This window comes from Panthera onca, chromosome E2 (genome assembly GCF_046562875.1).
Source record: "Panthera onca isolate mPanOnc1 chromosome E2, mPanOnc1 haplotype 2, whole genome shotgun sequence".
Taxonomy (NCBI): Eukaryota; Metazoa; Chordata; class Mammalia; order Carnivora; family Felidae; genus Panthera; species Panthera onca.
This window is the reverse complement of record NC_138353.1, coordinates 17,315,424-17,376,371: the sequence shown is the minus strand read 5'-3', so window position 1 is coordinate 17,376,371 and position 60,948 is coordinate 17,315,424. Positions and strand designations below refer to the sequence as shown.

Here is a 60,948-nt window from a genome sequence, read left to right as displayed (position 1 = left end):
TGTGAAGTTGTACGTGCACATGAAACTCTGCCCTATCTTGCCCTTGTAATTTAGGATTCTTCATTTATGAGGCCTTGGACAAGCTACTTAATTTCTTTGACTCTCAATTTCTTTATCTTTTAAAGTAGGGGGGGGAAAAAAGAAGTGAAGCCAGAGACATAAATGACAATGTATGCAAATAACAAGGCAGGGAACACTTGGTGAATTTCAGGCACTGTGCTAGGAACTTTACACACATTTGTTCATCTCAAAAATAGCTCTTTTAAGTAAGAAGAATATGGCCAGTCCATTATTAAATGAACAAAGGATATGAACATACAATTTATTTATTTAATTAACAAATATTTATTGAGCAGCTACTATGTTTCAGGCACCATGCTAAAAGCAATACTAATGGTCAGTAAATACATGAACAAATGGTCATCTGTCTTAATCATAGTGAAAGGAATACAAGTGAAAACCAAGGTAACTTCCATTTTTCACCCATCAAATGGTCTACACATTTAAAATAAAATGTTTTCTCCAGGATTAGATGAATGTGGTGTTTTGGGATCTCTGCTACTGTGGGCAGATGCATGGAGGCATAATTTTCTTGAAGGCACTTAAGCAATGTGTCTAAACCAGCTGTCTAAAAATGTCCAACCAGAGAATGAAGCACTCCCAGTCATTTGTGGCTTCTGTATATCACTTGGGAATGTACCAAAACAAAAACAAAACAAAACAAAACAAAATAACAACAACAACACAAAAATGACTCCTTGGAAAATGGCTACTTCAAGGTGGGAGGTAGGGTATGAACAAGGTGAGCCTGGAACATTTGTAGCAGACTGCAAGCAAGTGATCAAAGACTACTGCGGTCATACCAAAAGGACAGAGGAGCCAGGGGAAGGCGCTCCCACATTCCAAACATGGAACAATTTGAGTATCAATGAGAGTACAACCTAATTGTATTTAAATATATTAAATATGCTACACACACAGACCTAAACTCATAGGTTATCATGGCAGAATGCTAGGGAACCAACTCATTATTTTGAAACCAGTAAAGAGAAAGAAAGAAGCGTTTATCTCGCCTTTACTTACGGTAATAGGGAAAATCACGTAGCAGTTAAAGGGGAGTTTTTCTTCATAAAAATATCCTGGCTAATAAAAGAAGAAATAGGATACCATCCTGTAATCCTTAGTGGATTAATAGATCAATTGAACAATGGTTGCTAACATCATAAAAAGACACCTCAATGTTGTGTCTCAATACTAACCACCTGTAAATAGTCTTAGCCAAACACCACAGAACACCTCTTCAATCTGATCAAGCCTCTAGATACCAACTACCAATTTATAGGCAATACCAATAATAGAGGAGCATGTTAAACTACACCAGGGATTCAGTCAGCAAAAACTAGGCTCTGCGAAAATCTACAAGGCAAATGATCTAGTTTCTTCATAAAATAAATTACCAGGGGGGTAAAAAAGGATAAGAATGCACTGACAGAGACTTAAGAGATGTAACAACTGCAATTTGTAGACATAATTTGGATCTCAATTAACTTAAAAAATTTTTGTTTTTACATTTATTTATTTTCGAGAGACAGAGACAGAACGTGAGCAGGGGAGGGGTAGAGAGAAAAGGAGATGCAGAATCTGAAGCAGGCTCCAGGCTCTGAGCAAGCTGTCAGCACAGAACCTGACGTGGGGCTCAAACCCACGAACTGTGAGATCATGACCTGAGCCGAAGTTGAACACTTGACTGACTGAGCCACCCAGGTGCCCCTCAATTAACTTTAAAAAAAAATTGACATTTGTGAAACAATTAGAAATGGGAACACTGACCATCATCGTATGTGTAATGACAGTATTGCCATTTTTTTTAAGGAGTGAAAATCGTCTCTCAAGTCGTGATATACTGTAGATACGTACTGAAATATTTATAGATTAAATGATGTTGCCGGAATTTACTTCAAAACTAACATGAGGGTGGAGGAGTGGGTGGAGATACAGACACAACAAGATGGGCCATGGGCTAATAATTACTGAAGCTGGTGATGGGGGCACTGGAGGTACATTATAAGATTTTGTGTAAACAGAGAGTTTTAAAAATGTATATACATTTTGATCGAGCACTTCCACTTTCAGGAATGTATCTTAAAGAGGTATCACACATATAGAAAATAATTTATGTGCAAGGATATTTATTATACAATTGTTTGAAAGCAAAAATAATGGAAAAAACTAAATTGACAGGATAAATTATGAAACACATATACTATGCAGCTGTTAAGGAAGAATAAGGCAGCTATATATGTATCAATATGATCCAATTTCAAGGTGTATGGATAAGCAAAAATAACAAGTATAGAAATTTGCTACCATTTATGTAAAAATCTTTTTTATAAAGAGTGTTATATGTATGTCTACACTTAGGCAAACATAAAAATCAGGCAGTACACACAAGAACTTGACAGCAGTGATAGGTACATAGAGTAACAGCAGAGGTGGAGTAGAGATTATATACCAAATTGTAACTTTAAGATATTTATCCTATGAGTGTGCTGTTACTATTCAAAGTGACACTTTTTAATGTCATAGCTTTGAACTCCTCCAAATGTACACTGTAATCGTTAAACCACTTAAAGTAAAATGACATACAGAACACTACTTCCTAATCCTGTGTAGGCAGTGACACACGCAGAAAATACAGGTGCTTTAGTCAACAGTCTGGATGACTGAGAAGATGGATGGCATCGGGACACAACAGGCCCTGTGCCCCAGCCACTGCCTGGACTGAGGGGATGTTTCCTTAAGATTCCCCAGATTCATTCACAGGCTCTGATCCGTATATCACTAGGGTTGGATCAGGGCTCTCTCCCCTACCATTGTCATCTCCTGGAGTTATATCAAAATTCTGAAAACATAATTAATCCACGACAGGTGAAATTCTAGACATTCTATTTAAAATTAGCTTCTAACTTTAGCCCCATGTCAGGCTCTGTGCTGACAGCTCAGATCCTGGAGCCGGCTTCAGATTCTCCCTCCCTCTCTGTCCCTTCTCCACTCGCACTCTTTCTCAAAAATAAACATTAAAAATAATTTTTTTAAATTAGCTTCTAACTTTGAAGAGATTGGATTCAATTAGCAGCAATTTTATTTATACTTATTTTCACAAATGATGATCATCTACAATTTGTTTCTTGGGAGCTATCCTTTTTTTTTTTTTTTTTATCATAGTTTTATTTAGCCTTGGAAATGAACTGGCAAGCTTCTCTCAGGGATTATCTATCTGTTCCTTGAAGTTTTAGTAGGCTAAACTGTTTTTAAAGGGAAGAGCTTTGATGTCTTTTTATGTCCTTCTACAATCATTCAGGTATTCCACGTCTTCTTAAACCAGTTTTGATACTTTTGTAAAAATCCATTCTCTTTAAATTTCCAAATACATTAAAACCAGGCATAGTAGCTATTTAAAAGAAATACCCACCCCTTCCTTATTCATAAAGCTAAATGTTTTTCTTCTAGTTCAGAGTTGTCTTCCATCTTATAATATTGTTAAATAAACAACCTTCAGATTCAGCCTACTGTTGTTTTTTACTTTTTATTTTTAATTATCATTCTTACTATTGATACGGGTTTATGTGGTAATTTCCCTCTAATTTTTAGAGTTGACCATTCATCCATTCAATAGGCTTAGTATGTGACTGGCAATGAGTAAGTGCTGGAGATCTACATTTGGAGAACAAAGCCCTTACCTTCAATCCTGGGGTGACAGGAACATAGCTTTGGCTGTACGGAACTGGTTTTGATGTATAGAATTTTTTGACTGCTCTTGAGTTATACTTGGAAGTGGCTTTAGATTTCTAAGTGGGTCGATTTCTTTTGGCTACTCTTCTGTTAATTTCTAATCTTGTGACTTCCTAGCTTTCAATATCATGAAGACCTTCTTATGCTAATTATACTTTACTACTGTTTTCCAGAATGAATTATTGTTAACAAGTGGTTATGAAGGCTTTTTGTTATTTGGCACATTCATAAGGCCCTTCTCTCACATGAACTCCTTAACGGTAATACTGTTATAAATTAACAACAATAACTAATATTTATTGAACTATATATAGGGTTTATAAAAAATATCTGATAGTCCTCAGGAGAACTCTATCAGGTAAGTATAATGATTACTGCTTAAAAATAAGTAAACTGAGAAACAGGAAGATTGCATAATTTGTTCAATGCTATACAGTCGGTAACTGGTGGAACTGAGATAATACTAAATAATATGTATATCATGGTAAAAGGCACATTCAGAAAATACCTTAATAGGGTCATTTTCTCTTAGGAATTCTCAGAAGTTTAACACATTTTGTGTGGTAACAGAAAGGTTTTCTATAGTCACATTAGTATTTTTTTCAGCATAAGTTTTCTGATGCTTAGTAAGCAGTGAGTGTGAGGCAAAAAGAATTCCTGCATTTATTGAATTTTCTTCTGGTAGGAATAATCCCACGTTCCGTAATGGAAATGACAAGTGAGGGTTTTCTGACATTAATCACATTACATTACACATTACCTAATATTGAGTCAGGTGTGAAATCCATGTAAAGGCTTTCCTATACCCTTAACATTCAAGGCTTTCTAACCAGTATGGATCCTGTAGTGTTCGATGAGCTGCGAGCCAAGAACAAAGGCCTGCCCACATTCTCTACATTCATAAGGTTTGATACCAGGATGAATTCTCTGATGTTCAGTAAGTTGTGAACTACGAATAAAGGCCATTCCACATTCCCTACATTGATAGGGTTTCTCACAAGTATGAATTCGTTGATGATGAGTCAGTTGTGAAACACGGATAAAGGCTTTCCCACATTCCTTACATTCATAGGGTTTGTCACCTGTATGAATTCTTTGATGTTGAATAAGGTATGAACTACGACTAAAGGCCTTCCCACAGTCCTTACATTCATAGGGTCGGTCACCAGTATGAACCCTCTGATGTCGTGTAAGCTGTGCATGTTGTCTAAAAGCCTTCCCACATTCCTTACATTCGTAGGGTTTCTCCCCAGAATGAATTCTTTGATGTCGAGTAACTTCTGAGCTATGAATAAAGCCCTTCCCACATTCCTTACACTCATAGGGTTTCTCACCAGTATGAATCCTCTGGTGGACAGTAAGCTGTGAATGCTGTCTGAAGGCTTTCCCACATTCTTTACACTGATAGGGTCTTGCACCCGTATGAATTCTCCGATGAACAGTAAGTTGTGAGCCACGAATAAAAGCCTTCCCACAGTCTTTACACACATAGGGTTTCTCACCCGTGTGAGTTCTTTGATGAAGAATAAGTTGTGAATGCTGTCTAAAGGTCTTTCCACATTCTTTACATTCATAGGGTTTGACACCAGTATGAAGTCTTTGATGTAGAATAAGTTCTGAAGTACGACCAAAGGCCTTCCCACATTCCTTACAATCATAAGGTTTCTCACCTGTATGAATTCTCTGATGTTGAACAAGGTGTGAGGCACGACTAAAGGCCTTCCCACATTCCTTACAGTCAAATGGTTTTTCACCAGTATGAGTTTTCTGATGCTGAATAAGGTGTGAGCCACGGCTAAATGCTTTCCCACACTCATTACATTCGATCAGTTTCTCACCAATCTCATTGTTCTGATGTAAAGGGAGGGATGTGTGATGCTCAAAAGTGGGCATGTTTTCATATGTGATTTTTACTTGCTTGAAACAGCATTCCTGAGTTACTCGTTGTCTTTCAAATTGGCCTTTGCATTCCCAGTCATCTCCAAAACTGGAGCCCTCAAAATCACAGCATTTAAGGCTTTCCATGATCTCCCAATTGAATGACTCTACTTCAAAAATATCTTTTTGTGGAAATTTCTCACACCTGGACTCCAGCTCTGAAAAAGAAAAAAAGAAAGAAAGAAAAGAAAAGAAAAGAAAAAAAAGAAAAGAAAATACAAGCAAGCTTCATTAAGAGAAACAAAAAATTTTATAGCTGACTAGAGAGACAAAATGAAAATAACCTTAAAAAGTGAATGGCTTATGTAAGTCTCAAATATTGCTGTGCAATTTCCAAAGAGTACATGAAAGCACAAATATGATGAGGTGTCAGAAGGGAGCAAAAGAAATTAAGCTGGGTGTTCTTAATTTTTATATAGGTCTCTCTTCCACATCTTGCACCTGCCTTCATAATACTTTTATCAGTTGTAATTAGATTTTCATTTACTTATTCATCTGTTGATCTTTTTGTTTTGTTCCTCCTAAATATCCCCAAAGGTAAAAATACAGCCTTTCTCACTAGCTTTTGTAACCAAACCCTAGTATATAATAAACTTTTAATAATGGGTTGTTTGATGAACAAATACTGCATTCTAGAGACAGATAAGTAGAACACAATAGAAAGCCAGAAAGAGACTGGAGTTTATATGGAAATTGAATTTATTATAAAGGTGGTATTTCAAAGGGGAAAAGGATAATTTTTGTAATAAATAAAGTTGGACAACAGGATACTCATTTGGAAAAAGATAAAAGTGTATCCATCACCAAAAACCATAAAATACCTAAGAATAAACCTAACCAAAGAGGTGAAAAATCTATACACTGAAAACTATAGAAAGCTTATGAAAGAAATTGAAGAAGACACACACAAAAAAAGGAAAAACATTCCATGCTCATGGGTGGGAAGAACAAATATTGTTAAAATGCCAATACAAAGCAAACTACATATCCAATGCAATCCCTATCAAAATAACACCAGCATTCTTCACAGAGCTAGAATAGACATCCTAAAATTTGCATGGAATCAGAAAATACCCCGAATAGCCAAAGCGATCCTGAAAAAGAAAACCAAATCTGGAGGCATCACAATCCCGGACTTCAAGCTGTATTACAAAGCTTGACAAGTACCATCAAGTACCATCAAGACAGTATGGTACTGGCACAAGAACAGACACATAGACCAATGAAGTACATAGATCTCTACAGAACAGAGAACCCAGAAATGGACCCACAAACATTTGGCCAACTAATCTTTGACAAAGCAGGGAAGAATATCCAATGGAAAAGAGACACTCTCTTCAGCAAATGGTGTTGGGAAAACTGGAGAGCAACATGCAGAAGAATGAACAAGGGCCACTTTCTTATGCCATACACAAAAATAAACTCAAAATGGAGGAAAGACCTAAACATAAGACAGGAAACCATCAAAATCCTAGAGGAGAAAACAGGCAACAACCTGTTTGACCTCAGCCACAGCAACTTCTTATGTGACATGTCTACAGAGACAAGGGAAATGAAAGCAAAAATGAACTGTTGGGGCCTCATCAAGACAAAAAGCTTCTGCACAGTGAAGGAAACAATCAGCAAAACTAAAAGGCAAACAATGGAATGGGAGAAGATATTTGCAAATGACATATCAAATAAAGAGTTATTGGGGCGCCTGGGTGGCGCAGTCGGTTAAGCGTCCGACTTCAGCCAGGTCACGATCTCACGGTCCGTGAGTTCGAGCCCCGCGTCAGGCTCTGGGCTGATGGCTCAGAGCCTGGAGCCTGTTTCCGATTCTGTGTCTCCCTCTCTCTGTCCCTCCCCCGTTCATGCTCTGTCTCTCTCTGTCCCAAAAGTAAATAAACGTTGAAAAAAAAAATTAAAAAAAAAAGAGTTATTATCCAAAATCTATAAAGAATTTATCAAACTCAACACCCAAAAAACAAATAATCCAGTAAAGAAATAGGCAAAAGACATGAATAGACACTTTTTCCAAAGAAGACATCCAGAGGGCTAATAGACACATTAAAAGATGCTCAACATCACTCATCATCAGGGAAATAAAAATCAAAACCACAATTAGATATCACCTCACACCTGTCAGAATGGCCAAAATTAACAACTCAGGCAACAACAGATATTGGTGAGGATACAGAAAAAAAGGAACCCTTTTGCACTGCTGGTGGGGATGCAAACTGGTGCAGCCACTTTGGAAAACAGTATGGAGGTTCCTCAAAAAATTAAAAATAGAACTACCCTATGACCCAGCAATTACACTACTAGGTGCTTATCCAAAGGATACAGGAGTGCTGTTCCAAAGGGGCACATGCACCATCGACAATAGCCAAAGTATGGAAAGAACCCAAATGTCCACTGACTGATGAATGGATAAAGAAGATGTGGTGTGTATACACAATGGAATATTACTCGGCAATAAAAAAAAAAAAAAAAAAAAAAAGAAATCTTGCCATTTGCAACAATGTGGATGGAGCTAGAGTGTATTTTAAAAAAACTTTTTTTTTTAACATTTATTTATTATTGAGAAACAGAGAGAGACAGAGCATGAGTATGGGAGGGGCAGAGAGAAGGGGAGACAGAATCTGAAGCAGGCTCCAAGCTCTGAGCTGTCAGCACAGAGCCTGACGCGGAGCTTGAACTCACGAACTGCGAGATCATGACCTGAGCTGAAGTCAGATACTTAACTGACTGAGCCACCCAGGTGCCCTAGAGTATATTATGTTAAGCAAAATAAGTCAGTTAGAGAAAGACAAATATCATATGATTTCACTCATATGTGGAATTTAAGATATAAAACAGATGAACATAAAGGAAGGGAAGCAAAAATAATATAAAAACAGGAGAGAGACAAACCATAAGAGACAAATGCAGAGAACAAACTGAGGGTTGCTAGAGGGGTTTTGGGTGGGGGGATGGGCTAAATGGGCTAAGGAGGATGTTTGTTAGGATGAGAACTGGGTGTTATATGTAAGTGATGAATCACTAAATTCTATTCCTGAAATCATTATTACACTATAAGTTAACTTGGATGTAAATTTAAAAAAATAAAAATAAATAAATTAGATACAAATTTGTCATTTAAAAAAAAAATGTATCCATATGTTATGCCACCATATACCAGAACAAACTCCAAGTAGAGTTTTAATGTTAAAAGAAAATGGAAACCATACAAATACTAGGAGGAAACAAAGTAGATACTTTATAACCTAGGTATGGGGAAACCTAACAATGAAACAATGACTCAAAATTCAAAAGGAACCAAAGCAAAGACTAGTAAATTCCATATGTAAAGGTGAAAAACAAAAGAAAACAAAACTTGCACATGAACAAAAAACACCAAAAGTAAAATCAAAAAACAAGTGACAGGAAAATACTTAAAACTTAAAAAAAAATTTTTTTTAATGTTTATTTATTTTTGAGAGATAGAGTGAAGTAGAGGAGGGGCAGAGAGAGAGGGAGACACAGAATCTGAAGCAGGCTCTAGGCTCTGAGCTGTCAGCACAGAGCCCAACATGGGGCTCGAACCCATGAACCATGAGATCATGACCTGAGCCAAAGTCGGACGCTCAACCAACTGAGCTATCCAGGTACCCCCTTAAACTTATATGGCAGGTAATGGGATAATCTTTATGATTTATGAAAAGTTCTTTAAAAATTGAGAAAATATTCCCAAAAAAGTTAATCATACAATTATCATCTGATCCAACAATCCCACTCTTAGGTATATACCCAAAAGAAGTGAAAACAGGCACTTAAATACTTGTATATCCATGGTCACAGGAACATTATTCACAATAGCCAAAAGGTGGAAAGAACCCAAGCATCCATCAACAGACAAATGGATAAACAGAATGTGGTATATACACACAATGGAAAACACTCAGCTTTTCTAAAAATTCTGGTAAGTGCTACAACATGGATGAACCTTGAAAACATTATGCTACATGAAATACATGAGATAACCTAGAATAGTCACATTTATAAAGACAGGAAGTAGAACAGAGGTAACTAGGGGCTGGGAGAAAGGGAAAATAGACAGTCATTGTTTCATGGATAGAGTTTTTATTTGGGATAATGAGTAAGTTCTGGGGTAGTGGTGATGGGTGCCCAACACTGGGAATGTAATTAATGCTACTGGATTGTATACTTAAAAATGGCTAGGGAAGCCTGCGTGGCTCAGTTGGTTAAGCATCTGACTCTTTGATTTCGTCTCAGGTCATGATCTCATGGTTTGTGGGTTCAAGCCTCATGCTGGGCTCTGCGCTGTCAGCATGGAGCTTGCTTGGGATTCTCTCTCCCTCTCTCTCTGCCCCTCCCCTGCTTGCGCATGTGCATGCTCTCTCTGTCTCTCTCTCAAAATAAATAAATAAATAGGGGTGCCTGGGTGCCTCAGCTGGTTAAACATCTGACTTCGGCTCAGGTCATGATCTCACGGTTCATGGGTTTGAGCCCCGAATCAGGCTCTGTGCTGACAGCTCAGAGCCTGGAGCCTGCTGTGGATTCTTGGTCTCCCTCTCTCTCTGCTCCCACCAGGTTCTCCCTCTCCTTCCCTCCCTCCCTCCCTCTCTCTCTCTCTCTCTGAAAAATAAAAAATAAAACATTAAAAAAATAATAATAAATTTATGAAATATAAGAACAACAATAAACTAGAATTCCAGATCATTAAAACAAAATCAGAATGGGGTGAGGGTGAGGATGAATCTAGGCAAGGGCCAACAAACTTTTTCTGGAAAGGACCAGATAGTAAATGTTTTAGGCCTTGTGGACCACATAAGGTGTCTGTAGCATATGCATGCATGCATGTGTGTGTGTGTCCCTCTGTCTGTCTATCTTTAAGCCCTATCTATCTATCTATCTATCTATCTATCTATCTATCTACCTACCTACCTACCTACCTTTAAGCCCTTTCAAAATGTAGAAACTATTCTTAGTTTGTAGGTGGTACAAGAAGTGGCCACGGGTTGGATCTGACCCACTGATTGTAGTCTGCCAAACCCTGGTAAGGCACAGGGAAGTAAAATATGGTAAAAGTCTTACTTTGCTCAGAAAAGACATTCAAAGATGCTATTTCATACCATTCTCCAATAAAAGAAACCAGGGCTTCTTTGAGGAATGGCTGGGGCAGGAAAAATACAAGATAAACCTGAAACATGCTGTGGTAAAATAAGGAAGTCCTCAAAACAGAATGAGGACATGTCAAGAGAACCCAGGAACAACCTGAAGGTGTTCCCAATGGCCAAAGCTTGAATAATTTGAACAACAAAATAAATAATGTATTTATTTTGTTCAATTGTACTGGGCTACAACCCATAGAATAAATACCCATGAGCCCATATTAATAAAAATAAATCACTGAATAAATAAATGAATGGGAAAGGGAGAAGGGACAGCTTTTTCTTACAGGAGAATTCCAATTAATAAATTTAGAAGGAATAAGGTACAAAGAAAATCAACACGAGGCAACACTATTGTAATGACTGCTACAGAGAAGATCCACCAATGTATGCTAAAATCAGTAGGCAAAATGTATATTCTCAAAGTATCTCCCCCCAAGATAATTACCAATTATAGATGGAAAAATAGTAACTTTATAGGGACAAACACAAGAGACACTACCTTAACCAAGTGATCAAGTTTAACACTACCAGTATTAAATCATGTTAACACCAAGTACTCTCCACAATAGTACTCATCAAAAGTATCAAGGTCACGAAAGACTGAAGAACTATCACAGATTAGAAGATGCTAAGGAGACACAATAACTAAATGTAACAGGGGATCTGGGACTGGATCCTAGGACAGAAAGAGAACATTAGGGGAAAATCTGACAAAATTCTAATAACATCTATATTGGTTAATACTACTGTACCAATGGTAATTTCCTAGTTTTGATAACTGTACTATGGTTATGTAAAATGTTAACATTCGTGGAAGCCGGGGGAAAGGCATATGGGAATTCTAACAATTTTGCTAGTTTTCTATAAGCCTAAAAATTATTCAAAATAAAAAAGTTAAACACTTTACTAAAAAGAAAAAAATTCTATTTCAGTCTTGAGGTAGGTAAAGAAACACAGTTTTAAGTACATTTTAAATTTATTATTATTTATTTATTTATTTAGTGAGCGCTCATACATGCAAGTGGGGCAGGGGCAGAGAGAGAGGGAGAGCAAGAACCCCAAGCAGGCTCTACACACAGCAAGGAGCCCTAAGCAGGGCTCAATCTCACTACTGGGATGTCACGGCCTGAGACAGTATCAAGAGTCAGATGCTTAACCTACGGAACCACCAAGGTACCCCAATTTTTAAAAGTCCTATTAAAGACTATTCTTTCAAAGCAATACGAAGTACAACTTTAAAATCATTTGAGGGTAGAAAGAGGGATAATCAAAGGTGAGCAGAATGGAAATTGCCAGAAATAGAAGTGAAGAACAGAACATATGAAATAAAATGACAGGAATAAGAATAGACACATTAGTCATTACAATAATGAGAATAGATTGAATCCCCTTATTAAAGTGCAAGAACCTTGGATTGATTCAAAGAAGAAACTCTAACAGAATCTTGAGTACATGGACACACTTCAAGTGGCTGTGACTTTTTAAAAAAAGGATACGCAAAGATATGTCATAATTTTTAGACCAAAAAAAGAGGGCATTTGATGGAATATCAGAAAAAATATAATTCAAGTTTTACAAAAATGTAAAATACAATAACATTACATATAATACAAGAAACAGTTCTTAGAACTTCATAGCACAGTACAGAGAAAGTTAAAAGGACATGCAGATTTGAGCGCCTAAGTGGCTCAGTTGGTTAAGTGTCTGACTTCGGCTCAGGTCATTATCTCACAGTTTGTGGGTTCAAGCCCTGCATTAGGCTCTCTGCTGTCAGCACAGAGCCCTCTTTGAATCCTCTTCACCCTCCCTTTGTACCCTTCCCCAGCATAAATAAACATTAAAAAAAAAAAAAAAAAAAGGACATGCAGATTCTAAATCATATAATCAAAACGATGAGAGATAAACAGAGAGGCATTTCCTTTCCAAGTAACACTAGTTTTAAATATATGTAGGGGTGCCTGGGTGGCTCAGTTGGTGAAGCGTCTGACTTCAGCTTAGTTCACGACCTTGCAGCTCGTGAGTTCGAGTCCTGCGTCGGGCTCTGTGCTGACACCTCAGAGCCTGGAGCCTGCTTCCAATTCTGTGTCTCCCTCTCTCACTACCCCTCCCCCACTCTCTTACTCTCTTTCAAAAATAAATAAACATTAAAAATTTAAAAAATAAATAAATATATGTAGAGAACATTTTCCAAAATTGGAACAACTTGACCTAGTGATGACATTGGAAGAGAAAAGTCAGTGGTAGGATTTCTTCTTTGGAAAATTCCTGCTAACACATTAATTCCATTCTCATTTAAAATATCCTACTGGCTGGTTCAGTCAGTATAGCATGGGAATCTTGATCTCAGGGTTGTGATTCCAGCCCTATGTTGAGGGTAGAGATTACTTAAAAATTAAATCTTTAAAATGAAACAAACAAATATATAAAATATCCTATGAGAAAGAAGGTAAAGACCTTTTTGTTTTGTTTTGTTTTGTTTTGAGGGAGAGTATGAACACAAGTGAGGAGGGGCAGAGAGACAGGGAGAGAGAAAAAATCTGTGCTGTCACAACAAAGCCTAATGTGGGGCTTGATCCCACAAACTGTGAGATCATGACCAGAATTGAGATCAAGAGTCAGACACTTAACCCACTGAACCACCCAGTCTCCCCAAAGACATTTTCATATGGTCAAAAACAGAATTTATGGAACAGACCTACACAAAAGGAAATTTTTAGGTGTTCTTTAGATAGAGAAAAAAATAATCCCAATGAAAATAAATAAATAACAACAACAACAGAGGAGTTGGGGGGGTAACTGGTAAGTATTCAAAGATACCAGTATTGCCCAGCAAGTGCCAATTAATAATACTTGATAACTTTTATTTAATGGTCATTACTGCCTGGCATTGTTCTGGGAATTTCACATTATTAACTCCTATAACAACCATAATAATTACACGAAGGGGGCTCTATTTTTATCTCATTTGCAAAGGAGAAAACTGAAGCACAGAGATTTTAAGCAATTTACCTAAACTCACAGATCCAGTAATTGGCAGAGCTAAGATTTGAACTCAATCTGATTCCCAAGTCAGTCCCTTAGCCATTACATGACCTTATCTCTCAAACATTTAGAGAATGAATTGCTGAATTGGGTAAAATGAGCTGTTTTAAGAAAATAAGTATTTTTAAAAATTTTTTAATGTTTCTTTTTGAAAGAAAGAGAATGAGAGTGGGGGAGGGGCAGAGAGGGAGACACAGAATCTGAAGCAGGTTCCAGGCTCTGAGCTGTCAGCACAGATCCCAACCCTGAGCTCAAAACCACAAACTGGGAGATCATGACCTGAGCTGAAGTTGGACGCTTAGCCGACTGAGCCACCCAGGCGCCCCGAAAGTATTTTTTAAGGGATGAAGATGCTTTCAGGAAAAAGAATCCAAAGTACAGGTAAAAGTGGAGCAAAAGGGGAAAAAGGGAGCATGTTCTTTTTGAAGTGGGAGGAAAATATGCAAGAAGAAAGGATAATGGGGGTAAGGGCAAGGTTCCCTTGGGAGCTGAGGCTGACACAATCTCTGCTCTTTGTGTCTTCATGTCTCAGGCTGTTCTACAGTTTTCAGTACACCTTGGAGGGGAGCCTCTCAGTAATGACTTAAGTTACTGCTGTCAGTTGACTCACCTACTGGCTATTATCATTCCCAATGACCTCCCCCACTAGATCACCCCTCACTCACCTGGACACCATGGTCCTGTCATATCATTTGCAATCATCCAGGGTTCTCTCCCTTGCTCCAGTAAGGAAATGAGGTCAGGCTTAGAAATGGAAAGTCCTGTTAATAGGAAAAGAAATGGAGCATAATTGTCCTGTTCCAAAATTCAAACACAGTCCCTTGGTCACCAAGGAAAGAGACAATTATGAAGGAAGGAATGAAGGAAGGTGTAAAGTTTGTCCAAAGGACAGGAAGACAGAGGTGCTAATGGAACTACCCCTTTGCACATCCATAAACCACAAAGAATTTCCTTGGAAACAGAGAGCAGAAATTTAGCCAGAAACCTATAGGTCTCCCTAGAAATTCACTGTGAAGAAACCAGAAATTCCAGAAGGCTAGTCCTGAGTTATTTAGAGTAGATAGCTATGGTGGTCATTCTCCATTTGCCCTCTCCTCCCCACTCAATCCATTCCTTGCTCTGTGCCCCACACAGCTTACCTGGAGGGACTGTACTATCCTGGCTCTGTGGTTTCTCCTTGGGTTTGGCATATGGAAGCATCAGCAGAAGGCCAGTGGGTAGGATGAGAGAGCTCAGGGTATTTATCCTTCTCCCTCTCTCCTCTCACCCAGGAGTTTTGGAGGCAGCTACAGTTGCTGCCAGGCAGGCCCTTCTCCATGACTCTAGCTCTCACCATTGTCCAGGGGCAGTTTCCTCTCTTTACCTTTTCCTGCCAGAGGTGATAACAACCTACCACTGTTACAGTCCCTGGAAGCTTCGTTTCCTGTCTGGCCCTAGATTATATAACATCCTTACCTAGTGACACCAAGTTACTGAAGTTCTCCAGAGTCACATCCCTGTACAAGTTTCTCTGGGCAGGTTCCAGGCACTTCCATTCTTCCTGAGAAAACTCTATGGCCACATCCCTGAATGTTACCAACCCCTGAAATAATAAACCCATGCATTACTAGTAAATGAGAGGGCTTTTATTTTTTACATTTATTACAAAATTTTTCAAAAAATATACCAAAGTATACAGAGTAGTATGACCCCCATGAATCCATTGCTCTGCTTCAACAATTAGTAAGACTTTGCAAGACTTTTCAAATCTTGTTTTATTTCCTTTTTTTTTTTTAACCCCTCGTGTATTTTGAGGCAGATCTTACATACCAAATACCAAACATCATAGTATTTTATCCATAAATACTTTAGTACCTAGCAGATTAGCCCTTTTTTTAAAAAAAGTATAACAACCAGAATATCATTATTATACTTAATAAAATTAACAATAACTTCCTAACAACCAGATCAAGTTTCAAATTGCCCCAATCTTCTCAAAAGTAATTTTTTACAGTTGGTTTGTTCAAATCAAGATTCAAATTAAATCCACACATTGCATTTAGTGAGTAGGTTTCCTTAAGTCTCTAGAATCTATAAGAGCCCCTCGAAACCCTTCAAATATTTTTATTGCTATTTATTTATTAATTAAAGAAACATTTGAATCAGTAGAATCTCCCACATTCTTGGCTGATTGCATCTTCATGGAACAGTTTAAAATGTTGCTTTACTTCCATACTTTCTGTGAAAAGGTAGTTAGATCTGGAGGCCTGATACACATTGTTTTTTGGAGGGGCAGGAATATGTCAGAGGTGGTGCTGGGTACTTCCTAGAGCTTCCATCAGGAGGCACATAATAACTGTGCCATTTTTAATGAGGTTAAAATTGATGAGTAGGTTCAGGTATTGACAACCTGACTCATCCAGGAAAACGTCTGTAGGATAGAGAAGATATGGAGAAGGGCACTGTAGGAAGCAGGTGATCAAACAAGCAAGCTATGGAGGAGTGCCTATGCCATGAAGGTAGTATAATAAGCACATTTATTTGGCTAGAGGCCTACATTCATTTCAATATTCCTGTAACTGGAACTAAAACCTCTTTCATACAGTAGGACTCTTCTATAGTCTACAAGGGCCTGGGAACGAACAAAATCTAGCTAAGTGGGATCTTACAAATAAACAAAATAGCATATACAAAATACACAGCAAACAAAAGCCTTGTCAATAATAAAGGCTTTTAAAAATGAATCCTTTACCCTTTCTCCATGGAGAAAGAGAAAAAAAAAAAGATAGGATCCAAAATGTCTTATAAATCTCTATCTTAAAATATAGGACTGGGATGCAGATTACTTAAAAAAAAAAAAAAAAAAAAGTAAAAATCCAAACCACAAAATTGGGAGAAAATATTTACAAATCTTATAACTGATAAGGATCCAGTATATATAAAGAAGTCTTACAATTCAACAATAAAAAAAAATTAAAAACTAAGCAAAGAATTTGATTTCTCCAAAGAAGATATACAGATGGCCAATAAGCATATGAAAAGAGATGTTCAATACCACTAATCATTAGGGAAATGAAAATCAAAATAACAATAAGATGCCACTTCATGTCCTTTAGGATGGCTATTACCAAAAAAGACAAAATAACACATGTTGGTGAGGATGTGGAGAAATCAGAACACATTGCTGACAGGTATGTAAAATGCAGCAGCCACTTTGGAAAAGTTTTGGCAGTTTCTCAAAATGTTAAACATAGAATTATGTAGGTATAGAGAAATGAAAATGTTATGTCCACCCCAAAACCCTGGTATACACCAATGTTCACAGCAGCATTATTCATGATAGCCAAAAAGCAGAAATAACCCAAATGTCCATAAACTGATGAACTAAAGAAAAAAGTAAACTAAATAAACTAAAGAATAAAATTTGGTATAAAAATGAATGAAGTACTGATAAATGTTACAACATGGATGAAGCTTGAAAACATACTACATGAAAAAAGCCAGACACAAAAGAGCAAATACTTTAAGATTCTACTCATAGGAAATCTCCCGAATAGGCAAATCCATAGAGATTTGTAGAAAAGTAAATAGAATAGAAAAGAAAATTAAATTAGAAAAGTAGAAAAGTAAATTAGCAGTTGCCAGTGGATGAGGAGGAGTGGTTGAGAGGGACTAATGCAAATGGGATTTCTTTTGGGGGTAATAAAAATGTTCTAAAATGGATTGTGCTGATGGTTGTAGAACTCTATAAATACACTAAACAGCACAGAACTTTACACTTACATGGGTGAATTTCCTTGTACAAAATTATATATACAATAAATAAAACTGTTAGGGGCAGAGAAAGAGGGAGAGAGAGAGAATCCTAAGCAGACTCTGTGCTGACAGCAGGGCTCAAGCCAATGAACTGTGAGATCATGACCTGTGAGATCATGACCTGAGCTGATACCAAGAGTCCGATGTTTAACCGCCTGAGCCACCCAGGGACCCCTCAGAGAACTCTGTTAATGCTGGCTATATTTATCGATAATTACCAGGTTAGAAATTAAAAGTGAGAAATTTAAAAATATTAATTTATTAATTTATTTAAGTAACCAATAATAAACCTGTTACATGTTAACATAACATACAATTTATGAAAAAAAATTATTGTCAAAAAAACTTAATAGCTTTGTTTTACATTTTTGCAATCTCTTTAATGACTGGCTGAATAAAAGACACTTGGATTTTCACATCTACTTCTGCATTCAGTCTGTTGGGATAACATATATCATATAGCTTCTAAGAAACTCCATTGTACAGTAATTGGAGAGTATGAGTCAGAAAGGCAAATAACATGTTGGTATTATCTCTTGAGAGGGTGTCAGAGTCCTCCTGGACCATGCTTGGAGAACTGCTAATCTAGTGCTACACAATTTAACATGAATGATTTGAAAGCACATTGTGTTGAATGAAAAAAATCTGGTCAAAAATATAGAGTAAGATAACTTCACAAAAATTTGAAAACAGAACACTCAACAGTATATTGCTTAGTATGCATTCATATATGGTAAAACTATTATAAAAATCAAAGGACTGGGGGCGCCTGGGTGGCTCGGTCGGTTAACCGTCCGACTTCGGCTCAGGTCATGATCTCGCGGTCCGTGAGTTCGAGCCCCGCGTCGGACTCTGTGCTGACAGCTCAGAGCCTGGAGCCTGCTTCCGATTCTGTGTCTCCCTCTCTCTCTGACCCTCCCCCGTTCATGCTCTGTCTCTCTCTGTCTCAAAAATAAATAAACGTTAAAAAAAATTTTTTTAAAAAAAAGGACTGATAAACACAAAATCGAAGGCAAGCATAACCATTGGTAGGAACAGTAATGCAGTGTGGAAAGGAATATGATCTGGGAAGGGAATATGGGATGCTTAGATAGTACATTAGTCTAAGTAATGAGTACATCAATACTTTTTTATTACTTTTAAAGTTTATCTATTTTGAGAGAGAGAGAGAGTGCATTAGCAAGTGGGGGAGGGACAGAAAGAGGAGGAGAGAGAGAGGATCCCAAGCAGGCTCTGTGCTGACAGGGCTCGAACCCACAAGCTGGGAGATCACAACCTGAGCCAAAGATGGATGCTTAATCAACTGAGCTACCCAGGCACCCCAATACTTTATTATTTTTTATTATTTTTTACACCATATACATGTTATAGATATGTTTTTATATATATTCTTTGGTAGTATGAAATATCTATGATATTTATTTATTTATTTTTACGATTTTTAAAGATGTAAAATTTAAAAATAAAGGAAACCACCTAGATTAATGGAAAAGATCAAAGTTATCTCATCTTTGGTCCCACTCAACCAGGGTTCTGATAAAGGGGGCTCTCACATTTCTTATAAGACAATATATTTCTGCTCCACTGTTGCTCTGGTAAGAGCCATGTGTCCGTATGTCTACACTGTTGGAGAAGAGAGAGCCACTAAGGGAAGTGGAACACCATCACCCATCCCTGGAATGGAGGAACTGGGAACAAGAATGGGGCTCAGTGAGATAGGGAAGTTTCAGGATAAAGAACACAAATCATGTTCACATGATTTGAAAGGAAGAGAGATTATTTCAAGGATAGAGGAAATTTCAGCTTACCTGTGCCATGGCTTTCAGAACTACCTGGGCTGCTCTGATTTCTTTAGATTCTTCTCTTGGACAAGTGCAGAGTCCTGAAAAAGCAGCGTAGGGGGAAAAAAGGGGAAATCTCTCATAAACTGAGCTTGCCTGAGCACTCCTAAATAGACGACCTTAACACAACTGTACTTCCAATGTCCTGCTCTGCTTCCCTTGTCCTCCCCCTTGTCCCACCACACAACACTAATATCAAGAACTACAGAGTTAACAAAACCCAGCCCCTCTCTACACTCCAGGGAAACTAAAAAATGGATTCAAAGAAGGTACGCTCCAGCACTCACATAGAATCCAACCACCTCAGCAGGAGGGATTCCAGCCTGAACATTCCCCCATCTTGCTGATGCTAATCTATACCCTACACGGGGACTAGTTGGCTCCCACCTGTTCCAAGCTGATCTTCCTCTACAGCTGCTGCAAAGAGTGTCAAGACTCAGAATTGCTTACTCTATCCTCTAAAGATGAGGACAGTACCCACAGGTTACAAACATAGCATACCTGTGCAGGCCAAACCTTGAGAAAAAGATATCCCTAAAACTAAGTCTTCCCACTTCTCTGAGCTCAACAGGCAAAACCTCTTGGGTACTTCTTTGGCTCTACTTCCTCCTTCTAAGTCTAGAAAGGAACACCACCTACACCAGAGGCCTCATCAAAGACTCCAGCCCTGCCTAGACTCACCAGACAGGAGCAAGAAAATCATAGTAAACAGGTATCTGACAAGCACACCTGCATATCCAGAGTATTGACCTGAATGGGAGCTCAATTTATAGAAGCCTCTTGGGCCAGCACTCCTAATCTTCCATCTAAGCCTTCCCTACTGCTTTCCTGCAGAATATCACCTCTAGTATTTGTTAAGGGTGGAGTTCTATGGAAAATGGCCTGTACCTCAAAGTAATGAGAACTCAGGTGTTTTTTTTTAAGTTTATTTATTTTGAGAGAGAGAGAGAGAGAGAGAGAGAGAGAGAGAGAGAGAGAGAGCATGCGTGCAAGCGAGCACGGGGGAGGGGCAGAGAGACAGGAAGAGAGAGAGAGAGAATCTTAAGCAGGTTCCAAGTTGTTAGTGCAGAGCTGGATATGGGGCTCGATCTCGCAAACTGTGACATCATGACCTGAACTGAGATCGAGTTGGACACTTAACCAACTGAATCTCCCAGGTACCCTGAGAACTCAGGGGTTTTAAGGAGGATAGCAATGCTGGTTCTAATCAGAGGTGCAAGAAGCTTCCCATGGTTTGTGGGTGGGGTGGGTGAGAAGGAAGACTAATTTTCTCAATGCAGTGGGGTCAAGGAAAATGTCCTCTACGTTGTAGAATGTGAATTGGGACTTCAAAATCAGAGAATTTTAATAGGCAGAAGAGGTACAGAAGAGTATTCTGATCTATGAATAAAAGTGACAAAAATAGTGGACCAAAAGTATATGGTGTATTTGGGGAGCAGAGAATAATTTGGAATGACTTGTGTAGTTTGGGGAAAGGTCTAGACTAGTGCTGTCCACCAAATCTTTCTGTGATGATGGAAATCTTCACATTTGTACCCTCAATAATTTGGCATTAGCCACATGCACTAAGTATGTAAAAAGTGTCTAGTAGGACTGAGGAACTGGATTTTTCTCTAAATTTTTAATTATATTTAAATTTAATTAGTTTTAGAATCTAGAGGAAGTTTATGCTGGAGATGACATCAGGGGTTGGAAAATGAAGGCGAATGAGTGAAATAAAATAACAATGAGGACAAAGACCAGGCATCTTCATCACTGTGACTGGCACCTGCCATGCTGTCTGGAGGAGAAGGGTCCAATGACTACTAACTGAATATATAAATGTTTGTTTTTCACCCATTAATGAATGGAAGACCACTGAAGAATTTAAAGAGGGAAATGATAGGGTCAATATGGCCAGAATATTTTATTGGAGAGGAGTAAAACTGGAGACAGAGAGATCAACTGAGAGGTGCTTATACTTTTGCAAGCAAACAAAGGACCTGATGAAGGATAATGGCAGTGAAGATAAAAAGGAAGGTATAATTTCAAGGTGTACAGAAGTAAAATCAACAAGCTCTGGCATCTGATTAGATATGGAGATGGAGAAAGAGGAGTCAAAAATTCTTTCAGATTTACTGAGCTCCTACCTCAATTGGCATGGTTCTAGGTGTGAGGAAGATAATAAATCCAGTCCCTGTCCCAGTGGATCTCACATTCTAATGGAAAGAGACAATAACAAATATTGATATACTGACGTTGATACTCCTATTTATGTCAGGTGGCCCAAATTCTATGTAAAAAAATTAAGAAGCGTTAGAGGATAGGGAGCTTTGGGGAAATGAAAGGTGGCCTGAGAAGGCTTTTCATTGAGAAGGTGATATGTAAGCACCGAGTGAGTGGAGTGATAAATGCAGGTATCTAAGAGTACAGGGAACAGTAACTGCAAAGGCCTCAAGGCAGGAGCAGACTTTCTTTGATTAATAAAGGGGATTAGGGTGGCTGGAATGGAGTGTGCAAGAGAAAGTCAGCAGCTCATTTGGGTGACAGAGGTGTCTGGAAGCTGATCACATGGGGCTTGTGGGCCACTGTAAGAACTTTGCTTTTTATTCTTGAATAAGACAGGAAGCCATTAAAGATTTAAGACAAGGAATGGCATACTCTGATTTACATTTAAAGGGATCATGCAAAGAAAGTGAAGGAAGAAGACAAGGGGAGGGAAGCAGGGGGACCAGTGAGAAGGTAGGTAACTGCAGTAATCCAGGCAAGGGGTGAGGGTGGCTTGCATTAGGGATGGTGGTGGTGGGGGGAGTGATGAGACCTGATCAGATTAGACATTCTCTGAAGGTAGAGCTGATGGGATTTGTTGATTTTAGGTATAAAAGGGGAAAAAAAAAAAAAAAAAAAAAAAGGAGGAAGAAGCCATAATGATGCTAAGGTATTTGGCTTGAGGAAATGGAAGTATGAAGTTGTCATTTTTTAACACAAAGAACCCTGAGAGGAGCAGGTCTGAATAAACCAATTATGAGTTCTGTTTCAGACTCTAATACTTGAGATTATTATAACATATCACAGACACAGTGGGCTCTAGCTGTGTAAACTTCCAACAAGGCAATGTTAACAGAAATTAAACTATGTGTGTCCTCTGATGAAGCAATTCCACAGCTGAGACTATCCAAAAGATGTGTGTGGGCTACATGATGGAGACACTGCTGACACTGGAAACAACTTGGAAAAGAACTTAAAAAGGAGGATTGGTTAAATAAATAAGTTACAGTATATCCACACAGTGGGAACACTGTTGCCATAAAATGAACACATATATTTGTTGGTGTTAAGATGTTAAACAATGCTGGACAAAAAAGGTAGTTAATGAAGTAGTATGTGTAGTGTAATCCTATTTTTATAGGAAAAATATACATATGTTCTATATATGCATGTGTGTGTGCACAGAAGATGGACGGAAAGAATTTTCGATTACGTTCTTACATTTGTCTCTGTGTGTATAATTACAGGGGGAATCTTGGTTTTTTTCTATATTTTCAAGTTTTCCCTTAAGCATATGTATTATAATCATAAATAATTTATACCTTCCTCTTTGTTCAGGGGGGTGAATTATAAAAGGAAATATGAATGGAATGATTCATGAGTGACAGTGAGGTGTTTTGGGGAACTTATATGCTGAAGGAGATTGATTTTCTCTATAGTTCTACAGCCTTTTAGGGGCTTGTTCTCAAACAATAACTTAAAGCTCCTGACTGCCCACAGAAGTGAGCTTTCATATGAAAGCCTTCCATTTTTGTTAGTCTGCTCACTCACCTGTGCACAGACCTCTTGTCAACCCTCAATCCAGGATATCCTCCTTGCTCCAAAGAGAAATCACATTTAATTTACAGAAGCAACTTCCTACACACACAAAAAGAAATGGGTCTTAGCCAGTGTGGCAGACATTAATTTAATTACTATTATTTCCCCATTATTCAGTTTTCCTCTCCTTCTGGGTACATAGATGACATGTTCCAGACTCTTGCAGTTAGGCAAGGCCAATAACTGGTTTTGGCCAATGGAATCTGAGCTGCGGTGATGTGTGTCACTTCAATCTGAGGCACTGACAGGACTGCATAATTCTCTAGTTTTTCTATTCCCTGATGTGTGGCCAGGGGGACCATGTGTTTCAGATAGTATAGCTATAGATTGGTGGAATCTACTTTGGTCTGGGACTCTGCCTACATGGATGCGTGTGGACATCCATGGGGACGCCTGAGTGGCTCAGTCAGTTAGGTGTCCAACTTTGGCTCAGGTCATGATCTCACAGTTCGTAGGTTTGAGCCCCGCATTGGGCTCTGTGCTGACAGCCCAGATCCTGGAGCCTGCTTCAGATTCTGTGTTTCCCCCTCTCTCTGCCCCTCCCTCGCTTATGCTCTGTCTCTCTCTCAAAAGTAAATAAACGTTACAAAAAAAAAAAAAAAAAAAAGTCAGAGGAAACTTCAGAAATAACAGAGCAGAGCTGTTAATTTCCAACTCCATACACCTCAAAGGGATTTTTCACAAACATACAATGTGAAACACAAGGCCCCAAAGAGAGAGATTATGAGTTATAGGCTAAGTTGATCTTGACCTAGCAAAACCATGCTTCTCCAGATCCTACCATCAAATCTTTGTACAATTCTTCTGAGCAAAGTTTAGCCATCCATATACCACTTGGTGAAGCTTGAAGCTACATCCCTGGATTTTCTCTATCTAAATTGATAGACATTCTTATTCTTTAGAGGCCAGAGGTCCCACATCACACAGGGACTGGGAGAAGTTGCCAGGTCATGAGAATTAGACATATAGAGGTATCTCCACCTTAACATTAGTAATCTATTCCTAAAAAGCAATCATTCTGTGCAAGAACTCTAACCAGAGCCTTTTTCCCACTATTTAAAATGTGAAAAATATAATGCATCACATTTTAACACAAAGCACCCAAATAATTTCCTAAAACATAATTGAACACACAAAAAAATCTACATATAATAAAGTATTGTATTAGGGGCGCCTGGGTGGCTCAGTCGGTTAAGCGTCCAACTTCAGCTCAGGTCATGATCTTGGGGTCTGTGAGTTCGAGCCCCACATTAGTCTCTGTGCTGACAGCTCAGAGCCTGGAGCCTGCTTCAGATTCTGTGTCTCCCTGTCTCTCTGCCCCTCCCTGGCTCAACTCTGTCTCTCTCTCTCTCAAAAATAAATAAACATTAAAAAAATTAAAAAAAAATATTGTATTAGATTGTAATTTTCTTAAAACATTACTTCTTGATCACCAATTATTAACAACTAGTTGCTCTGAGCATCATGAACATCAGCATACCCCTTTTGTTAACACACCAATATATGTACCTGTCAAAATATTTGCATGATTGATGTTTTATTAATTGTATTTCTTTTTTTCTTTAATGTTTATTTTATTTTTGAGAGAGAGAGAGAGAGCATGAGTAGGGGAGGGATACAGAGAGAGAGAGGGACAGAATCCCAAGCAGGCTCCAGGTTCTGAGCTGTTAGCACAGAGCCTGACACAGGGCTCTAACCCACGAACTGCAAGATTGTGACCTGAGCTGAAGTCAAACGTCCAACTGATCGAGCTGCCCAGGCACACCCTTATATGCTATATTTTAAATGATGTATTGAATTTTATTGATGTAAACATACATTTCCCCAGTATAAACATCAACCAAAAATCATGACAATGAGATGTATACATTTTCAGGCAATATTCAGTTTTCTGAGTAAGACAAGAGCAGGGAGTTTAACTAAATGAAAGATTTCTATGAAACAGTAATTCTAAGTACTCACAAATTTAGTAGTAATATAATAGCTAATATCAACATAAAAATGTTGCAGGTATGGTTAAATGGAAAAAAAAAGGTTACAAATATGCTCATGTGCTCCTATCTGTAAAATACACAGATACATCAATACAGAAAATATAGACAGACAAATTACATGAAAAATGTCTAGGAAGTTTTGTCTTTAAAGATTACTTTGGTTATTTCGGGCTGTGATCTTCAATGTTCTTCATTTTACTAAAGTGTATGTTTTTTCAATAATTATGTATTAGTTTTTAAATTATTTTTAAGTTCTGTTAAATGTAAGCTATCCCTAAGTAGCAGATAAAAAAGAAAATACTTACCTTTTTTTTTAAGTAATCTTCCCTTGAACATAAAATAATAGCTTAGGATATTCTAAAAATAGTTGTATTTTCACAGAATCGCTTTTGTTTTTGCTTTGTCAGCTCCCAGTAGTTGCAAACTTCTTGATTTGGTAACTATATTCATGTATGCTGTAGTCCTGCGTGGAAAAGAATGAAAAGTCATTAGTATATTACATATATATATTATGTATAATGGTATATAACAGTGTGTAACAGTGCTTCCTTTCAGCTCTTCTTGCCAGATGAGTCTATTATGCTTCTGTACCTGCCCCACTGTTCTCTAAACAGCTACAAACTTAGCTTGCCCCATTGGTCATACTTTGGATTTCTGATGATTAGAATGATGAAAACTACAAGTCTTGGGGTGCCTGGGTGGCTCAGTTTGTGAAGTGTCTGACTTCGGCTCAGGTCATGATCTCATGGCTTGTGGGTTTGAGCCCTGCATTGGGCTCTGCACCGACAGAATGAAAAGCTTGCTTTGGATCCTCTCTCTCCCTTTCTCTCTGCCCCTCCCCTGCTCACTCATGCTTGTTCTCTCTCTCTCTCTCAAAATAAATATTAAAAAAAATATAAAATTTAAATAAAAAAACTGCACGTCTTGTATAGGACTCAAGAAAACTAATTTACCTCCACAGAGCTCTTACGAGATCAGTTTGACTTAGACATGGTTAATATGACAATGGTCAATAATATGGTCATGGTCATGGTCAATAAGACAATGACTGTTCTGGTCACACAAGTTATCTCCCTCTTATGAATTATCACAGCATTACTATCAGGATAAAATAGTGCTCTTTATCATCCTTTACTTTGAATATCTGTATACTACTTTTGTCTCACCTATTATGTTATTTGCACTTTAAAAGTAAATAAAGACTATAACTTTTATTTTTTCCCTTAAGTAATCTCCACACCCAACATGGTGCTCGAACTCACAGCCCTGAGATCAAGAGTCGAATGCTCCACCAACTAAGCTAGCCAGGCACACAGAGACTATGACTTAAAAAAAAAAAAAAAAATTTTTTTTAAGTTTATTTATTTTGAGAGAGTGAGAGAGCGAGAGAGAGAGAGAGTGGTGTCTGGGAGAGGCAGAGAGAGAAGCCCAAGTAGGCTTCATGCTGTTGGTGAGGAGCCCAACACAGGATTGCAACTCTCAAACCATGAGAGTATGACCTGAGCCGAAATCAAGAGTCAGATGCTTAACCAACTGAGCCACCCAGGAGCCCCGAGACTATAACTTTTAAAAAGCAATTTGTCTCCCTGAGTTCTAGATTAGGATTTTGCACCTTTGAAAATTCTTAATAAATTTCTAATGTCCCAAAGGAATCCATTATAAAAATATGTGAGTGGTAGGGGCACCTGGGTGGCTCAGTTGGTTGAGCGTCCTACTTGCTCAGGTCATGATCTCGTGGTCCGTGAGTTTGAGCCCCGCATTGGGCTCTGTGCTGACAGCTCAGAGCCTGGGGCCTGCTTCAGAATCTGTGTCTCCCTCTCTCTGCCCCTCCCTCACTCATGCTCTGTCTCTCTCTCTGTGAAAAAGAAATAAACTTGAAAACTATGTGAGTGGCATGCACAAAAACACTTTTGGGAATAGCTCATAACTAAATTATAGAAATACAAATTCTCTTTAGTAGGCAAAAATGAAAAAATTAGGGTTATCTTGATAATGAAATACTAACGTTTATTTACTTTTGAGAGACAGAGCTCAAGCGGGGAGGGGGAGAGAGATGGAGACACAGAATCTGAAGCAGGCTCCAGGTTCTGAGCTGTCAGCACATGGCCCGACGTGGGGCTCAAACTCACAGACTGTGAGATCATGACCTGAGCCGAAGTTGGACACTTAACCGACTGAGCCACCCAGGTTCCCCCATGTAATGAAATACTACATAGTGACTATAAAATACAACATTACCATGTAATACATTATTAAATAATAAAGGCAGGTTACAGAATTTATACACAAGTGATACCCCTCTATAAAATCCCACAGAAAAATATTTGAAGTATATCCACCAAAATATTAAGAATATTTATTTCTGGATGAAGGAATTTTTAGCAAATTTCTATTTTTACATTCACCTTATATTTTTCACAAGAAAAATCATAAAAATATTGTTTCCATTTAAAAATAAATAACCAGGGGCACCTGGGTGGCTCAGCCACTTAAGCTTCAGACACTTGATTTCGGCTCAAGTCATGATCTCACAGTTTTGAGACTGAGCTCTGTGTGGGGCCCCTGCATTGAGCTCTGGCACTGGGTACAGAGCATGTTTAAGATTCTCCTTCACCCTCCGCCCTTCCCCACCGTCTCTCTCTCTCTCTCTCTCTCTTAAAAAAAAACAAAAAACAAAAAAACCCCACCAAACCAAACCAAAAATAAATAACCATAGTTGTAGATAGTATTTATTTTCCTGGTAGTAGAAAAAATTAGGAAATATTGAGACAACGTTTATGACATGAATGGGATCAAGAAAAGAAATTAGTGTGATTGAAACCAATAACAACTAAAAGTTCTTTAACAGTCCTTTAAATGTTGATTCATATTTCTTGATACATTGGTATAGCTTCATTATCAAAAATATTCTGTGAATGACCAATTTTCAAGAAAGTTCAAATTAAATAAAACAGCATATGTAAAGTAGAAAGAATGGTGCCAGACACACAGCGAGCTTCTCCATTCAATCACTAATTAGAAGATTTTTGGGTAGGATCTTTGCAAAACCTGAGCACTTTGTAATTTATCATTTTGTTTATGACATCCTTTTCATTGTTCTCATTAAAGCTTTGTAAGCACATTGTTTATTAGCTGGATGAATATAATAGATGATGGAACATTCCTCTTCTCTTTCCCTACTGTTGGGTGCAAATTTGAGACATCTCAAAGACTATTATCAGGTATTATTATCCTTGGTTTTAAATTTTCAGGGGTCATGAGTATCTTTGAAAATCTTCTGGAATATGGCACCTAGGTGGTTCAGTTGGTTGGGCGTCCAATTCTTGATTTCGGCTCAGGTCATGATCTCAGGGTTATGGGATTGAGCCCCTCATTGGGTTCCATGCTGAGTGTGGAGCCTGCCTAAGATTTCCCCCTCCCCACCAGAATTGGGTCGTCCACCCCCAATTCATGTGTTGAAGTCCTAACCCCTAATGTCACTGTATTCGAAGACAGGGCCATTGTGGAAGACACACCAGAGCTTGTTTTTTTTCTCTCTCTCTGTGAAGATACAGCAAGATGGTGGACAACTGTAAGCCAAAAAGAGAGCCCAACTAGAAACTATCTATGCTGACATCCTGATCTCAGAATTCCAGCTTCCATAACTGTGAACAGTCTCAGCTGATCAAGATAGATGTCAATATTGGGGCGCCTGGGTGGCTCAGTTGGTTAAGCGTCCGGCTTCAGCTCAGGTCACGATCTCGGGGTCTGTGAGTTCGAGCCCCGCGTCGGGCTCTGGGCTGATGGCTCAGAGCCTGGAGCCTGCTTCTGGTTCTGTGTCTCCCTCTCTCTCTGCCCCTCCCCCGTTCATGCTCTGTCTCTCTCTGTCTCAAAAATAAATAAACGTTAAAAAAAAAAAAACATTAAAAAAAAAAAGATATATGTCAATATTGCCTAACGTGATACACAGAGTCAATGGAATCCTTATCAAAACCCAATGATATTATTTTTTGCAGAAATAGAAAAATTCATCATAAAATACACACAGAATCTGAAGGAGCAGTCTTTTTTGGTTTTGTTTTTGAGAAAGAGTGGGCGCAAATGAACGAGAGGCAGAGAAAGAGGGAGAGAGAGAGAGAATCCCATGAGGGGCTGAGAGAGAATCCCATGCTGACAGCACAGAGCCTGAAGTGAGGCTCCTTTGAGCTTACCCAAAGTGGGGCTCCTCTGAGCCCACCTGAAGTGGGGCTTGAACTCACGAACTGTGAGATCATGACCTGATCCAAAGTTGAATACTTAATGGACTGAGCCACCTATATGCCCTTGAAGGTACAGTCTTGAAAAACAACAAAGTTGGAGGTCTCTCAATTCCTGATTTCAAAACTTATTACAAAGCTATGGTATTCAAAACAGTGTGGTACTGCCACGAAGTCAGATACCTAGACCAGTGACATAGAATGGAAACCCTCACATATATGGTCAAATAGTTTTCAACAAGAAGACCCAAGACCATTCAATGGGAAAAAGGACAGTCTTTTCAACAAATAGTACTGGGAAAACTGGATATCCGTATGCAAAAGAATGAAGTTGGATCCCTACCTAATACCATATACAAAAACTAACTCAAAATGTATAACAGTTCCAAACATAAGAACTAAAACTATAAAACTCTTTGTGAAGAAACATAAGGAAAAATTTTCACAATATTGGATTTAATTAATTAATTTAATGATTTATTGGGTATGACAAAGAAAGCACAGACAACAAAAGAAAAAATAGATATATTGTGGACTTTATCAAAATTAAAAAACTTCTGTGCATCAAAGGACACTATTAAGAGTAAAAAGGCAATCCATGGACTGGGAACAAATGTCTATAAGTCATGTATCTAAAAAGGGATTGATACTTACAATTGATACTTACTTACAAAACTCCTACAATGTAGCAAGGAAATACAATCTGATTACAATTAAATCTTTTTCCAAAGATATTCAAATGGCCGATAAACACATAAAAAGATCCCCAACATCATCAATTGTTAGGAAAAGGCACATCAAAACCACAGTGAGGGGGGCACCTGGGTGGCTCAGTTGGTTAAGCCTCAGAGTTCCACTCAGGTCATGATTTCACTGTGGAGTTTGAGTGCTGAGTCTGGCTGTGTGCTGACAGCTCCGAGCCTGGAGCTCACTTCTGATTCTCTGTCTCTCTCTCTCAAAAATAAATAAAAATTTGGGGCGCCTGGGTGGCGCAGTCGGTTAAGCCTCCGACTTCAGCCAGGTCACGATCTCGCGGTCCGTGAGTTCGAGCCCCGCGTCAGGCTCTGGGCCGAAGGCTCGGAGCCTGGAGCCTGTTTCCGATTCTGTGTCTCCCTCTCTCTCTGCCCCTCCCCCGTTCATGCTCTGTCTCTCTCTGTCCCAAAAATAAATAAAAAAACGTTGAAAAAAAAAAAATTAAAAAAAAAAAAAATAAATAAAAATTAAAAAACAAAAAACACTGCAATGATGGGTGACTGGCTGGCCTAGTCACAGAGCACGGGACTCTTGATCTTAGGATTGTGAGTTTGAGCCCCACACTGGGTGTAGAGACAGTTAAAAAAAAAATAAGTGACTGTAAGCCAACTGAGTGACTGTGTAGATCTTTTGTCTAATTATGGCTTTTAGAACCATGGTAATGTTTCATGCACTCAAAAAATAATTACAATCAACCAGGATGTATGTATGTGTGTAAATCCAAAATAAAATACAAAAAGTAACAAATGGATTTATCTATGTTATGAATGAGTAACATCACCATGCAGAAAGGTGTAGGGAAAGGTGTCCTTTTACCATATACTGTAAGACTAAAAATAAAAAGAGGTATATGAGGTGTGGGAGTGTAGATTAGCAATTTTTTAAAAATGTTTCATATACTTTTGAGTGTGCACGAGAGAGAGAGAGAGAGAGAGAGAGAGAGCGAGAGCGAGCGCACACAAGCAGGCCAGGGGCAGAGAGAGAGGGGAACAGAGGATCCAAAGCAGACTCCATGCTGACAGGAGACAGCCTGACGTGGGGCTCAAACTCATGAACTGTGAAATCATGATCTGAGCTGAAATCAAGAGTAGGATGCTAAACCAACTAAGCCATCCAGGCACCCCTCTAAATATGATTTTCTAATAAAAGGAGCCAGTTTTCTCTGGGAAATGTGCATGTTCCAGAACTGGGGCTGGGACAGTGTAAGCAGAAAGAGTTAGGGGTCCCTGGGGAAAAAAGAGACAGACATAGCTTTTTTGCTATAAGAAAAGTCATTTCAGGCTCCTGGCCATCTTGTGAAAGAAAGAACAGCCACTATCAGGCCAGGAGATAACTTAATCATATCAGGGACAACAAATTGGCTGGTAAAACTAACAGTGCTGATTCAAAAGTGAAGAAAACTAACTTGATGTATACATTCTTGGGTTATATTTTCAGGATTTAAACCCTTTTGAGAACTCAGATACCAGACCAATTGATGATGCTGTCCTTTGCCAGCCCTCACGACTTTGACCTACACTCTTTGTTTTTAATGTTTGTTTATTTTTGAGACAGAGAGAGACATACAGACAGACAGAGTGGGAGCACAGGAGGGCCAGAGAGAGAGGGACACAGAATCCAAAGCAGGCTCTAGGCTCTGAGCTGTCAGCAGAGCCTAACGTAGGGCTCGAACTCACAAACCGGGATTCATGACCTGAGCCAATCAGATGCTCACCCGACCAAACCACCCAGGTGCCCCTGGACTCAGTCATTTTAAGATGACTTTTACCCCAATTCCATGCTATATTCCCCATTGTACAAGGCCCTTAAGATGTATGCACCCTTAGTGTAAAACTTCCCCTGGGGGACACTGCTTTGGGGAAGATCCCTGGTGTTCTCCCTTACTTAGCAGAAGTAAAACTCTTCCCTCTCCTATTTTTTGGCTGGTTGTGTGTTTTGGCTTGACACCCACCAAGAGGTAAACCCAGTTTCGGATAACAAAATAGCCTGCAACATCTTGTGGTACCAGAAAATATGGCAGTACTAAAAAAAACAATAAAGGGAACACACTGAAATGACACACTAAAAAGTCAACTTGAAGGAGCTCCCAGTGGCCAAATCTCGAGTTATTTAAGGAATAAAATAGTGATAGTAATGAAATGCAACCTACAGAATTAAAAAAAAAATCCAATCTATACTTACATAAATAATTTAGTAAATAAATGAGTCAGGGAGAAGGAATATCTCCTTCTGACAGTAGTATTCTACTTGGCAAATGTAGAAGGAAGGATGGAAATTTGGGGGGCACCTGGGTGGCTCAGTCGGTTAAGCATCTGACTTTGGCTCAGGTTTGTGGGTTTGAGTACCACAACAGGCTCTGTGCTGACAGCTTAGAGCCTGTCTTGGATTCTGTGTCTCCCTCTCTCTGCCCCACTCCCGCTCATGCGCGCTCTCTCTCTCTCTCTCAAAAATAAACATTAAAAATTTTTTTCTTAATTTTTTTTTGGTGTTTATTTATTTTTGAGACAGAGACAGAGCACAAGCAGGGGAGGGGCAGAGAGAGAGGGAGACATAGAATCTGAAGCAGGCTCCAGGCTGAGCTGTCAGCACAGAGCCCAACGTGGGGCTTGAACTCACAAGCCCACAAGATCATGACGTGACCCGAAGCCAGATGCTTAACTGACTGAGCCACCCAGGCACCCCTAAAAAAATTTTTAAGTCACCATTTGGCAAATAGCCGGTAATGACATTTTCAGGGGAAAATTATCAATGAGTGTTAAGATTTGCAGGTGGAAGTAGGATGAGAAACAGGATATTTATATAGGCTTAAGGTATTTCTCAAGACACATATTAATTATAATGGGGAAAATGGCAACTTTGCAGTGGAGAAATCAGACAGAAACCACTTTAACCAAGTGATTAAAGTTACCACTAGTAATGAGGCAAATTGATCTCTTAGGTCTCCCAAGAGGATGTCTTGAGAACACATCACTTTTGGGGTATGCTTGTCCCAAAAGCATACCCTGAATTTAATTACAAGGAAGCATGTGACAACCTCAAATAGGGGAACATTCTACGTTGCATAATTTATAAAACAAATGGCCAATACCTTTTAAAAGTGTCAAGGTCAAGTGAGACAAAGACTGAGGAACTGTGCCAGAACAAAGAAGACTAAGAAGACTTATCAACTAGCTGCAACATATGATCCTGGATTGGATCCTTGTGCAGAAAAAGGACACTAAGGGACACTGATGAAATTTGAATAAAGTTTGTAGATGAGTTAGTAGTAATGTATCAATGTTAATCTCCTGGTTTTTATCATGTATTGTGATTATGTAAAATGGCAATGATGTAGAGAACAAAGGCAAAAGAAATGTAGATAAAATTAAATTTCCTTATAACTTGCAGCCCATTGACAAATACCTGAGGCGGGTGGGTATAACATTCCTCCAGGAAACTCCTGATCTTAATGTTAATGCCTTGCTGGAGAGAAAAACCACCTTAGTTTGACAATAGTCAGGTCTCCATGATCCTGTAAGTCTTAACATATGAAAATCCTTTCGGAAACTTCCTTTGTCTTTACCTTCCCCAACTCCACAGTGTATAATCCCAGTGCAGCTCTTTCTACCCATGGGTCCTATCTCTGTGCTATAATAAAGCCACCTTTTTGTACTTCATGTTTCAAGAATTCTTTCTCGACCATTCCCTCATGAACCCCCTTCAAATGGAGAAGTAGATTAAGAGTATGTGGGAATTCTATTTTTGCAACAGTTTTAAGTCTAAAACTAATTCAAAATGAAAAGTTAAAAAAAATGTTTAATGAACATTAGGTGTGCAGGGAATAGGGGGTATATGAACCTTTCAGTTCATTTCGAGGGCTCCCAATAATTTACTCCAATGGCATATACTGGAGACCAGGTCACTTTGCGGGGGAGGGGAAGTTAGGCAAGAAGTTTCAGAACAAAAAAAGAATGTCGTGAAAAACAAGGGTCTCAGGGAAAGAAGAACACCTAATGCACCTTGAACTTCGCTTTTGGATGTTCAATAGCAATTTTTTCCTTTTCCTCTCAACATCTCTCTTGGAGAAGGCTTAGAAAAAAAAGGGGGGGATAATGAGTAAGCAGGACATTTTGTCCTCCACACAAGAGACAGAAGTCGGGTAAGACTGGATAACATGTCCAATACCAATGTCACTGGGAGAGGCTGAGGCAATCACTGTCCAGGGCCACAATCTGTTCTAACTTCACAGGTTCTGCAAGGGTCAGAACGCTGGAGTTACAGGCACCTCCTGCCAGCACATTTGGTGCTACACAAATGGTGTCACACAAACACACATCCACTCTTGAAACATACAAGACACAACCACACAATCACAGACATCTCCATGCCCTTATACTCACCCACTAAAAAGACACACACAGTCACACAATCTATTAACCACCATGACACACAAAGTCACTCATATAGTCACAGCTTGCCCACACCATTACTCGCAAATGTCTCACACAATCACATACCCCCTTGGGGGATATGCATAATCACTGGCACTCCGGCCCAACCAACGTCATAATTGAACATTCACTCCGGAGACACAGTCACATTCACACAGGCAAACACACGTTACCCTCAAACACACAGCACCACACACTGCCACCGTTTCACAGACACACTCCATGGGACACAAGAGGGATACACACACGCGTTGTCACCACACAGTCACAGACACACAACTACACAAACTACCACACGTGGCTACAATATCATGCAACCAACACCATACGATCACCTTGGAGACATATAATCATAACCGCACAGACGCCTTCACCTGTCTCAGTCACAACCACACTCACATCCCCCCAAGAACAAGGCGTACAGTCACAAGCAGATATCACCCCCCACAGTCGCAAGGACCCCACACCCCAACACACAGTATCACACATGGCTACACAAACACCAGACTTACACCCTGGAGACAGGCGGCCACAGCCACACACTCACAGTCACCCACCCCTGGTCACGCAGCCCCAAAGACTCATTCTCAATCCGGCATTCTCAACCCGCTCCCGCCAGCGCGCACAGACCAGAGGCTCTGGACACGCCCCGTCCCCGCCCCGGACTCCCAGACCCCTCACCTTCTGCCTCCCCTTGGTCGCGTCCGGGTCCCTGCGGAGCTAACGATCTCGCCACGACGTCAAGGAAAGCGTAACGTCGGCCGCTTTGGACTCTGGGAAACGCAGTCCAAAGCCAGACCAGACACATGCAAGATGGTGTCCTCATACCTCAGGGCCTGAGTTTGGCCCGTTTGATACTGCGCTCGCGGAGCTTCAAAGACGGACTCCCTCCTCCAAACCTCCCACCAGGCTTGAACTGATTTTTTTCCAAAGCGGGACGACTCACCCCGCGAACCCCATAATCACAGGAAAAGGCAGCCAAGTTCATGTGGGACAGAGTGCTGACCAGCAAAGCCTTAAGGGAAATGTAGTTCAAGGCCGGAAAAGCGGCCTTGCTGTTAACAGAAGGTAATCAAATACCAGCCTGGGCCAGGCCGCGGTGACCGTGTGGGCCGCGTCGCGGAGACTTCTGGGAGCTCTTGCTCGCCATCGGAGTGCGCAGGCGCAGCGCGCCGAGTGGACATTTTGGTCTTTGTCCGCGGGTCAGTCCGGCCCCTGGGTCCACGTGGCGCGAAAGTAGGAGGTGGGATGTGGGCGTCTTGGGCCGGTCGGGTCGGGGAGGTTGAAGGGGAGGTTTCTGAATCTATTGGGGCGCGGCGCGGGGATGGGGAGTGGGTTTTAGAGCTTCTGGCCTACATGTGGGGTGGGGGTGGGGGTCTCTGAGGAGGGTTCGAGCGTGTGTGACCCTGAGTTTGTCCGCAAGTTTGACTGGATGTTGGGATTATTGAGAAACTGTGGGTGCAGGATTGTATATGGCTGCATCTGAGGGGGAGATATAGACCAACATTGAGGTAATACTGAGTCGCACTTCCCTTGTCGAAAGTGCTGGTAAATACGGTGCCATCTTCGCGGAGTATGTTTATTTGAATGTTTAAAGGGGGAAAAAAACTAAGTGGTAAATTAAAAGTGAGTTTTTACATAAAAAGGCATTTACTTTTAATTGGAGCAGAATGTAGATCACCGTGATTTCTTATTTTTTAAGCAAACAAGAATATTTCAAAGGCACTTTTTGTTGTGAGGGAGCTGCAGGCGATCTCAAATCCTCTGATCTTCAGGTTATTTTAATAGGGCTACTATTAAGTACTAGACTAAATATCGACGTTACACTTTGAGCAGCAGTGTCGTATGATACAGAAAGCCTAGGATTAGAGTCAAGGGTTTGGAGTTCTAGGCTAGCCACAGTTATCCTCATTCTTTGAGGAAAATTTAGTTGTTGCAATGTTTATCCGTTAGTCTGACCTAGATTCGAAGTGTCCTAACTCCTAAATGAATCGAGGTGTTCCCAGATTGAGTGGATTCTGTAAAGAAATAAAGACAATTCGATCTGCAAAGATGCTTTTTCTAAGGAATCCCCACGGTCCTCCTTAGCGTAATAATAAATGAGATTTAAAGTTATTGGGCACCAATTTAATATCTACAAATCGATAGTATTCAAATAGACAACAGCCAGTTAGAAGACCTAATAGAAGAAAACTATTTACAATAGCAATAAAAAAATTGAGAAATAATGTGCAAAGCTATTAGAACTCTAAAAAGTGCTAAGAGGCATAACATGAGATGTTATTTAATAGATACGTCGTGTGTTTCAACAGGAAGATGTCCTAAAGAAGCGTGTGTAGATTGAAGTGAATGTATTAATTCAGTGTGATCCTAATAATAGTATCTATGGCTTTTTGGGGGGTGGGGGAGAACTAGATAAGCTGATTCTGTACTTCACGTGGAAAAATAAAGTAGAATAGAGAGTAAAACTCTGAAAAAGAAAAGCAGGGTGTGGGGAGGCAGGAGTCCAGTGCTAATGTATTTTTATTTTTTAATTCCAGTATAGTTAACATACAGTGTTACATGTTTCAGGTGTACAATATAGTGATTCAGTAATTCTGCGTATTACTCAGTGCTCATCAAGATAAGTGTACTCTTAATCCCTTTCAGTTATTTCACCCATCCCCCACCCACCCACCTCCCCTCTGGTAACCATCTGTTTGTTCTCTATAGTTAAGAATCTGTTTTTTGGTTTGTCTCTTTTTTTTTCCCCTTTGTTCCTTTGTTTTGTTTCTTAAATTCCACAGATAAGTGAAATCATATGGTATTTGTCTTTCTCTGACTTATTTGGCTTAGCATTATACTCTCAAAATCCATCCATCTAATGGTAATGTATTTTAAGATCTAAATCCTCAGAAATTAAAATCGTGTTGGTGTTAGCATGAAGCAGGCCGATGAAGGGAAATTCGGCAACATCTATACTAACTACAAATGTATTTTCTTTTTGACGTGTCTATTTCACATCTGGAAATTAATCCTACAAGTATACATACCTGCATTAGCTTAAAATGATACGGCTACAATCTTGCTCATTGCTGCAGTGTTTGGTATAGGAAAAGATGAGCGAGCCATCACTAAGAGATTGGTTTGAAAAATTAGATCCACCTATACAATAGAATAATACACAGGTATACGAAAGAATAAGGAGGAAGCTTTCTGTATACTGACACTGAAGTAACTAAGATGCCTGATGTATGGTATGCTTCATTTGAAGTAAGAAGGGGCAGAAATAAGAATATATATTTGTATTTGTTTCCATTAGAAAACTCAAAAGATACACAAGAAACTAATAAATGGCTATCTCTGTACTGGGATAGGTGGGGCAAGGGCAAATACCCTTTTATGTTTGTTTTCTAAGTATATGAGTTTAGTATTTAAAAGTTAAAGTCTTTCTTTTTTTTTTCCTTTAAAGGAGGACATAGGCTGTAGAGCCAGACTGTTAGTTCTTTCCTGTGCCACTTTGCACCTCGGTTTACTTAAGCCTGTGCCTGTTTGTCATTTGATAATATAGAGAAAAATGATAGTATCTGATTCACAGGGTGGTTGGTTGTGCAGATTGAGGAGTTCTGAGTGCCTGGTGTGTAGTAAGCAATGGCTAAGGGTTAAATAGCAGTATTATTACTATCCGCAAAATAATAGTTCCTTAGAAATAGTACAGCCACTTGTACTATTTCTGGTAGGAATTTCTTAAAGATTCAGATATATAGATGTTCTTTTTTTATTTCCATGTTAATTTTATTTAAAAAAATTTTTTTAATGTTTATTCATTTTTGAGAGAGACACACCACTGCAAGTGGGAGAGGGGCAGAGGGAGAAGGAGACATAAAATCGAAGCAGGCTCCAGGCTCTGAGCTGTCAGCACAGAACCCAACATGGGGCCTGAGTCGAACCTGAACCCACGAGGCACGAGCTGAAGTCGGACGCTCAAACTGACTGAGGCACCCCAGGGGCCCTTTATTTTTTAAATGTTTATTTTTGAGAGTGAGAGCTCATGCGAAAGAGTGTGGGGGAGGGGCACGGAGAGAGAGGGACAGAGGATCCCCTGTGATCTGTGCTGACGGCAGACAGCTCGATAGGGGCTGGAACTCAAGAACTGTGAGATCATGACCGAAGTTGGATCCTTAACCTACTGAGCCACTCAGGTGCCCCTGTTTTATTTTTTTAATGTTTATTTTTGAGAGAGAGAGAGAGGGAGACAGAATCTGATGCAGGCTCCAGGCTCCCTATCACCTTGGCTGGAACTCACGAATTTAGAGATCATGACCTGAACCAAAGTCGACCGCTTAACTGACTGAGCTACCTGGGAGCCCCTATTTCCGTGTTTAAACTTTTTTTTTTTTTTAACATTTCAATTTATAACTGGAATGAAGAAGTTAGATTTCTGTGTTCAAGTTATATTCATCTGTAGAAAACCATCATTATCTTTTTCATGAGAATGTTCTTTGATTTCTGTGATGGTTACTTTCTCATGGTTCTAATTCAGAACCTCTGATGATATTTATTAAAAATCGCAATTGTGACATTTTTGGCCAGAGTGTATCAGAGATGATCTTCAAATTGCATAACATCAGGAGAGACATAGGATATGACGACTGGTCCATCATTAGTGATTGCATTTTCCCCAAAATGTAATCTGTATGGATTTACTTTGGTACCATACTAATGTTCATTTCCCATCAATTTAGTAGATAGGTTTTACTCTGATAAATAATCCTTGGTTAAATCAGTTTCTTCAGGGGTTGAAAAGTGATGATTTTCTAGTTTTTTTGTTTTTTTTTTTTTAATTTTTTTTTCAACGTTTTTTATTTATTTTTGGGACAGAGAGAGACAGAGCATGAACGGGGGAGGGGCAGAGAGAGAGGGAGACACAGAATCGGAAACAGGCTCCAGGCTCCGAGCCATCAGCCCAGAGCCTGACGCGGGGCTCGAACTCAAGGCCGCAAGATCGTGACCTGGCTGAAGTCGGACGCTTAACCGACTGCGCCACCCAGGCGCCCCTGATTTTCTAGTTTTTTTAAATTTCTTTTCCATTTATTTGCTGACCTCAAATTGTTTCAAATTTTTCTGACCTTTAAGCATCATTACAAAGTGTTCTAGTAACTGCAACGAATTTTCTTTCTGATACTCCTATTACCACAGTTTTAGCTGATGGGCGGTCCTCCAAGCTCCTGCTGGTTCATTTTGACTTGTTGCTGTTTAACTTTGAAACTTTTATGCACTCCAAGCCCACTTTGTACCTTCCCTGTTACATTTGGAATTGGCCATTTCTCACAAGGAGCTCTGGTTCCCTTTATTAGAGGATGGTATCAGAGATGTTCTCATTTCTGCAGGGGTAATGTTCCAAGGCATTTCAGTGATAGAGCTAGAAAATCCATTTTTAAAAATACAGGTTTGTATAAGTTTCTAATTCAAGTTAAATTGTATGATATTTTTACCTAATAATTAGCTCCTAATTGTATTGTATAATAAAAATTTTGAAACATGTTAACATAATTTCTTATTTTCTTTGTTTTATCTTGCAGTATAAGAAACATGGTTTCAAAATAACATTACTGGTAGTAGTAGTAACCATGAACAACATACTTCATCACATGAAAAATTTCTTTGTAGCTATTTTTGTCCCTAGACTGTATTCCACTAAAGATGTATAGTTACTTTTTTGTTCTAAAGCCTTTTGAAATAAATTCTTTGAGGAACTATTTTACCAAGTTAATGTATAGTTGGGTTCATTTGTTTCAATTTGCCTTCCTGTTCAGGGACTGCTTTTTATTTATTTTTTTAAGTTTAATTTTTTTTTAATGTTTATTCATTTTTGAGAGAGAGAGACAGTGCGAGCAGGGGAGGGGCAGAGAGAGGGAGACACAGAACTTGAAGCAGGCTCCAGGTTCTGCCCTGTCAGCACAGAGCCCAACATGGGGCTCGAACTCAGGAACCGTGAGATTATGACCCGAGCTAAATAAAGTCGGATGTTTAACCCACTGAGCCACCCAGGCACCCCCAGGGACTGCCTTTTAAAAAATGGATTTATTTTAAAAAGTAACTAATGGCTAAAGCCAGTAACTACCTGGCTGGCTCAGTAGAGCATGTGACCCTTGATCTTGGAATTGTGAGTATGAACCCTACTCTGGGTGTAGAGATTACATTTTTTTAAAATCTTAAATAAATAAAAACTAAAAATAAAAAGAAACTAATGTGTTTCTGTGATTCAACAAAAAAATAAATCTCACAGAGATACCTCATCTATTCTGCCCTCCCCCATCACATTCTTCTTTGTCTCATTCAAGTATAGTTTCTTGTTTATCCTTTAAGTGGATTTTTTGTTTGTTGAGCCACTAGTTCCCTCCTACCCTCACCCTCCTTTCATAAAAGATAGCATACTATATGCATCTTACTCCTCACTTAACCACATGTCTTGGAGATCTTTCTTAATCACGTGGTTTCTTTGTGTTTTTGTTTTTTCATTTTAACTGCTATATAAATAAGATACCATTTGTGTATTTACCATGGTTAATTCAGTTGTTGGACATCTGTTCAACATTTGGGTTGTTTTCAATCTTTTGCTGTTACTAACTGCAATAATGAATAATTTTGCTGTGTCATTTTGTACTTAATGCAGGAGTATCTCTAAACTAGATTGCTGTTAAGTGGAATACCATATAGCTAGGTATTTACACTGCCACTAGCAATGTACAAGAGCACCTTGTCTGCTAGAACCTTACCATTGGAGTGTAGTGTTGAATACTTTTTGCCAAAGGCCTAACTGAAAATTGGTATCTCAGTATAGGTCTTATTATATCCTTTATGAGGGAGGCTGAATATCTTCCATATGCTTAATAAGGGTTTCATGTATTTTTCTGGGAAGTGTCTGTTCATATCCTTTTCCTCATTTTTCTGTGGGGGTCCCATTTTCTTCTAGTAGCTGTACATTAGATAGGTTAGCCCTATGTTGAACGAGTTGTAATTTTCAAGTTAAATTTGTTTTGACATTGTTCATTTATTTTTTAAAAGATTTTATTTTTTTAATGTTTATTCATTTATTTTTGAGAGAGGGAGCACAAGCGGGGGAGGGACAGAGAGAGAGACACAGAATGTGAAGTAGGCTCCAGGCTCTGAGCTGAGCCAGGAACCATGAGATCATGACCTGAGTGGAAGTCAGACACTGAGCCACCCAGGTGCACTTTAAAGATTTTATTTTTAAGTAATCTCTACACCCAATGTGGGGCTCAAACTCACAACTCTGAAATCAAGAGTTGTGTACTCTACTGACTGATCCCGCCAGGTGCCCCAAGATGTCCATTCTTAATTCTGCTTTCTTTTCATTCCCTCCTTTTGAATGACCTTTTCGTTACTCAGTGTCTCTTTTAATTGTTATTTTCTTTTTTTAAATTTTTTGTAATTTCAAGATATTATTTAAATTCCAGACTTCACCACTTTAATATATAACATCCAGTGCTCATCACAATAAGTGCCCACCTTAATAGCCATCACCCATTTAACCCATTCCCCTTCTCCCCCCCCCCCCCCCCAGCAACCTTCACTTTGTTCTCTATAGTTAAGAGTTTTTTTGTTTTTTTTTTTTTTTAATGTTTATTTTTGAGAGAGAGAAAGTGCACATGGGAGGGGCCGGGGGGGGGGGCACAGAATCCAAAGTGGGCTCTGCGCTGACAGTGGTGAGCCCGATGTGGGATTTGAACTCAAAAACCATGAGATCATGACCTGAGCCGAAGTCGAATGCTTAACCGACCGAACCGCCCAGGCACCCCAAGAGTCTGTTTTTGTTGTTGTGTTCTTTATATAGCTTTGTTGGCTTATTTTATTTTATTTTATTTTATTTTATTTTAGAGAGAGTGTGAGCAGGGGAGAGTGGCAGAGATAGAGAATATTAAGTGGGCTCCATGCTCAGTGTGTAGCCCAACATGGGGCTCAATCCCATGACCCTGGATCATGACCTGAGCCAAAATCAAGAGTCGGACGCCCAACTGACTGAGCCACCCAGGTGGCCCAGCTTTGCTTCCTTTTTAAAGTTTTTGTCTTTTGGAAAAATTCATTTTGTTTTCATTTCTTAATTGCTTTGTGGCAGTTATTTTTCAGGTGAGTTTGCTCAACTGTTGGAAATTGTGCTGTTTGTTTTCCCTCTTTTTGTTATAGTATCCTTATATGGATACAAACAATTATTTTGTTTACTTATGTTTGTGAGAAATTTTCTGAGACCAGTACCAGGAAAAAGGAAGCATAGGAGCATTTTATGCTTCAGAGCTCACCTGCCTCTTAGTGTTAAAAACAAAGGAGTTCCTTACCTCCTCTGGCTCAATGACCCTAACCTGGTTGAAGCCAACTTCTGTCTCTATCTGCCTCTTTCCCATAATTCTTCACAGTACTTGCCTTCTAGGATGATATATTCACCTTTAGACGTTGCTAAATCTGGGGATGCCCTACTCCCAAGTATTTTTTAAGCTTACTCCTTTCCCCACAGTCGTTTTCTGTTTAATCTAGGTCTTGCTTTCATCAGTTTCCTTTAGGGTGAGGCCTTACTCATTCAGTAAAGAATTACTAGCTGAAGATTTCTGAGCTTTTTAAGTTCTTGGAATCCCCTGAAGAATTCCCAGTTTTTCCTAGGCTTCTTTGCAACTTCCTATGTAAGCTTCTTTTTTGGTTCTACATGGAATTGCGAGGGGTTTTTTGGTCCCTGGTTTTGTTGTTCATTGTTAGACTGAGTTGTAACAGTTCTCACTGCCATTCTGAGAATGAGTATTTGCTAATTATTTCTGAGATCTTTTCTCTCAAAGATTTCTTACCATTGTGTAGTCTTTTTTGCTGTACCTACCATGGTGTTGTAGTTCCTGTACCATATTTGTTATTTTGGGTGTTTGGGGCTACACATATATAATTTGGAGTGAAGAGATTCTACTAGTTTTACAGCCCCATTATTCTTGATATATTGTATGGTTTTCAGGAGAAGCACTTGAACGACTCAAAACTAATCAGCTACCATGCTCTTTGAAAACCTTTCCTTGCCTCCTCCATTGTTGGTGTTCATAGGATTCTGTCCTTGACTATCTTTTTCATATACTGTGTATATTCTCTAAGCAGTCACAGTCACATTCTACCTCTGTCTTCAGCAGCATTGGTATTCTGACAGCTGATAAATTGCCATTTCCTTCCTCAGCCTATCTGAGCTCCTTATGTATGTGTGCAGTTGCCTAATGGATATACCTGCCTGCATGTTGCTTAGAAACCTGACACTCTGGATGTCCAGAATATCAAACTTGATCTCCTTTCTCCTGCAAGGTTGTCTTCAGCCAACTCACCTTCTCCTATTTCTCTCTGTGTACATTAATGTTTAAATCACTTTCTTAGCCTTCCATCTCTGCCACAACCCAGCACAAATTGGTGACCAAGCCTTTTCAACATACATAGTAATAGTGTGTATGTGTGTAAGTAGTAACTTACGTTTTTTAGGATTTTGTCTTTTTAAAAAATGTTTATTTTGAGAGAGAGAGCAGGGGAGGGGCAGAGAGAGAGGGGGAGAGAGAATCCTAAGCAAGCTGTGCAGTGTCTGCGCAGAGCCTGACTCGGGGCTTGAATCCATGAACCGTGAGATCATGACCTGAGCTGAAAGCAAGAGTCTGACGCTTAACTAAGTCACCCAGGTGCCCCTGCCTTTTTTTTTTTTTTTTTAAACTTATTTTGAGAGACAGTGCATGAGTGGGGGGAGAAGAGGAGAGAGAGAGAGAGAGAGAGAGAGAGAGAGAGAGAGAGAATCCCAAGCGGGCTCCAGGCTCTGTGTGAAGCTCGATGTGGGGCTAGATCCCATAACTGTGAGATCACGACCTGAGCCAACATCAAGAGTTGGCTCCTTATCCAACTGAGCCACCCAGGTGCTTCAGGATTTTGCTTTTTTTTTTAATATGATTTCAACTCTATAGAAAAGTTGGATTAGTTCAGAAAGTCCCATATACTCTCCCCAGATTTACCATTCACTTTTCAGTTTTTTGCTTTATTTGTCCTTCTCTCTCAAAATATGTGTGTATAATTTTTTTAACCATTTGAGACTAAATTGCACACGTGCTTCCTTTGTAAGTACTTCAGCAAGAATTTGCTAAGACCAAGGACATTGTTTTTCGTAACCACGGTGTAGTAACCAAAATTAGAAAATTTTAACATAGACACATTGCTATTACTTAATCCAAAGTCCATATTCAAATTTTGTCAGTTGTCTTAATGTTCTTAAAAATGTTTTTTTGAATGAATGGATGAACATCTATAGGACATTTCTAATATATGGTTTTACTCAGATTATAACACAAAGTAAATATTAGGACTCTAGGAAAACTTTCTGCAACTTTATTCTTGAATAGCGTAAGAACAATTTCCTACATATTGTATCCTGATGATTTAGTTCTAATAGGCATTCGCTGCTGTTGTCATAGAGATGAGTATTAAATTCATGCAGGAATAAGGGCCGTGGTTAAAATCCACTCAGGAGCCCATGTGGGAATGTGGTGCAACAGAACAATAGCAACCAGTCATATAAAGTGTGAACAGCTTTTCTTTGTAAGTAAAATTCTGAGAAATAATTCTGTCTTTTGTGTCCCATTTCTGGATGTGTGGAAACTGAAATGGTTTAATGAGTATCGCTTTGAAATTCAGGATTCAAATAGTCTTAGTCCCTTTGCTTATATAATCGTGTGCGCTTTAATCTCGAAGGCAAAAGGTCATTACTTTGTTCTTTTTCACAGGGCCGCTTCCTTGTGCATCCCTGGAGACTGCACCTTTTTCATCATTCAGAAGGCCTGGAGGCCCCAGGGCTGAGTTCTAGGATGGTACTTTGGCCCCCAGCATTAATATTCTAGTGCTGTGTCATTTCCCCAATAGCAGGTTATAAACCAACTACACCGTAGGTGATCCTTTGTTGGAACAAGAAGACAAACTCTGGATGGTGGAGAACAAAGTGGAAAGGAAATTTGTTCAGGTGAGTGAATGACAAGGCAGGTCACAGTTGTTCAGGCAGCACTGACACCTCTGAAATACTCTTAAGATGTTTTCTTACAGGCCCTAGACTTTAAGTATTTACTTGGTATGAATTCTTTAGAGACCTGAGTTACATTTACAGTCATCATTTTTTTTTGCTTCAGTACTCTATTTAATTAGATTCTAAAGGGCCAGATGCCCCGCTTATCTCTATTCTGGATGTCAGCACTTCATACTTTATTTGTACTGCGTCTGTGATCTCTCTTTCATTGATACCCTCAGTTTCATACCTCCTAATGTGTATAGACTCCTTTCCTCATGCAGTGTCTTTTATAGGTCTTAAGTCTTTATGTATTGTCTGACATTTAGGTTCCTTTTTCTTATTTCCCATCTTCTTTCATTCTTTCAGTGGTTAAGTGCCTCCAAATTATATTTTACATCTGTAGTCATGCTTCCTATTGTCTTCTTTTCCACTTCCCCCGTTATGTATCAACAAACTCCCGCCTCCCTTTCTTCTGCCCCCATATACCTCTTTCAGAAGTTGTTGCCTTAGAAATCACTTCTTTTCGGCTGTGTGTATGTGTGCATATGAATGTGATGAGTCTGTTTTTAATGTAATACATGAGCTTTCAAAATTTTTGAACATCCGGGTATACAATGGAAAGGTCGTCTCTTACCTTTGACCTTCAGTCTTAAGTTTTTTTTCAAAGATGCAGTTACTTTTAAGAGTTTCACATGTATCCTTCTTGAGGTAATCTATGAATAAACTAGCATGTATTATATATCTGTGCTGTAAATATGAATATATATGTATATAAGCCCTTAGTTTTCCTTTTCATACAAATGGTGGTATGTATTCTATTGTGTCCATAGTTTTGTTTTGTTTTGTTTTTTCTGGGAGAGATTCTCTATCAACACATTTATTTAACCTGTCTCCTATTTATGGACATTTAGGTCGTTTCCAGGCTTATGCTTTTGAACACACAAGTGTTCCTGAGGAAGGAAGAGGAAGACAGACTTGTGAGTAAATAAGTAAAAATATATATTCTATTAGATGGTGGTGAGTGCTTGGAGAAAATTAAAGTAAGGAAAACCAGCATAGACGAGGCTAGTTGGCCATTATAATTTTAAATCTGTTGGTCAGGGAAAGGTCTCTAAGAGGGTGACATTTGAAAAAAAGATCTGGAGAATGTGCAAAGGGGGCATGCAGTATTTGATGGGAAAGCATTCATCCAGAAAGAATCAAAAGTGTTAAAAGCACTGAGGCTGGAGCTTGCTATTCAAGAAATTGACCAGGGCAGAGTACCTGGCACAGAGTGAGCAAAAGGGAAAAGGAATATGTTTGGTTAAGTAACAGGCTAAGTCTTAGACTTTGGCTTTTATTTTGAGTGATTTGGGAGACCATCAAAGGGTCTTGAGCAGAGGAGTAATAAGATCAGAATTATATTTTGGCTGCTGTATAGAGAAAATAAGGTATAGGGGGGCCAAGGCTAGGAGATTAATCAGAGGCTATTGCAGAAATCTAGCTAGGAAAATACTAGTAGTTGAGCTAGTGACAAGTCAGATTCTTGAGATACTTTAAAGAAAGAGCTGACAGGATTGGCTGATAAAGTGTGTTGGTTATAAGAGGAAGAGGAATCACTGATAACTCCCAAGGTTTTATCTAGAAGAGAATGAGTTAACATTTACTGAGATAGGAAGACTTCAGGAATTTTGGCAGATCAAGAGGTTTCTTGTTGATTTTGACGTGTCTTCTAATCATCTAAGTCCATATTCATATAGGCAGTTAGATACACAAGTCAGGAATTTAGGGACATAGAAAGTTGTGACCTGTTTTGCTGTACTAATAAGCTACTTTATTCACTGATGGTATCTCTGTATTGTCCTGCTGAGTCCTACTTTTCCTACCATTTTTTGATGCTGGTGCGTCCACCAAATCTTCTGCATTCAGCCTATGTTCCTGGATTCTGTTAAAAACAAGGTGATGATTTGCCCTTGAGGCTGTTCCTTATGTTTTCAGAGATACATAAGTATCTCTTGTACAAGAGAGCTCTTCCTAAAAACAGCAATGGCAGCTGCCTGCTAACATCCTTTCTCATAAGACATTAGAATTATACCTGTTTCCTACTCTTATCAACAATGCAGTTTCCCCCTTTTTTCCTGTTTTTCTTTATCCTTCACAGATGTCAAAAGTGGGCAGAAATGTTCTTATTTTACCATTTAGAAGAAAGGATCTATTTATGCCATGTTTGAGTCACCCTTGTAGGAATTCTCTCCTACTTCTTGATTGGTACTGTGATGACCTGAGATACTACTTTATCTAAGTGTTTTTCTTGTCTTTGCTTTTTTTTTTTTCCCTCTTACTGGAGGTGGCTCCTAGAACACAGCATTCTGCTTTTCCTCCTCCTCTCTTTTTTTGTTTTTTAAAGTTTATTTTATTTTTGAGAGAGAGAGCGTGCACCCACGTGCGGGCAGAGAGAGGAAGACAGAGGATCCAAAGTGGGCTCTGCACTGGCAGCAGAGAGTCAATTGTGGGGCTTGAACTCACAAACTGTGAGATCATGACCTGAGCCAGAGTCCGAAGCTTAACCGACTGAGCCATCAGGTGCCCCTAAAGTTTATTTTGAGACAGAGATAGAGCCGGGAAGGGGCAGAGAGAGGGTAAGAGAGAGACACTCAAACAGGCTTCCCACTGTCAGTGCAGAGCCCCATGTGGGGCTCAACCCCATGCACTGTGAGATCACATGACCTGAGCTGAAATCAAGAATTGGACACTTAACCTACTGAGCCACCCAGGCGCCCCTCAGGGCTCCTCCTCTTTATAAATTAAATCCCAGTGAAGACTCATTCTGAAGTTAGAAGTAGCTCTATAGTATCAGTTTTTATTTTGGCACCTCCAGCCTTTTTGTCTTTCCCACTGTAATTTTACCTATTTATCGGATAAACAACTGTCTAACTTGCTTCATTCTTTTTGTGTCAGACAGTGAATTCATTAATATAATACCCAAATTGGAGATTTCAATTCATTATTTTCAGGTCCAAATATTACCTAAAACCAATTTTATAAAATGTCTTGATTGTTTCTTTGCTCATGGTCCTTGAGATAGGGTCAGCCAAGACTTTAAAAAGATACACTTCAATATAATCAAGAGAGGACATATTAACTAACCGTAAATGTAAATGTGAACACATTTTCTCCTCTTTATAAAATGCTTTGAATCTTGGCTTTTGATTATGAAATGTTTTACCTCTTCAGGTCTTACTTATCATTTAAACATGTTCCCCTTTTATTGATCTTCCCTTTGTCCATCCTATCTCACATTTTCATGGAAATTCAAAAGTCCTGAGTAAATTCTTAGATATTTTTATATTTTGATGTCTGGAGTCTGTATTATAAACGTGTCGAGGGGTGCCTGGGTGGCTCAGTCAGTTAAGTGTCCACTTAATCAGGTCATGATCTCGCGGTTCATGAGTTTGAGCCCCATGTCAGGATCTGTGCTGACAGCTTGGTGCCTGGAGCCTGCTTCGGATTCTGTGACTTCTCTCTCTCTGCCCCTCCCTTGCTCACACTCTGTCTCTGTCTCTCAAAAAATAAATAAACGTTAAAAAAAATGTTTTTAAATGTGTTGAAAGGAAGGCCCATGTTCTTTCTGTTTCCAGTTTTGATTAAATATGAGATACTTGTTAAATCTGTGAATTGTGGGAGGGTTGTTACTATTTATCAATTCTTTTTCAGTTTGTCTTAATAAATATTTTCAAATATTAAAAACTTTTAAAGAGGAGTTTATCATTCTCTTATATACCCACTATGTAGATTCAGTAATTATTTTGCCATGTCTGTTGTATATGTGTGTCTATATTCCTATGTATGCATATTTACATATGCTGAAACATATGACCCTTCACCTCTAAAAAATTATGTATTTTCTAAAAAGAATGTTATCTGTCTACATAACCAAAATATCATTACTCCTTAGATGGATTAACCATAATGCCCTAATGTTATATAATAATCAGTCCATATTTAGATTTCCCCAGGATCTCTAAAATACTTTTTGTTTGTTTATTTTTTGAGAGGGAGAGGGAGAGAGAGACAGACAGAATGTGAGCAGGGGAGGGGCAGAAAAAGGAGTCACAGAATCTGAAGCAGGTTCCAGGCTCTGAGCTGTCAGCACAGAGCCCCTTCCACTCTGTGAGATCGTGACCTGAGCTAAAAGTTGGCTGCCAATTGAACCACCCAAGAGCTCCTGAGGCCATTCTATTTAAAATTGAAACTCAGGGCGCCTGGGTGGCTCAGTCAGTTGAGCATCCGACTTCGGCTCAGGTCATGATCTCATGGTCCGTGCATTTGAGTCCCGTGTTGGGCTCTGTGCTGACAGCTCAGAGCCTGAAGCCTGCTTCCTATTCTGTGTCTCCCTCTCTCTCTGACCCTCCCCCGTTCATGCTCTGTCTCTCTGTGTCTCAAAAATAAATAAAACATTAAAAAAATTTTTTTTTTTGTAAATTGAAACTCTACCCTGTTCCCTGATTTTTTTTTTTTTCTCCCTAGCACTTAAAGCTTTTTAACAAACCAACTCCTTTATCTGTCCACTAGATTGTAATCTTGATGAGGATAGCAAATTTTTTCAGTTTTGGTCAGTACTGTTTATCCCTAGAGCTTAGTAATGGGCCAGAAAGAAAAAGGTATTTGTCGAATGAGTAACGAGAAATGTTTGGAGTAGCAGTTCTCAAAATTCCACTTTTTTTAAAATAACAGCTTATTTACATAAAATTCACATAATACAAAATCCATCCTTTTTCAGAGTGTACAATTCAGTGGTTTTAAGTAATATTTGTAAGTTGTACAGTCATCACTACTAATTCCAGAACATTTTCATCCCTACAGAAGGAATCCTGCTACCCATTAGTAGTCACCTTTACACTCTTACAACTTGAGGACCACCTGAATCTTAAAAGTTCTCATAGCAAGAAAAAGATCTATGTATGTGTATGGTGACAGAGGTTAACTAGACTTATTGTGATCATTTTGCAATATATACAAATATCTAATCATGTTGTACATCTGAACCTAATGTTATGTCAATTATACCTCAGTTTTAAAAATTAAAAAAAAGGTTAGTAGTAAATTTTATGTCATGTGAGTTTTGCCACAATTGGAATAATAAATAGACTTGAGGACCTTATGGTTTATGAAGATTTTAGTGATATTTACCTTATTTAAAAGTAAAATTGGGAGGCAAAGCTGGTTAAGTGCCCGACTTTGGCTCAGGTCATGTTTCCGGGCTCATGAGTTTGAGCCCTGTGTTGGGCTCTGTGCTCACAGCTCAGAGCCTGAAGCCTGCTTCAGATTCTATGTCTCTCTCTCTCTTTCTGCCCCTCCCTCATTCATGCTCTGTCTCTCTCTCTCTCTCAAAAATAAACATTTAAAAAAACAGTAAAATTGAGAAGCTTTAAAAAAATGTATTTATTTAAAAATAATCTCATTACATATAAACCTAAATTATATTTCTTAATAAAAATAATTTTCCAAAGTGAAAAAAGTTGAGTGAGAAGAGTGACAGATGTTTTTCATATCTGTAAGTATCTTTAATGTCTGGTTTATAGAAGATAGCTAGATTCTCATTTCTGCTCTTATAACATGTTATTTTGGTTAAAGTGTACAACAGGATTGTGGCTTCACACAAATGAAGTTAGAAAGGAAGAAATACTTCAGTAGGCATCTTTTCAAATAATTGTGGATATTCTTTGGTACTATGCCAATATGTGACAAATAATTTTTCAAGATTAGCTACAATATGGAATTTGAAACTCTATATTTTTTTGTTCTCTTAGATAGTCTTTTGGTCTGTGTTAAAATTTGAGTGGATCTCTTACCCTTGCATGACTTCTGTAACATCATGCATTTGTCAATTGAGTTATACAGATCTTTGAAATATTTGATATTATCTTATCGAATATTTGATATATGGTGTCTCACCATATAATATCAAAACATATTTGTTAACATCACCACCAGTTTCATTAGAAAAGTCTTTTAAATATTGGGAAGCTATCGATCTCATGGTGGAGAATGCAGGTTTTCCAAAATTCTAATGAAAAAAATGTTTATTTTTGAGAGAGAGAGAGAGAGAGTAGGAACAGGGGAGACAGGCAGAGAGGGGAGGACAGAGGATCCAAAGCAGGCTCTGTGCTGACAGCAGAGAGCCCGATGCAGGGCTCGAATTCACAAACAGTAAGATCATGACCCGAGCTGAAATCAGACGCTTAACTGACTGAGCCACCCAGGCTTTACAAATTTCTCATTTTGGTTGAAAATTCAAATTTTGTTGTGCTGTCAGTTGTTTTCCTTGAAATGGTTGTCTCAATTGGTTCTGTCTCAAGAAAGTACCTGCTGAATAATACCCAAGTCTGAATAACCGTAATTTGTAAGGCAGTCATTAATTTATTAAAGTTAATTAATGGTGCTCTATGAAAAAAGTGCCCCGTGAAATAAAGTAAAAATGGTGCTCCATGAAACAAGTGCCTAGTTTACTCATAACTTAAATAACTTTAAGACATCACCTTCAGGGGCGCCTGGGTGGCTCAGTCAATTAAGTGTCTGACTTTGGCTCAGGTCAAGCCCCGTGCTGGGCTCTGTGCTGACAGCTTGGAGCCTGGAGCCTGCTTCATATTCTGTCTACATCTCTCTGCCCCTCCCCTGCCTGTGCACTGTCTCACTCTCTCTCAAATATAAATAAACATTAAAAAATTTTTTTTAAAGACATCATCCTGAGACCACTATCATCCTTTCATGTACAGCAGAAGTATATGTGCACATGTATAGAATGTTTTTTATCATTATACTTTGTTTCTTTTCATGGAATTTATATTTGTCATACTTTTGTTTGCTTGGTTTTCTGTACTTAGCACAGACTCTTTTGGAGACCTTAGAATAGTTAAAAAGCCTTCTAAAACCTAGTTTCCACATGGCCAAATGCATGGAGAAATTTCTTTCCATTTTTTTCCCATGGAGATTTACTTGTAGAATTTTTGTCCTTCTCGAGGCTGAACTGGCTGTACTTTGACCTGATAGCTCTTATCTTGTTTTTCGTCACCATTATCAAAGACCTTTTTTCATTGTTTTTCCCGTATTATAACCCCTCTTTTATGGATTCTGTATCTATTGCCTTCTGTGTGTACTTTTAGTGGAGCACATCTAGTAAGATCCTCAGGAAAGGTGCATTGAGGTAAAATTTTTTAACATTTGCATATCTGAAAAAATGCCTTTTCCCCTTTAGATTGGTAGACTAAGCTTAGAATTTTCCTTCAGAATTTTGTCTTGTAGCTTCTTGTGTTTCTGTTGAGATATTTGGTGCCGTTCTATTCGTGTTCCTTTGGGTGATAATATATGTGTGTGTAGTTGGGTGATATGTGTACCTATATATTGTAGTTTGGTTTCTTTTAATTTATGTTCCCTTTTTCTTTTGAAAAGTCTTGGTGCTATGTCTAGGTATATGCATCTTTTATTATTCATCATGCAAGATACTACGTGTGTCCTTTATTTTTTATTTACTTAAAAAAATTTTTTTTAATGTTTATTTTCAAGAGAGAGAGAGAGAGAGAGAGAGCGAGGGAGGGGCAGAGAGAGGGAGACACAGAATCTGAAGCAGGCTCCAGGCTCTGAGCTGTATGCACAGAGCCTGACACGGGGCTCGAACCCACAAACTGTGAGATCATGACCTGAGCCAAAGTTGGACGTTTAACCGACTGAGCCACCCAAGCGCCCATAAGTGTGCCCTTTAAGTCTAGAGATTCATGACTTAGAAGAGAGGAAGTTTTTTTGTTGTTTTTTTTAATGTTTCCCTCTAATCAGTTTTCTCCTTTTTTTTTTTTCTGGAACTTACTTCACTCAGCTAATATATTGCCTTGGTTTACGCTCTGAATTTGTCTTTTTAAAAAAAATTTCTTAAAGTGTAATTGGCATACATTATATTAGTTTTAGGTGTATAACGATAATTTGATATTCGTATATACTATGAAATGACCATCAGAGTAAGTTTAAGCCATACAGTAGTTCCCATGCTGTACATTACATTCTCATGACTTACTTTATAACTGAAAATTGTACTTTTGACCTTTTTCACCTATTTTGCCCACCCCATCTCTGGCAACCATCAGTCTATTCTCTGTCTATGATCTTGTTTTGTTGTTTGTTGGTTTGTTTAAGAATCCACATATAAATGAGATCATACATTATTTGTCTTTCTCTGACTGACTTCTTTCACTTACCATAATGCCCTCAAGTTCCATCCAGGCTGTTGCAAATGGCAAGACTTCATTCTATTTTTTTTTTTTTATGGCTGAATAATACTCCATTGTATATAGGTACCATATTTGTCTATTTGTTCATCTATTGATGGACATTTAGATTGTTTCCATATCTCAGGTATTGTAAATAATGCTGCAGTGAACATGGGAGGGCATATTTTTGTCTTAGTGTTTTCATTTTTGGAGATATTCCCAGAAGTGAAATTGCTGGATCATACGGTTCTGTTTTTAATTTTTTGAGTAACTGGCATTGAGTTTGTCATCTTTTTTTTTTTTTTTTTAAGACATTGATTTTGTCATCTTTTTTTTTTTTTTTAAGATTATTTTTAAGTAATCTCTACACACAACGTGGGGCTCGAACTCACAACCCAGAGATCAGGAGTTGCATACCCACTGACTGAACCAGCCAGATGCCCCCAAATTTGTCTTCTTAAAGCTTCTACCAGGAAATACTTACCATTGTGCTTATATTTCATTGGCCAAACAAGGTAGGTGGCCATGCTTGAGTTTACTAGGGTGAAGCAACATAATCCTTCTGCATTAAGATGACCCTGTTATTAGTGAATAATACAATCTACCTTCCCACTCTCCATCTTAAGATAAAAGGAACTTTTTGTTTCTTGCTTACAGAACCTTGTTATTGTTTCACTGATAAAATATCTTCTATCTGATTGGCTTTAGGTTTTGTTGCTGTGTGCTGTGCCTTGCCTTATTTCCTCAAACTTTCTTTATTTTTCTTCTTCTTTTTTTAATGTTTTAAGTTTACTTATATTTGAGAGAGAAAGAAAAAATGTGAGTGGGGAGAGGGAGAGAGAGAATCCCAAGTGGGGTCTGTAATGTCAGCATAGAGCCTGACGTGGGGCTTGATCCCACAAACCATGAGATCATGACTTGAGCCGAGACCAAGAGTCAGATGCTAAACCAACTGAGCCACCCAGGCGCCCTTCTTTTTCTTTTGATGTTGATCTGTCTTATTAGTAGGGGTTCCTCAAATGTGTGGAATATTGGCTGTACAGTCATATTTAAGACTGATTCATTAAGATTATCATAAGCTCTTTAATGCCTGGGTGCTTTTAGTCATCTTGTAGGTTTCAGTGAAACAAAAGTAAAATGCAACTGTTCCTTAAGCAGCCTGAGGTGATCTCCAAAAATGGTTTGTTATTCACTTGACCCAGAAGACCCTACAAAATCATGCAAATCAAGAGGTTCAAACCTTTGTGTTCACTTTAAGAACACCTGTGAAACTGCTGAGGCCATCAAGGGTATGCATATCAGAAAAGCCACCAAGTGTCTGAAAGAGGTCACTTTGCAGAAGCAATGTGTGTCATTCTGTCGCTACAATGGTAGAGTTGGTAGGTGTGCCCAGGCCAAGCAGTGAGGCTGACACAGGGTCAGTGGCCCAAAAAGAGTGCTGAATTTTTACTACATAAGCTTAAAAATGCAGAGAACAATATTGAACTTAAAGGTTTAGATGTAGATTCTCTGGTCATTTAGCACATCTAGGTGAACAAAGCCCCAAGATGCAACATAGAATTTACAGGGCTCATGGTTGGATTAACCTGTGTATGAGCTCTCCCTGCCATATTGAGATGATCCCTACTGAAAAAGAGCAGATTGTTCCTAATCCAGAAGAGGAGGTTGCACAGAAGGAAAAGATATCCTAGGGGTGTCTAGGTGGCTCAGTTAGTTGAGCATCCAGCTCTTGATTTCTACTCAGATCGTGATCCCATGGTTCGTGAGATTGAGGCTCACATTGACATTGCTTGGGATTCTCTCTCTGCCCTTCACCTGCTCATTCTCTCTTTCTCAAAATAAATAAACTTAAAAAAAAAAAAAGTAAGTAAGTAAAAGATACCCCAGAAGAAACTGAAGAAACAAAAACTTAATGGCTGGGGAGTAAATTCTGCATAAAATAATGCAAATAAAAGTTAAAAAAAAAAAAAATGTTGGGCTTCTGGATGGCTCAGTCGGTTAAGCATCCGACTTTGGCTCAGATCATGATCTCAGGGCTTGTGAGTTTAAGCCCCATGTCGGGCTCTGTGCTGACAGCTCAGAGCCTGGAGCCTGCTTTGGATTCTGTCTCCCTCTCTCCCTACCCTCCCCTGCTCTCTGTTTCTCAAAATAAATGTTTAAAAAAAAATTCAGAATTCACTACTCTATATAAAAGAAAAAAAATAAAATGCCACAAGGTGCCTGGCTGGCTTTGTTGATGGGCGTGCGACTCTTGATCTTAGGGTTGTGACTTTGAGCTTCATATTCGGTGTAGAGATTACTTAAAAATAAAATCTTAAAAAAAAAAAAAAAAAAAGGTAAAATGCCTTATGGACCCAGGATCCCTGAATGATTATACTGCTTTACACAAACCCTGCTGGCCAGGTCCTTTGTTTTAGCTTAAACAAACAAAAAAATGACTACAAATGACAACCATCTTGGAAGGGTATCCTACTGAGGTTTTTCATGTGCCTTTCAGGTTCTCCTGGTATATTTACCTGGTTGACAGCATTTTTTGGCATTAGCTGCAGAATATCTTGGGACGTTCCACCATATTATGTATAGATTTAATCCCATTGATTTCTGTGTAGCACCTTTCCCTTGTCCTCTCATTTGCTGGGTGTCCTGGGTTCTGGAGCTTCTCTGAATAAATTTCTGCATCAAATAATTTCCATTCATACAAAGGAGTGGTCCTTTGTCTTCCTGACAGGAAAAGTAGTGCTCCAATGGCAACTTACATGATCTTTTTTTCAGCTACCATCCTTTATTCCTTCTTTTGAGGTACTTGATTCCCTCCATTTCCTGAGTCTTTCTGATATTTTGTGGCATAAATTGGCTTACTTGACATTGGCATCTTCTTCTGCAGCACCTTTACATACTTGAACTTCCTCAGCTCTGCTGCGTTGAAAATTTTCTATGTGCTTTTGTTATTGGAAAATTTGTTGATGTCTGTGTATACTGATGTCTCTGATCATACCTTTTTTTCTTGTGAGCTTGTACCCTTGTCTGTTTAATGAGATTTTGGAAGGAAGCAGTTATTGGTTAATTCCTTCCCTTTTCTTAGGTATCCTGGGAGACTTTCTCAATTTTATGTCATCTTTTTATCCTACTTGTTAATCCTTCATTGTTTGTGACATTCAATTTGCTGAGCTAATTAATGGGAAAGATTATTTTTCAAGAGTAATCCTTAAGCTTTGTGTGTTACTTTGAACGTTAATTTTCTATGAAGATACCTCCACAAAGGTTTTCTTCTCAAAAGTTACTTGGTGACATTGGTCATGAGGCTTTTTTCTTACTGTGAGATGGGCTTCCAAAGTTCATCCCACAGCACAATCCATAATTTTATTACTAGTAATGGGAAAATTTATAAATAATGATAACGTAAAGCTAACATTATTGAGTGCTTATCATTTGCAGCCACAGGACTAAGCATTTTATACATTAACTCCATTGAATGATGATTCTTTGTACTCCGTTTTAGAAGAAGCCTGAGAAGATGATGAGCAGATAGAGAGGCAACAAGATTTGGGAGGCAAGTTGCATCCATCTCCGGTAAAGTACAGACTGAGGAAAAGAAGCAGTGAACTAAGAAAATTGGAAGGATACTTCTTCTGATCACAGACCTTATATCTTTAAGGAAACACCTTTTTCAACTTACCTGGAAAGAGTGTGAAACAAAATTTAGACTTAATTGTGAGGGAAGTTGTGTAGGGGAGAATCATTAATTTAACTAGGAAATCCTGCCTCTGCTTGCTCCTTATGCTAATAACCCCCTTTAAATGTAAATCAGTGTGGAAATGTCTTCAGTTAAAACCATTTGAACTCCATAGAAAAACCCTATGAAATTACTGAATGTGGCAAAACTTTCACTCACATGTCACACCTCATTAAATGTAGAAGTCAGGCTTAAGGGAAACCCTGTTCTAAGGAATACTGAAGAGCCTTTAGCTAGATGATAGATCTCTGAGCAGAAGAAAATTTTTTACTGGAGAGAAACCAGTGAATATAACAAAACTTCGTTGATCATTAGAAAATTTGGACAGAAAGCTTTTAAATGTACTGAGTATGATATAGTCTTCTCTCAAACTTTATCCCTTCCTCTATATTTGAAAGGTCATACACAGAGAATCCTTACAAATGTAAGAAATATGGAAATTCCTTCAGCCAAAAGTAAACCCTAATTCATCAAAAAAATTCATACTGGAGAGAAACCTTGTGAATGTGGGAAAGCTTCCATTCAGATGTCACACCTCAGTCAGCAGAAAATTTGTAGTGGGGAAAACCCCTTTGCCTGTAAGGTATGTGGGAAAGTCTTCAGCCACAAATCAAATCTTACTGAGCATGAACATTTTCATAATAGAGAGAAACCTTTTGAATGTAACGAATGTGGAAAAGCCTTTAGCCAGAAGCAATATGTTATTAAACATCAGAACACCCATACCGGAGAGAAGCTTTTTGAATGTAATGAGTGTGGAAAATCCTTCAGCCAGAAGGAAAACCTTCTCACCCATCAGAAAATTCACACTGGAGAGAAACCTTTTGAGTGTAAGGATTGTGGGAAAGCTTTCATTCAGAAGTCAAACCTCATCAGACACCAGAGAACTCACACAGGAGAGAAGCCTTTTGTATGTAAGGAATGTGGAAAAACCTTCAGTGGCAAATCTAACCTTACCGAGCATGAGAAAATTCATATTGGGGAGAAACCCTTTAAATGTAATGAATGTGGAACAGCTTTTGGCCAGAAGAAGTACCTCATAAAACATCAAAACATTCACACTGGAGAGAAACCCTATGAATGTAATGAATGTGGAAAAGCCTTCTCTCAAAGAACATCACTTATCGTACATGTGAGAATTCATTCAGGTGATAAACCTTACGAATGCAATGTATGTGGAAAAGCCTTCTCTCAAAGTTCATCTCTTACTGTGCATGTGAGAAGCCATACAGGTGAGAAACCCTATGGTTGTAATGAATGTGGGAAAGCTTTCTCTCAATTCTCAACCCTTGCTCTGCATCTGAGAATACACACAGGTAAGAAGCCTTATCAATGTAGTGAATGTGGGAAAGCTTTTAGCCAGAAGTCACACCATATTAGACACCAGAAAATTCATACTCATTAAAAAACCCTGTAAATATCATAAAAATTGGAAAGTGTTCATCAGGAATTTAAACCTCATAGCACATCAGAAATGATCATACTGAAAGAATATATATCACAAATGAGGAAAACAAAAGCTAAAAAGTTACTGGACACCATGGAATTTATACTGAAGAGAAAGACATTTATATGATAAAAATCCTGGGCCCCCGGAAAAGCTGATGGCCTAGGTAATGCTGAAACTTTAGACGCATTTCCACCAAACATGCTTCTTATTGCTGTCTGCATTTATCTGGAGATCTTCACCAATGTAATCAAAATAATAAGTTTTAAGTATTGGCAAGGAAGAGACTTTTGTGGTATTGATTTAGTAGAACAGAAGAGATTCTGGAAACACCTATGCATCTATTAAAATTTAGAATATGATAGAAATGGCAATAGGAGGTGAGAAGATAATGGGACTATGTAAAAAGTGATTTGGAGGTAATTTGTTCTCCAAGGAAAAAACAGACCATGAACTATAAACAGAGGTAAGAACCAAGAGGATAAGAACAAGAATATAAGCTGTATACCGAAATGGTTATGACCTTGGGAGTAGGGAGACATTCCTTATAATAAGCTCAAAAATTCTCTGAATTTCTATGCTTAGGAAATATGTACCAGTCTGCTTACTGTGGCATGATTTGTAGTTAGCCATAAGTTGGAAACACCTTAAATGCCCATTGGGAGCAAAACGGAAAATACTTATGATGGAATACTGTATATCTGTAAAATTTAGCAAATGAGATCTATATTACAGAGAAAGATCTCAAAAATCATGTTGAAGGGGGAAAATGAAGTTGCAGAATAACATATATTACAATGCATTTTGTAAATTTTAACTAAAACTTTACTCACAAAATTCAGTACTATGTATTGGTAATGGATAAATATATGTATGTATGTTTTTAAAATGTTTTTGAAATGGATTGGAAGGATACAGACCAAACTCTTGATAGTGGTTGCTTGTGAAGAGTGGAGCAGGGAAGGGGATGAGTGTGGGAGGGATGGGATGGGGACTGTTTAAAGGGGGGGTTTCATTTTTATATATAAATATCCATTTCTCTTAAAAACTAAAGACTGCAAGTAAATATATCAAAATACTGGATAATTCTGATTGTGGTATATGGATATCTTGTCTTATTTTTTGTACTTTTCTGTATTTTTAAATTTTCTCAAAATTAATAAGAATGGGGGTGAGGATGGGAACACTGTACCTATAGAAATCATGTTCTAATGGATTCATTCCCAATCAAGTACTAAACTTTTTATAGAAAATATTTCTAAAATTTTATCAATGATGAGTGGATGGACTTGCTCTCTATGTAATATGAAATTATCTATTTTATTAAAATTAAAAATGATCACATAATCCAAATCTGCTTTGTTTTTACATGTTAATGGCGTACACTGTATGGTCTGTCTGTACATTTCTAACATTTTACAACATCATTTGAGCTTAGAAATTTTTAAGAACTTTTAGTTAAGGGTACATGCACATACTTTTTATAACATGTCTTTTTCAGGTAAGCTGATCTTAGAATATCAGTTTTCCTGTCCTGTACATTTCCAGAAGAACAGCATATGCATCAAAATTTAAGGTTTTGGGGATGCCTGAGTGGTTCAGTCGGTTAAGTGTCCGACTCTTGATTTCGACTCCAGTCATGATCTCACTGTT

The 60,948-nt window shown here is 38.6% G+C and overlaps 2 protein-coding genes across 12 annotated transcripts; one reads left to right on the top strand and one right to left on the bottom strand.

Moving 5' to 3' along the window:
• Positions 1-3,124: 3,124 nt before the first annotated feature.
• ZNF565 (zinc finger protein 565) lies at positions 3,125-35,596 on the bottom strand. Of its 4 annotated transcripts, none has more exons than XM_078439057.2 (8): positions 35,507-35,596; positions 25,713-25,870; positions 23,366-23,452; positions 21,697-21,765; positions 19,535-19,608; positions 15,387-15,513; positions 14,597-14,692; positions 3,125-5,888 (listed from the first exon to the last, which is right to left on the bottom strand). In XM_078439057.2, exons 5-8 carry the CDS (start codon positions 19,541-19,543, stop codon positions 4,618-4,620), a joined length of 1,503 nt encoding a protein of 500 aa, XP_078295183.1. In that variant the 5' UTR covers positions 19,544-19,608; positions 21,697-21,765; positions 23,366-23,452; positions 25,713-25,870; positions 35,507-35,596; the 3' UTR covers positions 3,125-4,617. The 4 variants fall into 4 exon arrangements, with proteins under 4 accessions (XP_078295183.1, XP_060508101.1, XP_078295184.1 ...); XM_060652118.3 differs by lacking the exons at positions 21,697-21,765; positions 23,366-23,452 and adding exons at positions 33,798-34,463; positions 34,560-34,626 and having other exon boundaries at positions 35,507-35,557; XM_078439058.2 differs by lacking the exon at positions 21,697-21,765.
• A 184-nt stretch (positions 35,597-35,780) lies between these two features.
• On the top strand, positions 35,781-60,648 carry ZNF146 (zinc finger protein 146). 8 transcript variants are annotated; one of them, XM_078439077.2, is made up of 4 exons: positions 35,781-35,893; positions 45,604-45,836; positions 46,790-46,855; positions 57,615-60,648. In XM_078439077.2, exon 4 carries the CDS (start codon positions 58,375-58,377, stop codon positions 59,251-59,253), a length of 879 nt encoding a protein of 292 aa, XP_078295203.1. In that variant the 5' UTR covers positions 35,781-35,893; positions 45,604-45,836; positions 46,790-46,855; positions 57,615-58,374; the 3' UTR covers positions 59,254-60,648. The 8 variants fall into 8 exon arrangements, 7 of the variants coding, with proteins under 7 accessions (XP_078295203.1, XP_078295206.1, XP_078295205.1 ...); XM_078439080.2 differs by lacking the exon at positions 35,781-35,893 and adding an exon at positions 35,922-36,027; XR_014136190.1 differs by lacking the exons at positions 35,781-35,893; positions 57,615-60,648 and adding exons at positions 35,945-36,068; positions 54,462-56,448.
• The last annotated feature ends 300 nt before the right edge of the window (positions 60,649-60,948 follow it).

Coding starts and splice junctions, on each gene's coding strand:
- ZNF146 (XM_078439077.2), top strand. CDS start 58,375: ATGTCACACCTCAGTCAGCAGAAAATTTGTAGTGGGGAAAACCCCTTT.
- ZNF565 (XM_060652119.3), bottom strand. CDS start 25,743: ATGTTCAAGGGAAGATTACTTAAAAAAAAAG. Junction 19,609..25,712: donor AAGATTACTTAAAAAAAAAG/GTAAGTATTTTC, acceptor CTGCTTTTTCAG/GACTCTGCACTTGTCCAAGA. Junction 5,889..14,596: donor GACAGGACCATGGTGTCCAG/GTGAGTGAGGGG, acceptor TTTCTTTTTCAG/AGCTGGAGTCCAGGTGTGAG.